This window comes from Diabrotica virgifera, chromosome 9, assembly GCF_917563875.1.
Source record: "Diabrotica virgifera virgifera chromosome 9, PGI_DIABVI_V3a".
NCBI classification, from domain to species: Eukaryota; Metazoa; Arthropoda; class Insecta; order Coleoptera; family Chrysomelidae; genus Diabrotica; species Diabrotica virgifera.
In genome coordinates this window covers 134,596,318-134,668,406 of record NC_065451.1, presented here as the reverse complement: position 1 = coordinate 134,668,406, position 72,089 = coordinate 134,596,318, and the positions used below count along the sequence as shown (strand labels likewise).

General features: G+C 33.7%; 1 long non-coding RNA gene and 1 pseudogene across 1 annotated transcript; both read right to left on the bottom strand.

Annotated features, from left to right (window-relative positions):
- Positions 1–37,122: 37,122 nt before the first annotated feature.
- Positions 37,123–41,215, bottom strand: LOC126891403 (uncharacterized; annotated as a pseudogene).
- A 14,928-nt stretch (positions 41,216–56,143) lies between these two features.
- Positions 56,144–58,417, bottom strand: LOC126892583 (uncharacterized). Its single transcript, XR_007700916.1, has 2 exons — positions 57,919–58,417; positions 56,144–57,292 (listed from the first exon to the last, which is right to left on the bottom strand). It is a non-coding gene; the product is annotated as an uncharacterized LOC126892583 (long non-coding RNA).
- Positions 58,418–72,089: the final 13,672 nt, after the last annotated feature.

The following is a 72,089-nucleotide window of genomic DNA, read 5'->3' as shown; positions in this document are numbered from 1 at the left end:
ATGCAAGTACTGAATACCACAGCCGAAATGTGGTTGCATATCATAACTTTTGTTTGATTCATGAAGGAAATATTAGCAATGTAGTAGCTTGTATGAAAACAGCAGAAAAAAAAAACGATCGAAGAGAACCGCAAAAAGCTGATTCTCATTATTAAGACAGTTATTTTATGTGGGGCACAAAATATACCACTTCGTGGCCACAGAGATGATGGTATAGTTGATCTAAACACTGAGAGCTGCTTCCGGGAAGGTAATTTTCGGGCACTATTGCAATTCAGAGTGGATGCGGGGGATGAAGTTCTAGGCTCTCATTTAAAATCTTGTGGAAAGAATGCTAGTTACATAAGCAAAACAACTCAGAATGAGATAATTGAATATTGCGGTGATGTGATCACTGACAAGATCATATCTAAAACAAAAGAATCACGCTAACCATCTGCATTAGATATTTCGACACTAAGAAATGCAAAATTGAGGAAGACTTTATCAAGTTAGTTGATGTTGTTGATCTAACTGGAGAGAACCTAGCAAACACTACTGCCCAAGAACTAAAAAAACTTAATGTTGATTTAGCTAACTGCCGTTGTCAAGCTTTTGACGGGTCTTCCAACATGAGTCGGGTTTTCAAAGGCGTACAAGCCCGAATTTCCCAGATCCAGCCTCTGGCAATGTACACTCACTGTGCCAATCACAGATTGAATTTGGCAATTAGTAAAGCTTGCTCTATTGCTAGCATTAGGAATACCATGGGAGTTATATCTTCCGTGGCAGTTTTCTTCCGTGATTCTCCAGCAAGATTTAAAATTTTGGAAAATGAAGTAAGAGAGAATCACAACCTGAAACCAGGAACTCTTGGTCTGAAAAACATCTGTGAAACAAGGTGGATTGAAAGACACGATGCTATTTTGACTTTTGTGGAACACCTTCCTACACTCCCTGCTGCTCTAGAAACCATTGCCAATTCCCCTCAAGGCAAGGGAACCAATGCATTTTCTTTCATGCACTCTCTTCTTTCATTCGAGTTTTTGGTCAGTGTGGTAGTGTTAGCTGAGGTCCTTGGAATAACCTTACCACTAGCACGTAAACTTCAAGCTGAGTACATGGACATACTTAAAGCAACTGAGCTTGTAGAAGCCACTACAAAAATTCTGCAAGAGAGAAGAAAAAACAGCACCGACACATTCAAGGAGTTATTCAGTCAATCAACAAAGCTGGCGGAAGAAATGGGTACAGATATTCAGAAGACCAGGACAACATTCCTTAAAAAAAACAGAGCCAATGTCCAGGCTGAAACGGTTAAAGAATATTATAGGATGACAATTTACATCCCATTTCTGGATTTTGTAATCAATGAACTGATGGTAAGATTTCCCAAAAATGAAATGGAATGTGTAGGTAAGCTACAACATCTTCTCTCACCAGATCTCAATTATGATCAAATAAGGGATATTCTTCAAGGAGCTCGTAAATACGAACATGATTTACCGTGCTTCTCTGCTCTGAAAGGTGAGCTACAAATTTGAAAACACGTGTGGTCCAATTATGCAAAAGAAATGCCAAAACATCCAGCAAAGGCTTACAAGTTGGCCGAACCACTGCCAAATGAACAAGTTTTACTGCAGCTGCTGTGCACCCTTCCTGTGACGACGAGTACAGCGGAGCGAACCTTTTCGGCTTTGCGTCGTATGAAGACATATCTGCAAACGACCATCACGGAAGAGAGGCTTAATGGACTGGCATTACTCCATGTTCACCAAGACTTATCTAGTGAATTGGACGCCGAAGAAGTCTTGGACGTGTACGCAAGGAAGCACAAGCGAAAGCTGTCTCTCAAGATTTTATAAGATGTCGAAGAAAAAGTAATTTTTTTCATGTTTTTAGCTATATTATATTGAAATACAGTATACGCATACTTATGTGTTGTGTATTTTTATCATGTAAACAACATTTTGGAGATCTTAAATTTATGGTAACTAACAGCTTACAGGTCGAGGTCTTCTGACCAGTATTTTTGAATTAAAATGGTAATATTCTATATGGATAATTCTAAAGTTCCTAATAAAATGCAAACAAATAATTTTGAATACAACTGCATATTTTGGTATAAATAAGTTCATTTATTAAAAAAATTAGGTTTAGGTATTTAGTCATCGCAATTCACAAATCTCACTGTAATACATAATATTTCTTATTCTAAGTTTGAACCTTGTGCCCCCCCCCAACACAATTTTATTGATCCTCCCCTGGCTAAGACACCAGATTTGTGGTTTTTCATGTCACCGCAGCTTGTCGTTGGTTAGCAATTAATTTAATGATTTTATTATAAATTAATTTCTAACCAACGACAAGCTGCAGCGACATGAAGAACCACAAATCTGGCGTCTTAGCTCATATTGAAAGTGAATGAACTATACAGTGCGTCCATAAAGTAACGCATAAATTCATTATTTCGTAAACCGGCGACTTTAAAGAAAAATCCCGGAACCGGTCGATTTTTATTTCTAATTTCCGAGTTTTTGGCAAATATATCATACTAGTGACGTCATCTATCTGCGTGTGATGACGTAATCGACGATTTTTTAAATGAGATTAGGGGTCATGTGATAGCTCATTTGAAAGGGTATTTAATTCTCTATTCTCTAATATAAACATTAACATAATTATTTATACAAGGTATTCAAAAAAACATTTTTTTAATTAAAATAATTGAGACAAAAAGAAGAATGTATATAATTTATCTAATTCAAAATACCTTTTAATGTTTTCAGAAAATAGGAAAAAAAATTTATTTGACGAATAAATATTGTTTTTCGCTTAAATTCAATGTTAAAGCTGCCACCCACCTGCCTCTTGCCAGTTTGATAGATTATATTATTGCAAAGTTGAAAAATGTTTACCAAATTTTGTTGCAAGCCACTTGAAGGTTGTTTGAGACCTTCTTTTGGTATTTTTTTTCTCAAGAACTAAAAAATAACACGAAGTTATCAAGCACACCATTTTGTACATGATAAGTTTTGTTTAAGGTGAAATAAACATACACTTAGACTTCTTAAAATTTTTATTAAAATAGATAGATACAAGTTTATCCATTTCCACACCACAGTATTCTTTAGAGAAATGCTGTAGGATAAATGGCCCGTTAACGTTTTTATTATAGTGGAAAGTTTTGCAAGTAGCCTTATTATACCCACTGACTTCAAAAAGTCCAATAGATCACAAAATAAGTCCTTAGATATGTACTGGGACATTTTAGAACTTTTTTCTGATCTAAGGAACTTTTCACAAGCCGATAAATGAACATTTCTTTAAAAATGCATCAGAATAGTTAATGCAAAGCATCTTTAAATCCAGTTGCTAAAGAAAACAAAGTTTTAAGAAGGTTTTTATTTTTGGTTTTATTGACCTCTTTCAGTGTGGGCCCTTTTATGCTGAAAGCGGTTTTATTGCAACCTTAAGGTATACTTTAAAAACAATTGGTTTTAATTTTAGTTTTATTCTATAGTTTTAAAGCATCCTTAAAATACATAATAAACCCGTTCGGTGCTACTTGGGTAATGGACAAATAAGCCTTAGTAATAAATGTATTCATTCTGAAAATTATTTAGAGGTTTGCGGTTTTATGGATAATTATAATGATATGCCAGACAACATGATGTACGATAATATTTAGTATGTATAATGTTTTATTCGTATATAATATCATAACAGAGAAAATTTTGCCGGCAATATTTTCGACTCGTATGTAAGTTTGTTGCCTGGCAATTTTCGTGAATTCAATTTTGACAGTTAAATCACGAGACGTCAGTCGAGTGATTTTGTCAAAATTTCATAAGCGAAAATTGCTATAAGGCAACAAACTTGAATAATACCAGAAGAAAATGTTGCCGGTAAATAATTTTCTCTCGAATGATATTCGACAAGACTATTTCACGAGATAAAAACCAATTTTTTGATTTCTTCACCTGACTGGCATCCAAATTTTGATTTTTCGTCTGGATTCATTATATCTGCCCAAAACGGATTACGCCTCAATGACGTTTGTCAAATTGACAACAATAGAATTACCAGACACCTTCGTGACGGATCTGTCATAATTTTGTCGATGAGAAATCACGGGCAGGAAGGAGTTTTGTCAGTAGGAAACGTGGCGTTGCTATGACGTTTTATCGGTTAAAAACAGTCTAGTGAAATAGTCAGTTAAATACCTTGCCGGATATTTTGCTTATTGTTCCATTCATGTGTTCCATTCAATTTCAGTTGCTTTGTTACATTTTCTGTCCATTTCCCATCTGAAGGTAAGTGACTAAGTTTTCTTATTTCTTATTCAGCAGTAATTAAGTACTACTGAAATAGATATACCCCATTCCACGAATATACGACTCTCTTGGATTATCGCGACAACGAATATTTTACTGTGCAAAATATGAAGGACGAAAGTAAATTGCAAATTATATTTATAGTTTATTGGAGTTATTATTAGAGCAAAATACTTTCGTACTATTTATGTTGCACACTAAAATATTCGTCGTTCCGATAATCCAAAACAGTCGTATATTCATGGAATACACCATATACATAGCAGCTTTCTGTAAACCCCCATATACCTTTAAAATATTGCTATACTGGGCAGAACGGGATGTGTCTCATTCTGCCGCGCTTTATTTCATGTCGCTTGGGTCTGAACTATATTAGAAAAACAGAGCCAAAGTTGGCCGGTGGATTGTATGGAACAGGCAATTTCCGCAATTCTCCGTAATATAGGTTTAGTCCAAGCCTTGCCTGAATTTGATGTACCAAAATCATCATTAGCTCGATATCTTAAGAAAATAATGGTGCGGGATTTCGCTTCAACACAAAGTCAGTATAATTTATGAGTATTTTCAAAGATATCAGGAGTTAGAACTCCCTACTTAAGTAAAAGGCATGGAAAAATATTGTTTGGCTTATCAATGTAATGAAAGTATCTATGTATCCAAAGTAATGAAATAACAGGATAAGACTGGGTTAATGGCTTTTTGAAGAGGAATCCAGATTTCAGTTAATGAAGACCTGATGAAAACTCTGGAGCTCGTGCGATGGGCTTCAATCGGGTAGCTGTAGCATAATCGCAGTCACTGTTAAAAGAACGTATTGATAAATGGACGGCGTTATGCATAACTCGACCAAGCGCCATTTCTTTAAAATCGAGATTAGTGAATTCTGGTGACAAATAGCTAAAACTAACTTGGAAAAAATCCCTGTTGTTAGCGATCTCACGCTAACGGTCGCTAAGAAAAACAAAGTTAAACCAAGCGACATTCTGTCTATGAAGCGTTTTCTGTTTTGCATGACAATACTATATTCTTAACTGCCATTCTTAATTTTGCAATAGTATATTAAGCGCAATTATTGGTGTTTGGTCTAGTTACGCAAAACTAAGCTGTTTGTCTAGAAGTGGGAAATCTAGTTTTTCCTTATGTAAACAAATTTTTTTAACACAATTCAACTTAAGACAGATACTTGTAATGTGTGGGATCGTTTGAAAAGTGAAATAAACATTGTGTGGATAATCATAAACTACTGATTTTTGAGAAAAGAAAAAGATTAGAACTCCTTACTGCGATTAAATCCAATGAACCACAAATTCACAGAGTTATAAGAAAGTTGGATGATCTGGAAAATATTAGAGCCCAAAACTTGATCGCTTCACCTCTTCAGTAGGCTAAGGAAAAAACTCACAGGCAAATTCTAGGAGAGAAAAGATTTTGGAATTGGAGATATTCACTTGGCAGCTTTTTTGCTAGGTCTACATATGCAGAGAAGTTTACTTGATTCAACGCAGTTGTTGGATGCCATGGGCCCTATTCGCGAATGTGTCCAAAACATCAATCTTGACGTAATGAAAGTTAGAGAAAGTTTGGCCTATTATAGGGTAAACAAGGGATTTTCTCGAGAGTTTATTTGGGAGGGAGTTGGTGAGGAGACAACGATTAGGCCTCTTTTCTGGTGGAGGGGACTCATAGATACCTGCGATTTAGCCGATGTGGCAATACAGCAAAACAGCATTAAAAAGGAAGGTTCTTTAAGCCGAACGACGTCAACCGATGCTAGGCTTAATAAGGATTTTCTTGCATTTTGAAACAGCAGAAAAAAGAAAATAAAAGGAGAGAAGACATTTTTGCATCCAAGAATTAGCTATTTACCGACCCCAACCTCTGAGTTAGTAAAGAAATCTATATTATATTCCGCAAAAAACTGTACAACCATCTCCCTCTACAAAAAATCTGCAACATCTTTCTCCAAATTCCGTAAAATGACAAAAGCCTACCTATCTGAAAGACCATATTATTCAGTAGAAGAATTTCTTAATCAATATCTAAGAAATTACTGTAAGTACCCTTTGTACGAGTAGTATATTTATTTTTATCTATACACATATTGTGTATGTCCAAAAGTTTGGAATATTGGAATATTTCGTCTTTTATTGATTTTTATATATAAACTTTTCTGAATAGGTAAACATCATTTTGTTTCAATTCTTACCAATACTAAATAAATCTCAAAACCAGATAAACGATATACAAAAAAAATATTTATTCTCTTGGAGTGAAAAACTTAGAAAGTACAACTTACATTTAAAAATAAATTAGTAAAGAAAAAAATAATTTTCAATAAAACTAATAATTAGTATTTCCTCCACTGGCCTGTATGCATGCCTGTAGGCGATTTGGCATGCTGCCGATTAACTGGTCGAGCTGGGCTTGCGGAATTCTTTCCCATTCTTCACGAGCAGCATCTTTTAGTTCGCGAAGTGTAATAGGGGGATTGTTTCGCTTTTTGATGAGTGTTTTGAGAATGTCCCAAGCATGTTCAATCACGTTCATATCGGGGGAATTCGAGGGCCACTGTAATGTAGATATTCCTTCTTCTTCCAGAAAATTTTGTACTGCTGCTGTTCGATGAGGAGGTGCATTGTCATGCATAAACAGAAATTCATCACCTAGTGCCCCTCGGAATAGACGTACGACAGGATTTAAAACTTCCTCGATGTACACAGCACCAGTGACACTTCTCTCCAGAACCAGCAATGGCGTCCGTGTACCACTCATAATACCACCCCAAACCATAATACTGCCACCTTGAAACGGGACACGCGGTTGGGCTGTTTCTAGTCGGGCTTGTCGTCCTGGGGCCCTCCAAATCAGTGTTCTTCGCGAATCAGATACCAAGATAATTTTTGACTCATCAGAGAACATCACGTTATTCCAGTTAGGACCATGTTGCGCCATTTCTGTAGCCCATTGGATCCTTACTATTTTGTGTTGGTAGGTTAGTTTAAGAACATGTAAGGGCCTTCTACGATACAAATTTACCGCATTTAGTCGGCGTGTTATTGTTTGCAGTGAAATGTTCAGTCCTTGCAGCCTAGAAATTTCTCTGGATATACCACTTGTGGATTCTAGACGATTTCTTCAAGCTATCAATGTTATCTGCCGATCTTGTGCTGCTGTTGTACATCGACTTCTACCATTTCTGGGACGATCCTTGACGTCATTTGTCTCTTGGAATTTTTTTTAAATTTTAGATACAGCACTCTGAGTAAAATCAACAATATTCGCGATATCACTTTAACTAAAGCCCTGTTGTAATAAAGCAATTACTCTAGATCTGTCAAAGTGAGATATCACGTTTCTAGGCATTTTTAAACGGCTCAATTCAAATTTAAACACAGACTGAAATAACCTGTAAATAAAATACTCTAATCAGTTGAATGTGACTAAAATGGGCAAAATGATACAAAAACGATTCAAAGTTTTATCATTTTCATGTAAAAACGTTCTAAAATGAATATCAACAATAGTTTTGAAACCACCATAGGCGTAGATATATTATTTGTACGTATTCCAAACTTTTGGACATGTGTGTATTTAGGTGTCATATGCAGCAGCCTAACTTTTAAACTTATTAGTTACTAAGGTAGACTATGTAATTTGCAATTTATTTAGATTTTTAAATTTTGCAATTGATTGTTTCTGTTTACTTCATTATTATTATTATTATTTTGTTATATTGACGATTTATGTAATTTTAGTAAATAATTGTATTGTTATTGTTTTGTTTTCGTGACTTTTCATAAGCTTTGTCAATAAAATTGTATAATTTTTCATGACAATAAAGCATATTTCTAATTCTAATTCTAATTAGCTTTATACAAAAAATAGGTTTTGATCTAGAGAAAACTCTGCCGCTTCCTAGAATCCCGACTATAAAAGGCAATTGTGTGTATATAACTTAGGCATACACAGTAGACAAACGAAAAAAGGCCATTGCTTTGTTTGGATTGAAGGAGAAGGCAGGTCGGGGTGATCAAGAAGTTGGCAGCGGCCTTAGAAAGCACATTACCTAAAGAAAATGTGACTTCCAAGAAATTAATCCTTTGGTCTGATTCGTGTGGCGGCCAAAACTTCAACATTAAGATTGTATTAATAATGAAAACTGTATTGGAAAGTTACCCTACTCTTGAAGAAATTACATTTAGGTATCTTCTCCCAGGACACAGTTTTCTACCTAACGACTCAGATTCAACAACAGTTGCATATAGTAAATGATTACATCGAAATTATGAAACGATGATATTACAGATTGTAAGGTGAGCTGGCTCAAAACAAGGAAATTAAAATTGAAAAAGAAAAACCTTGCACTATTTTAATGAATAGTGACTTTTTATCAGGATACTTTCATAGAAATAGATATTACTGAAAAAAAAGGGAAAGGAAGACCAATTATTCAATATCTCCTCAATCTTAGTGAACACTTGGCTCAACTGGGCACAAGGGAAACCTATTTCTAAACCAAAATTAGATCTAAAATATTTGCTGCAATTTATACCATTAGATGCAAAACCAGTGTAGGTACAGGTCCTTGTTTAGTAACAGTCACGTGGAAGATGCCATTGAAGGATTTAATAGTGAACTTGATTTTCCAATAGATGACCAATAGGTTAGCAAATGAACACACTGTTTAACGTATAAACGTTAAAAAATATTTGCTTAATATTAGTGATTACAATAGGCCTATCGCAGTGTTTTGTTTTGCATTAATAGACCAATTAATATAAGTGGTAGGTGGTCTAGTAACGTATAACAACTAAACTTCCTAAAATATATTTAAATCATAAGTGGGCTAAGTGCTATTACAGGGTTACGCAATTGAACTGTTACCGACTTCACATCGATATATCTGGCAAATCGATAATGACAGTTACGTCAAAGTTGGCCTGATAACACTTCAGTATATTGTTTAATAAGCCGTCAAAAGCATTTGCATCTAAGTTTTATACATACAACAAAAGTTATTCGCAATGGAATTTAATAGTGTGATTGCGTTATATTTGGCGGGAAAATCACAACCAGCTATTGTTCGTCAGTTCAAACAGCTCAAAGTGAATAAAACGTTTGTGTATCGCACCATAACTCGTTATAATTATACTGGTAGCATTGCCAAACGCTATGGTGGTGGACGAAAAAAAAACAGCAACATCACCTGAAATGGTTCGGAAAGTGAAGGCTCGACTTGAGCGAAATCCACGTCGTAGTGGTAATCAAATGGCCAAAGAACTGAAAATATCCCAGCGAGGCATGTAACGAATATTGAAAAAGGAAAAGGCCAAGCCTTACAAGTTCCAAAAAGCACACAATCAAAGCAAAAAAAAAGTTAGGCTTGAAAGAGCAAAGGAGTTGTTACGCCTGCACGAACGTGGCGAATTTCCGAACATAGTGTTCTCTGATGAGAAAAATTTTCCTATTGAACAGTTCATAAACTCTCAAAATGATCATGTTTACTTGACCGAACGCACCTAGGAAAGTTTGAGCCTACGAACGGCCACCCGAAGTAATTTCCCATCTCAAGTAATGGTATGGGCAGCTGTAACCACCGATGGACGCTCTCCAATCGTTTTTATTGAATCAGGTGTCAAAGTCAATGCAACTTATTATCGGGAAAATGTATTAGAAGCTGCTTTAGAGCCGTGGGCACGCAAACATTTCGGTTGTAGACCATGGACGTTCCAACATGACTCGGCGCTGTCTCATAAAGGTAGGGTGAACCAAGAATGGTTAAAAAACCATGTTCCACACTTCATTTCATCCACACAATGGCTTTCGAATTCGCCAGACGCAAATCCGATGGACTATTGACTATTCCATCTGGTCCATTTTGGAGAGCAAGATGAGGACTAAAAAATATGCCAGTATGGATGCGCTGAAGAAAGCAATTATACGTGAATGGGCCAAAATACCGGAAGATCACATTCGTGCAGCATGCAACTCGTTTTTTGATCGTTTGAAGGCCATAGTCAAGGCAAAAGGTGGCCACATCGAGCTAAAATGAGTGGATTCCGAAATTTTGATTATTTTCACACATTTTTGTCATTTGAATCAATAAAAAATAATTTCACACCAAAAATTAGCACCCTGTATATTAGGGTGGCCCAAAAATTTCAAAATTGTAGAACATCCCTAGGCACCCTCTCATTTTTTTACTTTGCCTAATAGAAGTAAATCCCTAAAGTTTCAATGTCATAGGTGGAGTGGAAAGCAGTGCTCAAAGTCTTCAAAGTTTTGAAAATTTCGCAATTTCGTCGAATTTTCAAAAATTAATATCTTACATTATTTTTTTGTTTCAGATGCTGAAATTGTGAAAATTGTGCATTTAAAGACTTAAGTAATTGATATATATATATATATATATATATATATATATATATATATATATATAAACTGATAATATTTGTCTTAAAAGACTATTTTGTTACTAGTAGAAAATACGAGTCAAGTGCAAAAAGTGAACAAAAGTAAGAACTGTGATTTGTGCATGTGCGTAGTCATGGCTTCGCCCTCCACTTCAACGCGTAAAGCAGACAATATTTTTTTAATTGGAATAAGAGAATTAGAACCCATATCTCAGTTGAACCAACTACCTTCTGTAAGGCAAGTTCTTCTCAGATTTCATTTTTTCCTAAACGAGAAAAAATCCATAAGGAATGCTAGCCACTTAACCTTGGAAGAAGTGATGTCAGTATGGCAAAAGGCTGCGATTTCTACCAGATTAAAAAACATTGTATTGAAAAAGTTGAGAAAATACACAATGAATGGCTTATGCTAAAGAAAAATAAAGGAAGAAACTCCGATGCCCAGAACAAAAGACAAAATCTGTTTGTAGAGCAGCTCGATCAGCTTTTTGATATTGCTCACAGTGAAGCCCTGGTTATGTGTAAAGTAGATGAGGACAGACAGTTTCTAATAGATCAAAGAACTGACAGAAAAATGATCATAACATCAGAAGACAAGGAATATAAAAAAAAACAGGAGAGAATCCTTGAAAGAAAGTTAAAAGAACAAAAAAGACTTCAAAAAGCTCAAGAGGGAACCGCTTCGCCTCTGGTGACTCCGACTGCTTCCTGCCAAAGTTCAGAGGATGATTCATCAGATGAGTGTACTCCAGTAAAACACAGCTCATCAGAAGAAGAGCTGTACAAACCATCATCATCATCTTCGGCATCCCAAAGAAACAAAAGAGATTCACACACAGACTTGTCATCTCCACCAATCGCAAAGAGAAGTTTGTTTTCCACACATGTTGTTAGTGCATTGGATCGCAACAAAGTTTCTGATAGGGAAGCTTTAAGATTAATGGCTCCTATCGCAGCAGCTCTCGGTCATGATCCCAGTGAATTGCCGCTCTCAAGAAGCACTATTCAACGGGAAAGGAAGGAAGCACGAAAAACTATATTTCAAACTATTAAAGAATCTACCTCTTTTGATAATCCCGTCATTGTACACTGGGATGGAAAAATTCTTCCTGATATTTTGGGAAGTGACAAGGTAGACCGTTTGCCTGTCATAGTATCTTGTCCTGCTGACAATACAGATAAATTGCTTGGTGTACCAAAATTAGTTGGTGGTACTGGTGAAAATTCAGCTAATGCTGTTTACAAAAAGCTTACTGAATGGGGTTTGGGTAAAAAGGTAGTGGGTATGTGTTTTGACACAACATCTGTAAACACAGGGTTGAAAAATGGAGCTTGTGTTCTGATTGAACACCTAGTTGAAGGAGAATTGTTATGGCTAGCATGCAGACACCATGTTTTAGAGATTGTACTCAGTAAAGTATTTACTTTCTGTTTTGGTCCCTCCAGTTCACCTGGTATACCTATATTCAAAAGATTCAAAGCAGCATGGCAATATATCAGACAAGATAGTTATCAGTCTTTGGGAAACATTCCTGGCAGTGAAGATTTCAAACAATCTGCTGTTGATGTTCTCCAAGTTGCCTTAAAAGGCAAAAATCAGCCTCGGGATGACTATATGGAGTTGATTGAGCTGGCTTTAATTGCTTTAGGCCACACTCCAGCCAAAATTTATTGGAGAGCTCCTGGTGCGGTACACCACGCCCGTTGGATGGCTAAGTTGTTATATGGCATCAAAATCTATTTGTTTCGTGATGACAGTGGTTTCGTGACAACGCAAAGGGAGAAAGCTCAGCTTGAACGCTTTGTGAAATTTGGAGTTCTTGTCTACGTCAAGTACTGGGTAGAAGCTCCTTTAGCTTCAAATGCTCCATGGTCAGATCTCTCACTGTGGAATGATATGACAAAGTACCATGATATTGATCCTGAAGTAACTGAAATTGTCAAAACGGCTTTCAAATCTCATCTTTGGTATCTTTCGGATGAGTTGGTTGGTTTGAGTCTGTTCTCAAAAAAAGTATCTGTTGATGATAAGGTGGAAATGGTTGAAAAAATGAAATGTGAGCCTGCTGAACGGAAAGTGAGAGGCAATTCAGCACTCCTAACTGAGAAAGCGCGTTTGGCTGATTTTGCTTCAAAAAGATCACTGCAGTTACTTGAGAAATTGGAAATCAATACCAATTTTTTCACCAAAAACCCAGATGAATGGACCGATGACCAAGAGTATATCAAAGGTCAAAACATCATCAGAAATCTGAAAGTTGTTAATGACTTGGCTGAAAGAGGAGTAAAGCTGTTTGAAGAGTTTAACAAGCTGTTAACAAATGATGAAGATGAAAAGCAGGTGCTTCTCCAGGTCATAGAAGCTAACAGAAAGATGGTGCCTACAAAGACTACAAAACAAGCGATCGTCGATAGTTTGAAAATATCAACAAAGGATTGATCGCCCACAGCAAATTCTTTTCATGAATATCATTGCAGTGTTTTATTGTACCTTTATACTGTAAATAAAATACATTTAGTTTACTTACTTTGAGCTGTTTTTTCTTGATTTTTAATTCCCTCAAAGATTCCGATTTTCTAAAATTATGCCCAACATAAAATGTCTTTGAGCACTCCTTTCCAAATGGAATATCATCTTGAAATTTTGCATAAATGCTATTAATATTATAAGTAAAAAAGTTAGAGGGTGCCCAGGTGTCTAATACAACTTTGAAAAATTAACATTATAATGTGGGCCACCCTACTGTATATTTCTTTTTCTAGAATATGGTAGGTGCGATTAAATTGAAACTTTGCAGCCAAAAAGAGTTGTAGGTGATCATTCTTCTGTTACAATTTTGTGCAAATATATTAATAAATGTATCTTTATGAAATGACAAACTTTGAATCCATTTATCTCTAAGCAATGTTTTGGCGCGTGGTCGAGTTATGCATAACCCTGTGCACATATAAATTGATTTCTGCTCGTATCTGCTACTGTGATAAGACCATTAGCGTGAACCCAAAATGACATTCTAAAATCATAGCAAGGAAAGGGAAACGGCAGTTAGACACGCTAACATCATCTGAGAAAGGTGAAACTGTGACTGAGTAGTTGTGTTTTTCTGTCAGTGGATCTTACATGTCCCCTATCTTATTTTCCCTGGGAAACGAAAGCAGCAAAAGTTCGAGTTGGAGTTGCCTCCGGAGGGTGGACCGGACTCAGGATGGGTTACAACCGAAACATTTTTTGGTTGGCTTAAAAAATTTATATATTTCTCCAAGACCACAAAAGATGCTCCGTTTTGTTTCTGTTCGACGGGCATTTATTTAAAACCTACCAAAAACCTCGAACTCATTAATATTGCTCGAGATAACGGAGTTGTATTCTTTTGCATTCCTCCCCACTGTTCGCACCATCTTCAGCCGTTAGATATTTGACTGAAGAAGCCTATTAATGGTTATTGTGAGGAGGAAGTGCGAAGCTGGTTAAGATCAAATCCTGGAAAAGTACTGAATTTCTTTCAGGCTGAACGGCTTCCGTAAAACAAGAATACGGCTTCTAGATGTTAATGCTTTTACTGAAGACGATTTACCTCTATCCGCACCAACTGATATTCAAACAGATAATAATTTGAAACCCAGTAACGACAAATGTGTCAATGACAAATGAAGTAGCTAAGGAGGAACAAATTAGTCATGTGTTCTGCATGCTCATACGGCTAATAAAATGCAAGAAATAATAAATTTAGGCCACACAAAAAATCATGAAGTAGAATGTCAGCAGCAGCATAGAAGGAGATACCGCAAGTTTATGGTTGGGAATAACGAAGAAACCAAGGATGCGTAGTCAGTACTGTGTGTATCCCTTCATGTAACTAGGCTTGCTCCAAATACGACCACAGCATACTTGAAGCGGCTTTTAGACCCTATTATACAGAATTTTAAAGATGTACGGTGTGAGTCTCATCCATGTAAACACCCTGAATTTTATACATAATGAAAGTTACTATCAGAAGAGATGTACTAAAAAAAGCTTGGAAGAGGGAAGTATGGCCATCTGGTACACTCGTGTCTCATTTTTTAGTAAAAACGAGGATGCTAACGAGGCAGATGGATCCTCAGAATCAGAATTAACGATATAAACACTGCAGACCCAAATCTAAACATTTTCTATCAAAATGTCCGAGACCTACGCACTAAAGCAATTTACCTACAATATAGTATATAAGTATATATATGGTATATAAGTATATACCAATGTTCTTAGTCAAGATATTGATATATCAACCTATTAACTGAAACATGGCTTATAGATGGAATCTCCAATGGAGAACTTTTTGATAATCACTACATAGTCTTCCGCAAATATAGGGCCAGTGGCAAGACATTGGGTGGTGGAATTATGGTAGCATTTAAAAAGAAATTTATTGTAGAAAGTATAAAAGTTAATTGTTGAGTGCTTGTTACTTAAGGTAAGGTTTAAAACATATTTATTGTATGTATCATGTGTATATATACACCTCCTGGTGTAAGGTTAGATATCTATAAGGAACTTTTAGAACTTTATAGCTAAGTATTGTCAGACAATGTTAATTTTATCATAAATGGAGATTTTAATATTCTAGTACAGCCATTGGAGCTTTTTAGCTCAGAAATTTTTTACTATGAACCGATTTACATGAAATTTTGGAATTAGGCTTATCCTACCCTTAACTTCAAAAGTGATATTGACCCTAACTCCGTTTTCACCCTGGGGGTAATTGCCACCTCTATTCGGCGGTGGAATTTTTTTTTTCAAAATAACCTCAGCAGTCTGCAATCCAAACATATTCAAACTGCGCAAGACGAAACATCAACCTCGAAAACAACCGCACTTGTAAACCAACCATTAAACAAAAATGTTTTTGAAGAACTAAAAGAAAACGAAGAAGAATTGTCAAATGCAGTTCAAGGCCAACAAAATAAACAAGATGGATGCACAACAACAAACCTGAATGCAAATGCAAACATAGAATTGGACGTTGTTGGTGCTGAAAATAAATAACCATACGATTATTCAAACAAATAATGAAGAAAATTGGTCAGATATTCGTAAAAGGTCAGTACAGCTCAAACAGATAGGTCAAATGGACTCCTGGCAGGGGTAGCAACACCTAAAACCGCTTGGTTTTATATTGGCAGAATCCGAAATAAAGATGCAACAACAGAAATGTGGCAGAAATGGCTGGAAGACGATAATAAAGGTTTTACACTCACTGTCCACTCACCCCCGTCGGAACTACTAACCGATTGACTTATAACCGAATTCGGATCCTACAACGGGAATGGGTGGCATCAAACCTCCTTCAGGGCCGTTTAATTTGATACAAGGACAGGGGGGATAATAACCAAGGGGGAGGGGGAGTTAAAAAATGCTAAAAAAAAACCTCACGTGATTAAAGGGCGGCCCCTTACTGTTAGGCCAGGGTAATAAGACAAAAATATACCCTGTTCGTGACACCTCAACAGCCAGGGTACTGAAGCGTTTTTTCGATAAGTAATACCTATAAGAACAAATTGTTACTATTTTCTGCGTAGGATGTGGCGGCCATTTTTATTTATAAACAATTTAGTGTCAAAAAACGATATTTTTCCTTTTTTTCTTCAAATCAATGGAAAACAGTAAGACTTACAGTTTTCTTAGTACAGACATCTTCGATAGAATGGACAAAGCTTTAAAATGGCGTATTACAAAGTTTAGTACACTCATTTGTTGTTAATATAATTGCGAAAAAAGGTCGAAATTTAAAAAAAATAATTTCGCAATAACTGTTGTAAAAATAAGTATAGAGCTTTGAGATTTTTGTCAAATGAGGGTTCTTTGGTGCTTCATATGTGACAAAAATTTCAAAGCGATTCATTCAATTGTTTAAATTTTATTCAAATGGTTTATCCCAGAGAGCTTTTTTGCAATACTATAGTCAGAAAAAATAATGTTAGAACCATTCTACAGGTGTCAAGTTAAAGAGCATGAACTAAACTTTCAAATTGGTTAAAAAAAGTGAATAGAGAATGAGTTTATTAGTAATAAATAATTATGCAAAAGTATCGTCAATGTTTCTAATTTTTAATCCTTGAAACTTTTTGAATAACTTTTTCAAAAAAATCCATTTTTTACCGTTTTTTAGGTGCATAACTACCAAGTCATGATATGTATAATATGATAATTGATAAAAACTTGTAATAAATATAAATAATTTATTATATAAAAAAATAAAAAGTTTATAAGGAAAAATTTAACATACTTTTGCATAGTTATTTATTACTAATAAATGCATTTTTTATTCACTTTTTTAAAACAATTTGAAAGTTTAGCTCATTCTGTTTTATTTGACACGTGTGAAATGGTCCTATCATTATTTTTTTATGACTTATGTTATTGCAAAAAAAGCTCTCTAGGATAAACAATTTGAATAAAATTTAAACAATTGAATGAATCTCTTTGAAATTTTTGTCAAATATTAAGCACCAAACAACCCTCATTTGACAAAAATTTCAAAGCTCTGTACTTTTTTTAAATAATTATTGCGAAATTAATTTTTTTGAAATTTCGACCTTTTTTCACAATTATATTAACAACAAATGAGTGTATTAAACTTTGTAATACGCCATTTTAAAGCTTTTTCCATTCTCTCGAAGATGTTTGTACTAAGAAAATCATAAGTCTTACTATTCTCCATTAATTTGCAAAAAAAGGAAAAATACCGTTTTTTGACACCAAATTGTTTATAAATAAAAATGGCCGCCAGATCCTACGCAGGAAACAGTTACAATTTGCTCTTATAGGTATTACCTGTCGAAAAAACGCTTCAATACCCTGGCTGTTGAAGTGCCATGGAAAAAACCTTATTACCCTGGACTATGTGGTAATACCAGTAATACAAAGAACATTATGTTTTTAAATCTTAATATTTTTATCACATGTTATCTATAATAACACATATTTTATTTTATATGGCTAGTTATTTATCTGGTAAAAAATTATTTATTTTTTTAATCTAGCTTGAACCAGATATGGATAACAAATATGTTAAATATATAAAGTTAATGAGTGGTAACTATGTTAAATATGAGAAAAAAATTAAAACAAATGTAGTGCCTCATATATTTGATTGCCAGCCAGATAGAAAAAGATCTTTTAAAAATCATTTCATACAGCAGCAGAGAACTACAAAAATATTTGTTGATGAAGCTATTACTAGCTATTCTTCTGTGCCACAAAATCCAGTTTGTATTTAAGAAAATTTTGAGATAGTTGCATATAGTCGCAAGACTTCAAAAATCATTATGTAAACTACAGTGTGGAATGACAGTAGGGTTATCGCCAATCAAAATTATCCCAGTCAACGTAAAAATGAAGCCATCAACTAGTGATGTGAGAAAGATCTCTCCAACTACTCTAACGCCAAGTGAAGTGACAGAACTTTATGATGAAAAGAAAACTGAAATTAAAAAACATGTCAATGAATTGTACAATTGCAAAGTTACAAAACAGATTAGATTGTATATGGGATTACCAAAACGTGCATACTATACACTTCAATTGCAAAATATTGCAAGGTACATTCTATGTATCTAGGTATATATTTTTAACACTATGTAAAAAAATCGGGATTGGACTTTCTGTTAAAGCTCTAACAGATGATTCTGGCATAACTGAGAGTCATGCTTCAAAAATATTTTTAAAATCTGTAACAATCATAAGTAAGTACTTAAGGGGGGGTATGGTTTGAAATATTTAATTTTTTTTATTATTTCAAATTAAAGTGCATACTTTCAAGAATACTCTCTGAAAATTTCAAAATAATCGGAGTAAAATTACCAGAGATACAGGGTGTTGAATATCCCTACCTTCGACTCGCTTTGCCGCGGCTTCGCGCCAGCACGCTTGAGCGTAGTGAGAAACGTTAAACAACTGTTCGCCTTTTCTTTTGTAGATTACTCCGCAATTCAACAAACATATTCCAATGTTCATCACTTTACGATTTGGCAGACAAATAAGAAGATGAAGATGCAGTTGTCAAAACTTTAAACGCATTTTTCTCAAAACTGCTTTTTCAAATGCCGTGGACATTGTAACTGAAAAACTACTTGACCGATCTACCTGAAATTTTGCATAGATTTTCTTTAGACATTTGGTGAGGTAACAACGTCGAGATATTTTTCGTTTTGTGCTTATTTTTTGTTCAACAATATTAAATCTGTTGGTTTTCACAAAATTTTTATCAAAAATTTCGTATTTTTGACTTCTGAGTGATACCAAAAATTCAAAAATCATTAAAAATAAAAAAACTCGACGTTGTTACCTCGTGAAACTCATAAGCTAATTAAATCTTTTTGAATTTTTTGTTTCGTATGATCCAGTGATGAGTTCTGATGTCCACCGCAAAATCAATTTTTTTTTGAGCTGCCTGCCAAAATTTGTCGCCAATGGCTTATTTTTTAATATTTTGGATTGAATTTTTTCTTAAATATTCTTTGAATTGTACTTAATATGCTTATTTAATATAAAAATAAAATATTTCTAGCATAGCGTCGAAAAAAATTCACAAAAATGTGCTTGATATGTTGATTTCAAACCATACCCCCTCCTTAAGAAAATGTATAGTTTAACCTCAGGTTTCATTCGTGAAATCAAATTTACCTACAGCTTCTCGAGCTCGATATTGTATTGTTTATTGTATAATCGATTGTTTAGAAATAGACATAGAGAAACCAACAGACACAATGAAACAATCTTTAACATGGTCACAATATACGCAATGTAATACACTTCAGGGGATCGGATCAAAATGCAAAATTTTGACGCATGTCAAAATTTTCATGTGTTTTAAATATACCCTTTGTTTGAATCCTGAGAAAACTAAATAACTATTTTTGAAAAATTTTAATGAGGAAAATTGAAAGATTACTTTATTACCGAGGGCCGACAGTCCCTTAGAATAAATAAAAAGTTTGTTTTGATGAAACATTTGCAATTAAAAATCACACTAAATTTTCTCTTTTATTTTCACCCCTGTAACACATTAAAATAAACATTATAGAAGTTTTCAGAGCCTTTCGGCCCTCGGCAATAATGTAATCTTTCATTCTGCGTTTAAATGTTTCAAAAATATTTATTAGATTTCTCAGGGTTCGAAAAAAATGAATACATTTAAAACACATCGAAAATTTTGATATGCGTCATTTTGCTTCGTTCCCCTTCAATATTTAATATGTTGCACTCGTGATGGTATCATACATTATACAGGGTGTCCCGAAAAGATTGGTCGTAAGTTATACCACAGATTCTGGGGTCAAAAATAGGTTGATTGAACCTCACTTACCTATATACAATAGTGCACACAAAAAGAGTTACAGCCCTTTGAAGTTACAAAATGAAAATCGATTTTTTTTCATATATCGAAAACTCCTAGAGGTTTTTTATTGATAATGGACATGAGGAATTTTTATCGCAGCAACATCTTATAAAAAAAATTATAGTGAAATTTGTGCACCCCATAAAAATTTTATGGGGGTTTTGTTCCCTTAAACCCCTCAAACTTTTATGTACGTTCCAATTAAATTGTTATTATTATGGCACCATTAGTTAAACACAATATTTTTAAAACTTTTTTGCCTCTTAGTACTTTTTTGATAAGCTAGTGATTATCGAGTTATTTTGAATATTTGTCAAATCCACCACATATTTGTATATGGTTAAGTATGATTATAGACACCTGTTAATAATCTGAAAATTTATTTATAGCTTAATTTTTTTGGTATATTTTGAAAAAGAAGCCACATCTCGATAAAAGTTGACTTATCAAAAAAGACTAAGAGGCAAAAAAGTTTTAAAAACACTGTGTGTAACTAATGGTACCACAATAATAGTTTAATTGGAACGTACACAAACATTTGGGGGGTTTAAAGGAACACAACCCCCATAAATTTTTTATGTAAATATAGTAAAAAAGCAGCCGCATCTCGATAAAAATTGGCTTATCGAAAAAATACTAAGAGGCAAAAAAGTTTTAAAAACGTTGTGTTCAACTAATGGTACCGCAATAATGGATTAATTGGAACGTACACAAAAATTTGGGGGGGTTTACGGGAACAAAATCCCCATAAATTTTTTATGGGGTGGACAAATTTCACTATAATTTTGTTTTAAGGTGGTCCTGCCATAAGAATGATACATGTCCGTTTTCAATAAAAAATCTCTGAGAGTTTTCGATATATTGAAAAAAATCGATTTTCATTTTGTAACTTCAAAGAACTGTAACTTTTTTTATGAGCACATTTGTACTAAGGTAAGTTAGGTTCAACCGAACTATTTTTGACCCCAGAATGTGTGGTATAATTTATGACCATTCTTTTCGGGACACCTGTATATCGACACATTAAATTTTGAAACTTAAAATTGACACAATAGTGTAGGAAACAGAGGTTGAACCTTGCAAAATGGACACAAGTCCGGTTTTATTTTTTTTCTGGCATATCAAGGGGTGCTTATCATAAGACTAATTTTTTCTGAAAAAATTTCGTCCCGGAACCCCCCTTTTCACCCCTTTAAAGGGGGTAATTTATGGTTTTTGCAGAACGTAGCCCTTCCTGTAACTTTTACAAAAAATTTCTTTTATAGAAATATGAAGGACTATATTTTCTACGATTTATTTCCGACAGCATCTCTCTATCATCCGCCGTTTAGCAAGGGTGGCGCCCCAAAGTTGACAAGTTTTTAAAAAAGATGTTTTTAGAAAAAATATATTTTTCGCTAACTGTAACGGAAATTAAAAAGAAATGCTACGGAGATTATTCACAAATATATGATTGATTTTTTCGTATAGGTTTCACTTAAGGGTAATTGCCCTTTTTTTAATTACAGGGTGTTACATTTTAAAAAACCCCTTTTTATACCATCTGAACCGTTTATTCTAGAGTAAAAAGACTTTCAGCGATTACCCATGTACTGGTGTTATTTACAAATTTGTATAATGCACCCCCATTTTTCCCCGGAACCACCCAAAAAAGAAGATGAATTAATAAATAAAGTGATTTTCTGGGAATACTTCACACACAAATCCCTTCATTAATATGCTTCATATATCATTTTGTGCAAGTTATTATTACCCATGCATGGACACTAAACGCGATTTCCTAGTGCAACCCTTGTAGCCAAAACCAATAAATAAAATGGGGGGTTAAAATTTTTTTTTTTGTTTTTTGCTTTTTGATCCATATGGGCATATGCTTCATCAATAGTGCTTTTCAAAAATATATATATGGTTATTGCAACATCCCTGCGCAAGCCACCCCTATCCTTGAAAATATACTGCAGAAACTACCCCTATACCTTATCCAGCATGTTTTTACGATTTTCTCATTACCTATTCATTTTTTTTAAACAAAACTTATACAAGGTTAAAGACCACTATTTACTCTAAAAATTAGGTCCTATTCATTTTTTTCGTTTAAGCAACCGTTACGGCACAGTGGCGCCGTAAACCTCATATATGCTTTGACGGGCTCCAGTTTTTGTTTATTTTTTCGTCATCTGTTTGTTTTATTGATAAAGTACTTATGTAAAATAAAACAACACAGTGTAACCTACAAATCATGACCTATGCACATTTTACATTCTTTGCTCCCCAAAGCTACAGTGGTGGCCCAAAATAAATTTTTTCATATTTTCGCCACCTACACGCATTTTATTGCGTTAATGCTACCTTAATAGCACAATATTCACCCCTAAGTGGTCGCTAAGCAGTGGCGGATCCAGGGAGGGGTGATGGGGGCGATCACCCCCACCCCTCTCAAACCAAGTGATATTATATTTGAAGATTATAAAAATATTCATTTATTTTTATAGAAATACTTATATAATATTAATATTATTTTTATAAGAATGACTTTTTATGCTTTAGCGACAGTGGCGGATCCAGCATCGTTAAGAGGGGGGTACCAATTGGTTAAATTTCTATAAAAATAAATGAATATTTTTATAATCTTTGAATATAATATGACTTGGTTTGAGAGGGGGGGGAGGTGTTCACCACCATCACCCCTCCCTGGATCCGCCACTGCGTAGCGACCACCTAAGGGTAAATATTGTGCTGTTAAGGTAGCATTAATGCAATAAAATGCATGTAGGTGGCGAAAATATGCAAAAATTTATTTTGGGCCACCACTGTGGCTTTGGGGAGCAAAGAATGTAAAATGTGCATAAGTCATAATTTGTAGGTTACACTGTGTTGTTTTATTTTGCATAAGTACTTTATCAATAAAACGAACAGATGACGAAAAAAAAAGAAAAACTGGAGCCCGCCAAAGCATATATGAGGTTTACGGCGCCACTGTGCCGTAACCGTTGCTTATACGAAAAAATGAATAGGACATAATTTTTAGAGTAAATAGTGGTCTTTAACCTTGTATAAGTTTTGTTTAAAAATAATACATAGGTAATGAGAAAATCGTAAAAACATGCTCGCCAAGGGATAGGGGTAGTTTCTGCAGTACATTTTCAAGGATAGGGGTGGTTTTCGCAGAGATGTTGCAATAACCATATATATTTTTGAAAAGCACTATTGATGAAGCATATGCCCATATGGATCAAAAAGCAAAAAACAAAAAAAAATTTTCAATCCCCCATTTTATATATTTTTTTTTGCTTAGGGGGTTGCACTAGGAAATTGCTTTTGGTGTCCATGTATGGGTAATAATAACGTCCACAAAATGATGTATGAAGAATATTAATAAAGGGCATTGTGTGTGAAGGATCACAGAAAATCAATTTATTTATTAATTCTTCTTTTTTTTTGGGGTGGTTCCGGGGAAAAAATGGGGGTGCATTATACAAATTTATAAATAGCACCAGTACATGGGTAATCGCTGAAAGTCTTTTTACTCTAGCATAAACGGTTCAGATGGTATAAAAAGAGGTTTTTTAAAATGTAACACCCTGTAATTAAAAAAAGGGCAATTATCCTTAAGTAAAACCTATACCAAAAAATCAGTCAATTATTTGTGAATAATTGCCGCAGGATTTCTTCTTAATTTCCGGTACAGTTAGGGAAAAATATATTTTTTTTAAAAACATCTTTTTTAAAAACTTGTCAACTTTAGGGCGCCACCCCCGCTAAACGGTGGATGATAGAGATGGTGTTGGAAATAAATCGTAGAAAATATAGTCCTCTTCATATTTCTATAAAAGAAATTTTTTGTAAAAGTTACAGGAAGGGCTACGTTCCGCAAAAACCACAAATTACCCCCTTTAAAGGGGTGAAAAGGGAGGTTCCGGGGCGAAATTTTTTCAGAAAAAGTTAGTCTTATAATAAGCACCCCTTGATATACCAGAAAAAAAAAATAAAACCGGACTTGTGTCCATTTTGCAAGGTTCAACCTTTGTTTCCTACACTACAATGCCTTTTAAATTTATAAATAAAAATATAGTACTTAGTATAAACTACTTCTAAATACACTCATTCAGCAACAAAGGAATTAAAAGAAAACCATTAATTTTTTAATTTATTAAATGAAAATTCTTAACTTGTTGTGAAACTTGGCACCGTTGGTAATGTCAACGAATCATAGCGCTTTGAGGAAATCGTCGTAATCTTTTGCCAAAGTTCATGAAGCCGTTAGCTTTAGTGGATATCTCTTCAGTGGCAGAATTAAAGGTTAAGTGTCGACGATTAGAAGAATCGTTTGATTTAACAGAAGCTTCTAGTAATTCGTATCGTCTTAGGAATGATATGGAGTCCAATGTTAGTGCTCGATCTTCAGATACACGGACTTTCCGTCCTATCCGTCAACAAATCAATGCTGTCACGTCCAATAACAGGAATCCAGGTTGTTGGAATTGTGAAGGAGGTCATTTTTTTGATCAGTGTACACTTCCCTTAAAAATTGTTTGTTATGATGGCGGACTTCCATGAGTTTATTAAGCCTAGGTGCAATGTCTGTTCAAAAAACGAGTATGGCAGGGGCGAAGTGCAGGCCACAGCCCCCACCTAGCAATGCAAGTCCCGTGTTAACGAGTGAAACGACGATTGACGCATTAGCCAGTGGTAGGGAGCGGAACTATATGGCGGTAAATTCAAAAGCCATGTAAAATTAACTAGGATTGGCATTGACAATTATTCATTTTAATGTAAGGGAAAATCAATATAACCTCAAAATAACAAGAAAAAAACTATCATATACGATAATATGTAAATATTATATATTTTTCGTATACTATTTGCATTTTTTTTGTTATTTTGAGCTATATTTATTTTCCATTACATTAAAATGCCAAAATGGTTAAAAAATTAAACAATAAAATATAGAATAAAGTCTTAATTTATAAAAATATTACAAGAAATAAATGTTGTGTTACAAAAAATATTAATAATAATAAGTGTTCTTAATGTTGTGACAAGAACTTAAATAATAAACGATTTATTGTTTTGTCATTCTAACGTCAAGTTTTATGTGAATAAAAGCCTAATTCTGCAAATGTGATTTTACTACAATTTCATTCCCATAAATTATACTATGGATAGCTACTTTAGATCAGATAACTAGAGGCTAATCCAAAGTCTCAAGCTGCCCCAAAAATTCAAACATTACTTTGGAACATTCAAGAATTTTTGGGAAAGCAATGAATCTAATTAGACAGAAAGAATAGGAAAGATAAATCATTAGAAGATAAAGATAAGTACATGCTTTTAATAAATTTTATCTCGCAGACCATCTATGATACATTTTGATAGACATTTTGTCTCACATACATAATCGAAGCAATTAATCTGGAAGACCCTTGGTTTTTTCGCACACACACTCACAGATTCTGAACGAAAACATTCTGCAATAGAAAAAGAAGCATATGTGTTGAAGTAATGAAAAAATGGAGATATTATCTGATAGAAAAGCAATTCAAACTAATCACAGATTCAAGTATGAGACATCACAGACATCTGAAGTATGAGGGCCACACCTGGTATACGGGTGGTTCGCCAAAATAAGCGGCATATTGTGTAACTCGCTTTTTCCTTAAGTCCTTTACATACTGTGTTTCAAATTATGTTGCCAAAGTTAAGTTATACAATAGATTAATGTACGCCACTTAACATTAATTTAAAAAAAGTATTTTTACAAGCATTTTATGCAATTTTAATGTCAAAATATCAACTCCGAGGCTGTAACCCACCTTATTTTTTGATCTGTTTTATAGTATTACACACTGAAAAGTTACAAAAGTGCAGATTATTTTATCAATAATTAATTAAAAACCCAACGTAATTTAAAACTGTTGAATTAAAAACTTACTAAAACTACTACTAGTAAACTACTACTTAAAACTGTAACCAACTTTGTGCATCAACACCGAGGCCTCGACATTACAGTGATGACAAATTTGACTCGGTATAAAAAGGCTGTACATAGATTACTATTGCAGATAGACCATATAAGGTAATAAATTTTATGAATTCAAATATGTAACATGATTTCTGTAATTTTTTTTCTTTTTGGCGTTTATGTCGCTCTGTGTACATGTGTATGTCTTTGTATATATGTATGTACAATTTTTGAAAGATTACTACTACTACATAGTCTTGAACCAAGATTGGAAAAGTTTTATGCACATAAAAGCCTAATTTTGCAAAAGGACACCTCAATTTGTACCTTAAATATACAATACTTTATCAGTAGATGTATCTGGAAATTATTTAACTAGATATTGTAATAATGACTACGGGAAATTTTTCCAGTACCTACTGTTACAGATCAGATGCGATATGCCATTCATTACATAGAGAACTGGTGCCTGAAAAAGAACCTCTGTGTGTACCCTTTCAAAACTAAATTGGTAGCCTTTACAAATAAGAGGAAGCTTACTGGACTTAGTAAGTTGAAATTAATTTGGAGAGGCCCTGGAAAGAACCAATGATGTCAAGTATCTAGGGTTAACCCCAGATTCCAAACTCAATTGGAACACTTATATTAACAATATAACCAACAGGGCTAAGTGACTATTCCATTTGTAGGTCTGGTCGTAGATCAAAACTGACGAGGAACTGCAGAGAACTGAAAAGACAACAAACTTCATTGAGGCCACAGAACTTATTGGAGTTGAAGGTTCAGAAATTGCTGATAAGGAATCATCAAAAGTAATTGAGAGCCACAAGACCATACACATACTATACCATTGCACTGTGCTAAGTGATATAAGGTAATAATTCACTGGTCAACTGAGGTTTGAACCACAAGAGGTAATAAACTGTTGGCCTTCGTCAAGGCCACAGAACTTATCAGAGGTGAAGAAAAGAAACAAGGTATGGTACAAAGTCCTTACGAGAAAGTGTCAGAGAGCAATAAGTCTCGCCTGATTAAGAAGAAAAAGAAGAACTATTTTCTGAAGAAAGTAGTCTAAATATAAATGGCTTAGTTTGAAAACCTCCTATCTCAGTTTACAGGAGAGAGTTTTAACCGCCTATGACAATGTACACATTAATTTTGAAGTTTTGGTCAAAAAATGATCGATTTTTTTTTAAGTAAGAATGTTGTGTTTATGTAGAATTCATACTAAGCCGCCGATATGTTAAACTTTTAGATTTTTTATCTGTACTTCAAGTTTAATTTTCTTCTATTTTCATACTTATTATGGGCCGTTACCTTCATTGGATCTCTTACAGATTGTGGATTCTTCTTTATAAATTTAAGAAATTTTGTATCTTTGCCATTTGCTTTTGAATTTGTTGCCTTACACCACATATATAAAGCAAGTCTAATAATAAATTTGCATATGTTCAAACCAGTCTCTCCATGATCCTTACAATTAAAGGGTCTAAAATTTAAATATCTCATCAGTTCTGTACATAACAATTTACTTAATGGTTGCATATGGCATATCCTTGGGATTAAAAACATTAATGCAGCTAACGACTCAGATACAATATAAGTTAAATAATTTCCAGGAACTGTCAAACTAGACATATTATACTTTCTTGCTGTAATAAAGTATGTATCGACATTCTTTCCTCTACATAATATGTTCGCTTTATAATGTGTGCGTAAAACCTTTTTTAAACTTTTTTGGCGATATAACCTGCAACATAGGTTACAGTAGACCTTCCCACCCGAGTTCTCTGTATATTAGAAAGTGATAATGGAATTTCAATGTCAACTTCGGGTGCCAAAGGTCTACAACCTGGTAACTCTTCGCCAGTTAAGAAAACTCTTAAATTATCTACAGCTCCCTCACTGAGATCTTGTTCGCAAATTGTGTATGGTGAATGGTATGACATGAAATTATTCACTAATAACGCCTTGAAGGTGGTTACAGCATTAGACACATTTGTTGAGTTACTTGTATGTCTGTAACTCCTCATTAGTCCAAAAAAATTCTCTAAGGCATCTTGCTGAAATACCCTTAATAATAAATAATTAGCGTCCTTCTTTAACACTTTTGATTTTAAATATAAAAATCCACGAATGGTGGATATTAAATTTGTTAATGAAGGTACACTAACAAATTTATTTTTCTTTTCATCGAAAAATTTCATTTTCCTCAAGATACTTAAAGAATTTTTCCAGAATAATTCATGCTGTGATGTTAAAGTAAGATCACCTTTTAAGGGTTTGCTGGAGGGAGCTATTTTCTGGCTTGAATTAAGGGAATCAAATAATTCATCCAAAAATAAAATTAATTTGCCTGTATCTGCAGCTTCTGGGGCAAGGTTTACTTCAGATTCTAAAACAAAATATATATAAATAAAGAGATAAAATTAATATGAGATAACTTACTCCACTCAACAAGTTTCCCCATTAAACTGCCAACTTGATGACTAAATACCTGTGTGCAGTTCTTAACCTTCATCTTCTTAATCTTCCCTCTTAAAACATGTTCGTCTGTTAGTTTAGGGCAAATGCGGATAGGTTCCAGAGCATCTAAATTGTAAAACTGCTCAACGTGTTCCCATTTAGCAATACCCCCTTGCCATCGAATTCAAAATGTAGGTGTTTGTTTAAAATATTGTTCCTCAAGCCTTTAAATAAATGTGGAGTATCATATAAAGGGACTATTTCTTGATTGATTACAAGAAAGCCAAAATATTTATAGTCTTCCCCTTTCTGTAGAAAACTGCCCGTGACTCCTGTAGTAGACAATTAACAGCAGCTTGATTTGGTCCACCTTGATCACACACAGCTGCTACAACTGTTAAGCCAATTTGTTGAAGTTCTTCAATAATTCTAGTGATGAACGACTTTAGCTTAACAGTTTTTGTAGCTCCATCACTGAATGTGAAACAAATTGGCTGCTTCCACTGCCTGTAAATACCCTTAATCATAAAAACATTCATGTAGTTTGCAAAATTGGTTTATATTGAATGCCTGTCGATAAGAACATTTCATCAAATATTAAAATACAATTCCTGTCCTTACGAGTCATTTTCTGAATACTACGTTTTAATGTATTAAACATTAACTCGTTTATGCCAGGATTCATCGGAATTCTATTTAATAAATTTGTTAATGTTCTTCTCGAAGGCAAAGAAAAAAATTTTGACAGAAGCCTGTAACCTTTTCCACTGCATTTAAATAAGGTCAATGCCAAAATCTTTTCGTCAGTAGTAAACTTTCTACCCTTTGACTTTTGTTTTTGGGTGCGTATTTGTGATAGAATGAATTTATATGTTAAGGGGTTTACACTTTCTACCATATTTTTAAATTGTCCATTTTTGTAGTAGAGTTCAGCAGCTTCTACTTTTTTTTTTGGTAACTAGTCACTTTATATGATAATCTACGGATTTTATTAGTTGACTCAATGAACTTTCTATACATTTTCCTCTTCTTTGGTGTTAAGTCTGGTTACGTTGATGCTTTTTAAGATAGTGGTTGAACGTCCACCTACAAATAATTCAAACAGTAAGCTATGCAGGTCTAATTTTATAATACAGTGGAATCCCAATAAGTCGGCCTCTAATAACCTGGAAGTTCGGCTAACCTGGACCAACTTTTATCAGATAAACATTTCAACAATAAAAACTCAATATATTTGAGTGGTAATGTGTATGTATTTTGAGTTTTTTACCAAGAAATTAACAATACTGTATACAACTGTACGTAATTTAAACTATTTATAATGGGAAATAAGTCTATTGTATAAAAATTAGGTAAAAGTAGTTCAAAATAAAACTAATTTTTACAGATTCCAAAATCAAAAAGCAAAGATTCTAAAAAATATTTCATTGTTAATGGACCAATCTTTGACCTAATACTTTCAAAATTATATACAGTGGAATCCTGATAAGTCAGATTAATCGGAACCGCAGCTGATCCAGGCTATCGAAAATCCCGGTTAGCGGGAGAATATGGTAAAAATTAATAAAATACAGTATTACTTACAGATAAACTCCATTATAACTGCAAAAACATGAAACACCTGTGCACAGTACATCTAAATTACGTACATGTTGTTCTGAAGCTATTTTCTTGTGGCATTTTTACAATTTTAACTATTTATAATGGGAAATAAGCCACACTATTATTAAAAATGATTTTTATTAACGTTTCGGCGCCCAAATCGGGTGCCGTTGTCAAAATACAAAATACTACTAGTACTTTGTATTTTGACAACGCCACCCGATTTGGGCGTCGAAACGTTAATAACAATCATTTTTTAATAACAGTGTGGCTTATTTCCCATTATAAATAGTTAAAATTGTAAAAATGCCACAAGAAAATAGCTTCAGAACAACATGTACGTAATTTAGATGTACTGTGCACAGGTGTTTCATGTTTTTGCAGTTATAATGGAGTTTATCTGTAAGTAATACTGTATTTTATTAATTTTTACCATATTCTCCCGCTAACCGGGATTTTCGATAACCTGGATCAGCTGCGGTTCCGATTAATCTGACTTATCAGGATTCCACTGTATATAATTTTGAAAGTATTAGGTCAAAGATTGGTCCATTAACAATGAAATATTTTTTAGAATCTTTGCTTTTTGATTTTGGAATCTGTAAAAATTAGTTTTATTTTGAACTACTTTTACCTAATTTTTATACAATAGACTTACAAACATATATACTTCACTTTAAAATTACTAACTTTTGACTGCAATAAAAACGCCCCAACAAAACGAAAAAAATACACATTAATCTAGACTGATCCTTATCGATCACCGTTGACTAAAAAACAAGTGTTGCTTTTAGAACAAACCTTATGGACATGTTGTTTTTCTAAAACTATCTGAATGTTCTATTTAATTTACTCCTACATATGAGATTTTTAAACAACTGAATGTGATGTGTGAGACAGATAAAGAAACTACTATTCTATGAGAACAATACATAAAGTCGAATTTGCGAAAAATGGACATGTGTTGTTTTTCAAAAAACGCTTCAATTATACACAAAAAGTAAAGGAAAAATAAATAATAGCCTAACATTCAATATCAGCTACTCACCTTTGCCCAATTCAACAGAAGGAGTACATGTTCTGTGTTCTGTGTTTTTATCTTCATTAGCACCACTAGCAAATAAGTGCCCTGAAGTAGACGGCATATGTAAATCTACAATAATGGAATATTAATATAATTTAGAATGAGAGACATATTGTATATTACCATAAACATCAACTGCCCTCCTTTTAGATGGAGTCTCTTCTAGCCCAGCTTCGTTTAAGTAATCTAAAATATAAATATACTTATTAAACTTTAATACACCATGGCTTACATACAGGATATTTCCAAAATGTTTTAATATACCGGGTGGACCAAAAGTCAGTTAACGCTATCAAAAGAAAATATATCATGCTCTGCGAAAGGCCTTGCCCTTCACAGAGCATGATATAAATAAATAAATAAATAAATAATCCAGAGTTACAAGGTATTCGACCTGTTCAGCAAGATGGTGCACGCCTCATTACGGATTGCAAGTTTGTGAGTTTCTAAATGACCAGTTCAGTGATTGGATAGGGACAAGAGATACAATTGGATGGCCTGAGTGTACGCCAGATTTGACGTCCTGTGATTTTGCCTTGTGGGGAGTACTTAATTAACCTTTTCACTGTGGGAACCGGATATATACATAAAATAATTTCGGGCCATACAACGGAAACCGGCTAAATACGCGTAGCCTTTTCAGCATCCGCTGCAACAACTGCATGAATCAGTTATTGTTTGCGTATTGTATGTTGCCCATAGAAGAGAGTTAGGCATGTTATATCTAAATTTACAATACATTTAAAAACTCATACATTTCAAGAATCTAACACCAACAAATTAACAGTCATAACCGGGTTGATCAGCACAAGCATGAAACACCCGTACCAGAGACCTTACTTTTATAACTAGCAGCAGTGAAAAGATTAAGGAAAAAGTTTTTGCCAATTTGAAGTTCTCCCTGCGAACTTGTAAGTCTGTAGAAAGACTTGTTTCACTGTGTATAAGCATTGCCAAAAATGTTTGATGAAGGTGGTTTACATTTTGATCATAACATGTAAAGCATGCATTTTGTGTACCTAATTATTTACAATAAACGTTTTTTTTTACTTCAGCTATTTTTGCTTTTATTAATATACAAAACGGTTAACTGACTTTTGGTCCACCCGGTATTATCAACAATTAATCGCTACAATAGGGGGAAGAAAAGATTTAGATTTTGTACATAACATAATGAGAAGATGGAGAAATACGGAAGAGAATAACGCAGGCAAACAGAGCTTATTTTGCCCTCTCCCATATATTTCGATCTAAAAGTGTCCACCGAAATACAAAGATGATAATCTATAAAACTTTAATTTGACCAATAACATGCTATGGCAGTGAAGCCTGGGTCCTGAAAGAAACATCCAAAAACAAACTCAACACATTCGAAAGGAAAGTACTGAGGAGAATACTAGGACCTGTGAGGGAAAACAGAATCTTCAGAAATCGATACAACAACGAACTTTATAAGGAAGCACCCCTCTCAGATTTCATTAGAACACAAAGATTGCAATTGGCCGGACATGTGATAAGAATGGGAGAGGGTCGGCTGCCAAAAAGAGCACTGAATGCTAGAATGCAGGATGCAGGGAAAGAGACTAGTTGGAAAGCCAAGTAAGCACTGGGAAGACACAGTAAACAGCGACGCACAAGCCCTTTTAGGAGTCCGTGTATGGAGAAGAGCAGCCACAGACAAGCAAGGGTAGAGGCAAAAAATAAAGGAGGGACAGGCTCAATTTGGGCTGTAGTGCCGAAGAAGAAGACATAATATAATGTGGAAATTTGCTATATATCTAATATAGTTCGTACCTGGTTGTTGTTGTGGTACAAACAAACTTGGGACGTCTGTTCTTTTAACGCCTCGATGTCCTACTTCTACGAGATCATTCTCTCTAAAGTGTCTAGCGCATACACGGTAATTATTATAAATAGTTTCTTTACCGCATTGACCCATTTTGTAAACAAATCCAAATAACTTTTTGAGCTCGGAAAACGGTACTGTTTGCTTCTGTTATCCATACAATCAGGTACACAACATCTTCATTTTTGTATGGTTCTTGTAGTCATCGTTAATTCCGATTCCATAATTGTCCACAAATTGCACTCTTTACAAAAAATATATCAAACCAAAATATGGCGTCGTAAAGGCGTCCTACTCTTAAGAATTGAAGGAAAAGGAAGTCAAATGACTAATGACTAATGGCATAAAGTGACAAGGAACAAAGTGCAGAAACCTGCAGATATTAGACTAGTAGTGCCATCCCGTGCTAGGGAGCGAACTAGCAAACGTGCGTTGACCTTGAATATCCCTGTTACATTGCTAGGTGGGGGTATGCTGTGGTGCAGGCTCACGACATCCCTCTAGCTACAAAGCCATCGTCAAACCGTCCTTCTCAAAGCACCGACAAATCTCGGAAAAAGGGGTCCACTACAAAAACGTCTCCATCAAAAGACAAATAAAACAGTTGTCGACTCGTCGTCCATCATCTGTTAGTTTTATTTAGTAAGACGTCCAAGGATGAGTGGTGTGCTTGGCTTCAATTTGTGAAAATTTTTTGTTGTGTAGATGTTTCGTTACCTTTGTCTATTAGTACTCTGTTGTTTAAAAAGGAGCATGATAATCGTCCTTATATCACTGTGAGTGTACTAAATAAGGAAGTGTCTGCTTTAATTGATAGTGGATCGAACATCTGTTTTAGGTTTTGGGTATAAAAAGTTGATGGACGTAAATGTTTTACAGTTTTCTTGTATGGAATGTGTTGCAGTTAACACCGCTGATGGTCAGGTGCAGAATGTTAATGGTTGTATTGATATTCCAGTATTAGTTTCAGGAATTAGCAAGGTTATTAAGTTCTTTGTTATTGGAACTGTCACTTGTCCTGTTCTTTTGGGTATGGATTTTTTGCGCTTGTTTAAGGTTCAGTTAGATTTCTTCCTAAATTCTTTTGATGTGTCGTCTCTCTCGCTTATGGTTGTGAATACAATTACGGATTTTTCACGGTTGTCAGATTTGCAGAAAAGTCAGTTAGTGTTAGTCTTGGATCAGTTCAAAGAGATTGGATCTGAAGATCGTCTGGGTCGAACACATTTATTGAAGCATACTATACTCGTAAATACTGGTGATTCACCTCCTTTTAAGCAACGTCAATATCCGTTGTCAGTGGCTATGCAGGATCATTTGTATAAAGAACTTGATAACAGCTTAAGTTGGGGATAGTTGAGGAAAGTCATTCTAGTTATTCTTCACCAAAATGGTTAGATAAGAAATCTGATGATACTTATCGAATTTGCTTTGATGGTCGTAAATAAAATTCTATAACAGTTAATAAGGATGCTTTTCCCTTACCATTAATTGATACCATTTTAAGTAAACTTCGAGACACAAAATATATTTCTTCAATTGACCTTAAACAAGCATTCTATAAAATTCGGTTGGATGAAGGATCTAAATGCAAAACTGCATTTGCTGTGCATCAGAAGGGATTATTCCACTTCAATGTTATGCCATTTGTTTTAGTGTCTGCACCACACACAATGTGTAGATTGATGGATTTATTTTTGGGTCCTGCGTTCGATAAGTATAGGTTTTGGTATTTAGACGATATTTTTGTTGTTACTCCTACATTTGATAATAATAATTCCTTAATATAGTCGACCATAATTCTGGTCGACCTTCGTTGAAGTATTCCAATGAGAAATGGTTTTCTCAATGTTGGCATTTAGAAGAAAAAACATGTATGTCAATACCAAAAAACTGACCGATGCAATTTAGCACAACTGAATACTTGCACCTTTGCAAAAACAGATATACAAGAGTATTCATATATATCTTTGGAACAGACGTCAATAAGTACGATAAATCCTTCAACACAACGATGTCCTACACCAAAAAAGTGCGATGTCTTCGTCATGCCAGTAAACTGTTTGCAAACACAAGAGTTTACCATTCCCGATCCAAAAGAAGTGAAGATACAAGCCCACTACACATTAAAGTTAAGAAATATTTCTATTCCCCAAGGGCACATTTTAGAAACATTGTAAGATGTTTACATGAAACATTGTTAGTGTGCAATAATTTTGACAATTTCTAGTTTTTGTGTTTATAAAAGAAAAATACTTCAAACTTTGTTCTTGAAGACACGTCCTACCAGACAGTCCATAGCTTCCTTCTTAAGGGGGAAAGAATTAAGGAATCCAGACCTGGAAATACAGTAGACAATCAGTAGTGACCTTTGTCTTCAGATAAGGGAAACCGAGCCTACAACGAGAGTGAAAACAAACTTTATATTTAGACTTACTTCATTCTTCATATGTAATAGTTGTTCTATTTTTGTAAAAATAAATTTTTTAAAAACTCAACATTCGAAACGAATTATTTAATTTCGATAACGGCAAAATTCTTAAACCAAAAGATTAATAAACATTGTCCTACAAAGATCATTATTTGGAGCGATGCATGTTGCTATCTAAATAGAAACGTCAAACTATCCAACGCCTTACGCGATATTTCCAAAAACTATTCACTAACTATAAAGCAGAAGTATCTGGAGATAGGGCATACCCAAATGTAGGTAGACTCAGTACATAGTCTAATACTCTAATTCTAATAGAACGAAAGTTAAGACGCAGAAAGGAGATCTACCTCCCTTCTAATTATTTGCGTATTATGAGAGGATCAAGGTCTGCTCCCTCTCCTTTTCAAGTAGTTGAATTGACGCATACAGATTTTTATAATTTTGCATTAAATTTTTATTCTAGCATAAGTATTCAAGGTTGCCAGATAATGTAAATGTTTTAAAACAAGCATCATTAGTTTAAGTTGAAAATACTTTAAAGGGAACCAAACCAGATTTAATTTAACTTTGGCAAAATTGACGAGTATGACTTTCGAGTCAAATAGAGTAGGATAATGATCTGACGAGAGGGCCCAACATGGATTCTATTACTAAATAGTTAAGAAAGATACCTTTAATCACACATAATTCTGAGTTACTGGTGTTTTATTTGGGTCTGTACACTAAAGTAGCCTTTACACTACATGATTTATCATATCACAATATCATATGAGATTGAATATGGTTTCTCCTTTCTATGATGTTAAAAAAACATGTTTACACTGCATGATAAGCTGTGACTTGCGACCGTGCGACGTGAAGGATACGGAGACTTCACATGCAAGTGAAGTAGAAAAAATAAGAAGACGACGGGAAAATAGATTTTTGAGGATTCATAGAGATCTCGAGGCTGTTGCTCCAGATTATCTAAAGCAAATGTTGATAATAGAAAGAAGCCTTAAAAAGTAGTACTTAGAAGCCTTAGCAGTACTTGAAGTCTAGCTAACTTCTTCTAAGTAAAGAAATTTTGCTAGAAATTTTTTCCACAAAAAGCTTACGAAAGAATCAACGGGTTTCCGCCAAATTATCTATGACTTTAATAAGAGCTATTAGCTATTATGCCACGCTAGAAGAGCTATTATCTACCTGTATTATCGATATTTATTATACCATGCTATATGATGCCTGTAACATAACAAAGAAGACAATGGAGGGAACGATCTAAAATGAACGAAGAATTTACAAGGACCAATCAGTGATATTTTTAAAGACAAATGTACAATAGGACATATTCTTTTTACATATTTTTTTTATATCCGAAATTTAAACAGTAGGTATCCTACAGCCGGCATGATGTACATATCACACGATCCCTACTTTTATTTCACCATCACTTACGTCATAACGCCCAGATGGCTGACCTTACTAGTATGATATATTATATGCCAAAAGATCATAATTTAAAAAGAAAAATTGACATGTTTCGGGATTTCTCTTCAAAATCAACCATTCTCGAGAAATTGAATTTATTCCATCCTAAACGTCCTCACTGTATGTATCAAAAAAAATATTGTCTATTATTATTGTTGTATCATTCGCCACTGCCACGATACAGCGCCTTTGTCATTATAATACTTACAGTAGTCCGTCTCGTTTTTTGATGCATCTCTGGTGGGATGTTTATAACCTGTTATGTGTGAGATATATAAAAGACCGTCACTTTTAACATTTCTCCAGGTTCCCAGTTCTCTTTGATGGTCTACATTTTCAAAATCAATAAGACCAAATGGTACATACGCAGTGCCTGTTTTACGCAACCAGTTATGTAAGGCGCAACATGCCAATACGACTTTGTCAACTTTTTCAGGATTTAACGCGACAGGTTTCTCAAAAATGCGAAATTTGCTAACTAAAATGCCAAACGCGTTTTCGGAAATTCGCCGTGCCCTAGACAATCTGTAATTAAAGACTTTTTCTTCGAATGTTAAGTTTCTTCTGCTGTATGGCTTCAAAAGAAAGGTCTTTAATGGAAACGCATCATCGCTCACTACTATTCCATTTGACGGAATATTAAGACTACGATTCTCAATAGCACGAAGCAAAGCACTATTTTCCCAAACACCGCCATCTGAAGCTATTCCCCTTACTCCTACATCTATGTATGAAAAACAGTAATCATAGTCAACTAATGCCAATAATATGACACTATTAGTCTTTTTGTAATTGAAATAATCGGAAGCACAGTTAGGTGGCTCCTTGATAACTATATGTTTTCCATCAATCCCCTATGCAGCTATGACAGTTCCACTTCATTATAAAACCGCATTCAATGTCTTGCCATTGTTTTGTTGTGTTAGGTACCTAAACAAAAAATGTATTTTTAACATTAATAAGAACTTTTTAAATCATAAATCCAAAACAAAAATTATCTAATTGACGTAATGTTTATTTTAACTTTCAGAATGATACGCGAGCACAAGACCATCAGGATCAGGAAATACATATTATGGACACAGAGACACAGGATACTGAATATATACATACTCAAGATATAAATACACAAGACGAACAGGCTACTGGGACGCAAGATATTCTTAACCAGGAACAAGTAACTTTGAGAAAGGAAGAACAAACACAACAATCGGACAACTGGTCGAATAACCTTCAACATCAACATTTAAAAGAAATCTCATCAGTCTTCTCAGTGTAAAAGTAGTGGTAAAAAGAGTGTACACACTTTGGCAAATAGCAGTACAATGAATAAAAATACACCTGTAAGTGCACAATTACATGATTCAGACATCCATGTGGCTTTACAAAAATTAGAAGATATATCTCGTGCAGATCAAACGAGTTTGACCAACCAAAACCGCGAAGATCATTTGGATCAATTTGGAAAATATTTTGTGTCGTTGAAGAAACGTGGCTAGGGCCAAAAGCTTTTTACTGCAGTAAAATATGATTACACTAGTAATGCAAGAAATTTTGCTGAATCCAGAGACATCTACAACGGTGGCATAAGAGACGCCTTCCCCATGCTCAATGGAAGCAAATTTGCTGGACCCAGAGACACCTACAAGTGTATCACCAGAGATACCTACAACTGTAACACTAGAGGCTTCAGGCTTCTATAACCGCGACCACTGTCAACAGTTGTAAGACTGCACTGATTTTGAAACTAATATCATATTAAGTACCCTTTAATTAAATTAAAGTTTAAAAGTTTACTTTAAAAATTTATTGGACATTTTATTGTCATATTGGAATTGGACATTTTATAAAATAAAGTTGAAGATGTTTTTTTTTTGATACCAAAAGATTTTTATTTTCGGTTTTTTTTATGAGAAAATAAATGAACAAACCTACTGCCAATAATCTAACGAAGAAATTTTTAACTTTTTATTCCCAGAAATACTTTACAGATAAAAAATTAAAATTGCCCGTTTCAAGTAAACTCTCCTCTACCAACGTTTCAACTTTCTAGCCCATTGTAACCCCATCTAAAAAGTAAATTAAGAATTAGGCAGGCTAATGATGAACAGGTATAAATAAAGTCAAACTTTTATATTGGACATTGTTCTTTGACATTAATTGTGTTGTCAGTGATATTAATATCGAAAATCAGTTTCAAAGTACGAAAACAGCCATGCGACGTGAAGGATACGGAGACTTCACTTGCAAGTGAAGTAGGCAAAATGAGAGGACGACGAGAAAATAGATTTGGGAAGATTTATAGATATATCGAGGCGGTTGTTCCAGATTATCTAAAGCAAATGTTGATAATAGAAAGAAGCCTTAAAGACGAGATGCGATTGAAGAAAAATCAGGTAGGGGAGACCGGGACTGGTTGGCTGACGCACTGAGATTTACTTACAACTAAAAGACTTGGCAACATCGCGCAATCAGCGGTTTCCGAAACATACCGATGACCACCACTCATAAACGTTAGTTTTAGTTTGAGATCAGTACTGATCGAATGTATTACACGGCACATTTTTCATTTCTTGACGTGGTAAGTAAATTTTTAAAATCTCACATTTTTCGTTGTAAAGATTTTATTTTTAGAGATAATGTAATATTTTCTCTTCTATAATGAAGGCAAAATCTTCGCTTATAATATGTATTCGTTGCCGCAAACAACACATTATAAACTGGATGGTCGACAACAATGTACTATACGAAAATAATATATTAAAAAAGATTTGTTACAATTTGTTTCAAAGGTAAAATCTGATTTTGACAAAAAAGTGCTTGATGTAATTTCAGAGGAAAGAGGACATACAGTTCTGCGTTTACCACCTTACCACTGTGAACTAAACCCTAGAGAAATGAGCAAATGACAAAAACAAAAATGAACAATAAAAAATTTAAGGTCAAAGACAATTAACTAAAAGTTCATATAGCAATGTCATAGTACAAAATTCGCAACATTACATGACATATGTAAAAGAAATAGAAAATAGAATGAGGACAGCAGATAGTATTCAGGAAGATATTGGAGAATTTATGATTCATCGGAATCGTCTTCCTTGAACGAAAAATATGTAGTATCAATATCAATTCAAATTGTCAGTTGTTTTGCTTTTGTTGTAGGAGAAAAGTATTGTCAATACAGTTATCGCTGATAAGAACTCAAGATCAAATAGGTCGACTAGCCTTCGGCTTTCCGCAGTGATGATTACTAAGCGATTAATGTGTTAATAAAAGACATAGTCGGTTTGTCAGTCACATACATTTTTTATTAGTTTATGAATCTTTTGCATCAGTTCCTCTTTGACGGCGTATCTTCTCATTTGGATGCTAACATTGTATGCATGAAATAACATTGTTTTGTTTACCAAGCAATACCACTCATGAGCTGCAGCTAATCAACAAAGCGTGTTTCGTGCTTATGAATCTTATTGGGATGATGAAATGATGCTACTTTGGCATGCTCAAAAGGAGGTTCTGTCGTAGAAGTAAGCGCTGGTCGCGTCATTACAAGAAGCAAGTTTGGGAAAGGTTTTTCACGGGCTTGGGCCAAAGCTGTAACTCCTACCAATGTTATTTCCAGTTTTAGGGACTGCAACCCTGTTTTTTACTGTAATCAAAGACGAAGCTATTGCTCCCAGTGACCTTACATACAGAGTAATTCCAACCGCAGAGAATGGTGTACTTTGACCTGAATAGCCAACCTGTTCTGACTCGAAAACGAAACCCTGAGTCAAAGAAGAAAAAGCTACTTTGAAAACTTGTAAGAATTCAAATAAAAGACCAGCCGAAGAAAGTGACTCTTCGTTATCTGAAGCGGAAACAACCTCTATTATATTATCTACATAACTCCGTATGTTCACCTGAGACATTACAAGAAATTTTGTGTAATACCATAGAAAAACTTACAAAGTGTGGGTTAAAAGTGTGTGTTGTAACAAGTAATTTATGTTCCAATAATTGGAAGTTATCCAGTTTACTGGATAACTTCCAAAAACATACCCATACAAACAACAAAACCCATACCAATTAACACAGGAGTGCGACAGGGAGATGTTATTTCTATTAAACTATTTACATTAGCACTGGAAGATGTTTTCAAAACAATTGAATGGACAAACATGGGAATAAACATAAATGGAAAGAAACTAAACCACCTAAGATATGCAGACGATGTAGTAGTCATAGCATCAAGTTTTGAAGAACTACAAACCATGCTAACCAAACTAGCAAATGAATCCGAAAAAATAGGTCTAAAAACGAATTTTGCCAAAACAAAAACAATGACAAACACACAAGATAATAGAAACGTAATACTAAACGACACCACAATAGAAGCAGTTAATGATTATATATATATATATATATATATATATATATATATATATATATATATTTGGGACAGATGATAAAAATAAATAAGGAAAGCCAAACAGCGGAGGTAAAAAGAAGGGTCAGATTAGCCTGGGCAGGATTTGGAAAATTAAAATGGGTCCTAAAGAATAAAAAAATACAACAATAGGGTAAACTATACAGTCATTGGACAGTGACAGTGATGGGACATTCGAAAGTCATTCATAAAAAATAAGGATCCTGTACCTGCATGCTGAGCCGCTATTTTACAGTTAATTGTTATTTCTTGCTACTTTACGTTAAGTAGCAACGATTTTTGCAAGATGGCACCACTGTAGCTAATATGGTGAATTGTATTTTATTTGTGCATGCTGTTAGTAAATTGTTAATATTTTCTTAAGAATATTGACCTCAAATTTTGTTCTATAATAAGGTAAGTGTTTATTAAACTGGAAATTTTTGTGTTTTGGGTTATTGTTCTCATATTAAGCTTAATTGTCTATGTTCTATTTACATGCCTGCTTGTAATAATTTGAGGTTAAATATGTGTCCAATAAATGTCTTTAAAATTTGTGTAGTTTACAGTTATTGGACAAGGTGTCCAATGACTGTATATTGAATATTGATCCAAAACGATAATAGAACCTGTTACGCTGTAGATAATGTGGTCAAATAGGTACATGGAATATTTATTTTTTTACGGTTCATGTTACCTGTCCAGTTATTGCCCACATGTCCAATAACTATATTCTTGCTGTCCAGTAATTATATTTATTAATAATATGTATTTAATAAACAAAAAAACATAAAAATCTTGCAATGAAATAAAGAAAAATATGCCATATTCCTAGGTTACACAAATATACTGATTAAGTAGGTAACATTAAATATTAACAATAAAATCAAAAGGATCTGCACAAGTAGAGTAATAATAATAAATAATAGTTTCTCGTTTGTTATTGTTAATGTTTGTTCTTTGTATGGATATGGCCACCTGATATTTTTATAAGACTTCCTGTAGAATAAAATAGTTTTATTCTTGAATTGAAAAATTTTATTATACTAGACCGGTTTCATAAAGGTACAAACTTTGCCTCACCCGGAGTGAATATAATTTTTTTTATGTAACTCCTGATCATGCAAAGTTAGACCTTTGAAACACCGGTACAGTATAATAAAAGTTCTTAAATTTGTTAAATTTCATTAAATATTTGCTTTATTAGGTAAATTAAAGTAGAAACAATTAACTGAATAAACTTGTGCCTATATTTTACTTATCGAAAAAAATTTAATTTGAAACAGAAATAACTTTTACAATACAAAGTTCAATTGAATAGCTTCACTATGTAGGTACATATTGTTTCAGAAACCCTTTAAAATGTCTAAGAAACAGTATGACGAAGCAGCTTTAGAAGCGGCAGTAACTGAAATTCGGGAGCATGGGAGTTCATTGAGAGCTACCGCCAGAAAGTATGGTGTTCCAAAATCAACTGTATCTTTTAAGTTAAAAAATCCGGGACACAAGGAGACCTTCGGCCCTCGTCCAATTCTTACTGAAGATGAAGAAAAACTATTAGCGAATTGGATTGTGGACTTAGCGAGAAAAGGATTTCCACGAAAAAAAGAAGACCTTCAATCAAGTGTTCAAACTTTTTTAAATAGCCATCCACGTCCGAACCCATTTAAAAACAACAGACCTGGGGATGGATGGGTTAAGGCTTTTTTAAGACGTCACCCTTTTATAGTCCAAAGGACGAGTGAAGCAGTGACTTCTGCTAGTTCTTGCGTAGCAGAAAAGGATATAAGGAAATGGTTTGAAGAAATTTTTCAGTTCATAAAAGATAAAAATCTGGAAGGTGTAATCAATGATCCCGCCAGGGTTTTTAACGGAGACGAAACCGCATTCCAAATATGTCCTAATACGGGGAAGGTACTAGCATGTAAAGGGGAAAAAATGTCTATGCAATAGAACAAGGTACTACAAAGGAAAATATAACCGTCATGTTTACGTTTTCGGCTAATGGAACATCTTGTCCACCAATGATAGTATACGGATACAAGAGGATTCCGAAAAAAGTTGCTGTTACTGTTCCGCCAGGATGGGGTATTGCAAAAAGTGACAATGGTTGGATGACCTCAGAGGTGTTTTTTGAATATATGGGGAACGTTTTTCATCCCTATCTCATACAACAAAATATCGAATTGCCCGTCATATATTTTCTAGATGGACATAAAACGCACATGACCTATGAGCTTAGCAAGCTTTGTTTCGAGCTTCAAATTGAACTAATAGCTTTATATCCCAATGCCACCAGAATCCTCCAGCCTGCAGATGTGTCAGTTTTTCGTCCAATTAAAGTTGCATGGAAAAAATCAGTTAGAGAGTGGTGTGCTCAGCATGTAAACGAAATGGTGACTAAAGTAAACTTTGCATGTATCTTGGAGAAAGTTGTGAATACGTCGATAAATCCAGAAGCATTAATAAATGGTTTTAAGGTTTGCGGACTTTGTCCGTTTAATGTTGAGAATATAGATTTTTCGAAATGTCTGGGCAAAACACATCATTCAGCACCATCAGTTACCACAGACATCTCTAAAATCTCCAGCATAACATATGAAGCTTTTACAAATGTTGTTGGGGAGGAAAAAATAAAACAGTTTCGTAACATAAAACTTAATGAAGTAATGACACATAATAGTGAAGAGTTTAATCTTCTTTACAATGTTTGGAAATGTTTTGAAAATCCAAATCTGCCTGTTACGAAAGCATGTTCAAAAACGTTAGAGGAATCTTTACCAGAAAAAGTAATTCCTGCTCAAGAAGAAAACCAATACAGAGAACAAACTGCCATTAGTGAAAAATGTATAACTGATAATAGAATAGAAATGGTCACTCAAGTTCAAACAAATAGCAGTCATAAGCAGACAAACCAACCTTGTGAATCATTAGTTGAACTAAGGAATAGCCAGGATAACTTGGCTAGTGCAAATGTCACACCACAATCGCCAGAATGTAAGTTGTCGCAACCTAAGCCATGTGAAAATAGTAAACAAAAAACGCTAACCAATGGAGGATCTGTAGAAAAAGAGCATTACAGTGAAAATCTGATTAAACCAAAAAGCACCGAAGATTCACACAAATTGAAGTCAGATATTAGTCCAGCCTTTAAAATTATCAATCATTCCGGTTTTGGTAATTATTTAGTATGTCCCAAAACTCCTGAACGTAAGGGGAAACGTGATACTGAACGTCTTCCTTTTGCAATCACTTCAGAAAAATACAAAAAAATGCTTAAAGAGAAGAGTGAAAAGAAAAGAAAGCTAGAAGAAGAGAAGGCTGAAAGAAAAAAGAAACGCGAAGAAAAAAAAGCACTTGGTAAAGGAACAAAAACAATTAATGTAAAAGAAAAACAAAAGCAAGCGTCCAAAGCAAACTTTAAAGATGCTTTAACGTCTAGAAAATGCACTCCTCCAAACGTGCAGAGTGCCACACGAGTACTATTCAGCCCCAATGGAAACAGCATAAATTCCACAAACTCTTGTACAATTTGCCAAAGATGTGTTAGTTCTCAAAACCGCTTAGTTTGTGATGACTGTTCTAAAATATATCACAAGTCATGCGTTCCCAAGAAACACCAGATTCATATTCCGGACGATGCAGACAATGATTTATTTGTGTGCCACAGTTGTTACCAGGAAGACAGTGCTTCAGAAGATGAAGATATGGACTATGATGACGATGATCCAGAAGAAACTGACCTACTCTTTTCCCAATATCAACATTACTACAAAGATAATTGATTTTATGAATTGTCCAATAACTATCTACGGTCTGTCCAATAATTATGAAAAGTGTCCAATAACTGTATTTTTTCGTGACTTTCAATAAAATATTTTTTTAAACTTTGTTTGTCTTAATTATTTCAAAATAAACATACAGGCTAATAAAGTAATGTTTCAGCTATCGATTAATGTGGTTAGATCGTCTAATATAAAAGAATTGCGTAAATAGTAACAAATTTGTAATATCCGTTCGCTTAAGTGTCCAATGATTATGTTGTTTACCCTACTTAAAAACAAGAGTATTTGACCAGTGTGTAACAAGAAAGAAGAAGATTTTCTGTTGGAGTGAATGCACAGAGAGTGATAAACTCCAAACAGACGTAGGAAAAAGAAGACCTACTTAATGTAGCCAAAGGAACAAAAATGGATGGTTTCTACGTTGAAGAAGCCGAAGTAACTAGAATACTACTTTGCAGTAGTACTAGTATGGAACTATGCAAATGAAAACAGTATACTTGATAGAGAAAGGGGATGAAAAAAATTATGAATAGATAAATGTAACTTGAATGGCTAGCTAAATATGCAAGAGAATGGCCACTTGACACTCAAGGAAGGATTCTGCCAATTTGCACGCCTATTTTTGACCAGACAATAAATTAAAGGAAATGATAATGATGGCTAGAAAAGAAGATATTAAGATAATGTTCAGAAGATAGATAGAGTAAATATAATAATATAATGAAAATAGAATAAATTTTTGGGCGCCAGAAGAAGGCTAACTAGGTTAACACTCTTCCAGGTATTCTACGCTGCTATAGAGTATATTAAATTTGTAGTACAAGTATATTAAATGTATAAATTTAAAGAATTAAAAAAAATTCACAATAAATGTATATATTTATTAAATATAACTACTAGATATTCACAATCTCTGAGTTAAAACAAGTGACTAGTATGTGACTCTAAAATGACAAGAAATGGTAGATACTAGTGAAAGTCATTTACAGATTTATACAATTAAATAATGTAACAATAATGTGAATGAGGTTAGAAAATTTTTACAAATGAGTACCTCTAATATAGGAAGTACAAACTACACCTAGATTAGTATGAACCCTTCACCAAATAACACTTGTACGATTGTAATACGTACACCCTAATTGAATACTACCTGATATTAGAACAATGAAAATACCTAATGTATATAATATATATTATACAACTCTCAATGAGTTGATGGGTAACAAGTCCCTAAATGAACCAACTTAGTACTGGATACAAAGATCCTTTTCTGACTAGTGGTTCTAAATACTAACAGCAAGTAAAACTAGTACCTTCCTGAGGGGATGGGTATTAGGGATTTATTCGAATTTAATATAAAAAGTTTAATAGCGAAAGTTAAATAATATTTACCAAAAAATCTAATAAAAATTGAAAATTATGAAGCAAGTTAAATGATTTTAAATTTAGGTGAATTGAACTAATATTATTTTTAAATTAAATGAGGAAACAAGTCTAAAATTAATACAAACCAAGTGAAAAGAACATGTAGGTGGAGAATATTCGAGCTCGAAACTTCTACCAGGAATTATATAAATTTGGGGAACACTACTAACTGTAAGGTATGGCTGTTATATCTAAAATGTACTTAAATTTGTGGAGAAAGAAAAACATATATGTGTAATTAAATTATGAAAGTATGAAATGTCCTGAATATTACTAGAAAAAAAAAATATGTCTTTAACTGGTATGAACAAATGTCCCCCAAAACAAACCCCTTTTCACATGTTCCAACAACGATCCTTGGTGTCTGGTACCAAATCCGTGGAATGAAGTTATCACCGAAGTGGTGCAACTGCCCAATAGCTAATGAAACTACCCTCGGAGGGTGCAGGATGATGAATCAATACAAAAACAAATGGGAGACGGTATCCTTTGGCTTGTTCCCTGATTGATCGAACGTTGGAAGTGTCTGCTCTCGGTGTTAGAGAGGGTTTACCATCAGTAATGAGATTTCTCCAGAATGGCTAAAAACAAAAATATTCCCAGTTTATTTCTAATAAAACAGGTTTGAAAGAGCAGTAAGAAGACAAGTTAACGAGGAGGTTTTTAGAAGACTCCAAAAAACCGACCTTTCATTGACCCAAAAAACCTATCTAGCTTGACATTTTAACCATGGGTTGTGATAAGACTTTTAACAAATATGGCCTTGATTCGAATAGACAAGGAGAATTACAATTTACATGTAGAATGTCTCTTTTTTTTTTTATCTTAACAAATAATATATTTGGTTTTTTTTTTCAAATGAAGTTGTACATGTTTTGTATAAAGAAATAGGTACTGTAAAAATATATGAACATACTAGATATGGGAAAAGAATTATGAAGTCTATGAAGTAAAATTTAATAGGTTTCAGGAAGAACTTTTCAAAACAAAGAAATTTTTTTTTGTCAGAAAAAGTTTCAGAACTGGAAAATTTTGATGAACATAACCACATATTAAGAATATTATTAAAGATCTTTTCTGGATACATTATAGAAACTGCAATATTCTACATAAAACCAATCGATGACTTGATTTAAATTAAATCTATAATGAGAACTATAATTGCCAAAATTATGATACCATCTTAAGAACTATTATAAAAAACATACCGGCGTGAGATCCGTTTTCTTACAGTTCCATTATTCCGTCACTTTAATTCACCCAAAAAAACAAATATAACTTGCAATAGCAATAATTGAACTATGCAACAGGAAATAACTTATTTAATTTACAAAGAAATTCACGCCGCCATCTGCACTCACATGACACTCCCAAGTCAATGGCCTCCCTTCACCGTTCCGACCTCGTGACAGCTGGCGACAGGCGTCAGTACCAACCTCACGAAATATCAATGTGGCCACGATACACCAGTATGACGTCGCTAAGGGAATTTTGTGCGAACGGGTTTTTAATATTATAAGAAAATAATTTTAACAATAATCCAATAAGGTGTTCCCATTAATAATTAATTAGATAAGTGACGGAACGTCACATTCTCCTCCTACTGGGAGAAAAAAAAATTTAATCAAATTTTTTTTTTTTTATATCTCTAAATATTAAACTAAAGTAGTAGTAGTGTATTATTTCTCGTCGATTCGCAAGATTACAAATAACTACAAACCATGCCTCAGGAGAAAGCAGGATGGTCACTGCAGCAGATATCATGAACCGCAACAGATGACTCGAAGTGATATTAAGATATCCTCGGCATTTTGTCTAAAAGCCAAAGATAAACTAAATAATTTACTAAAGTTCATAATGACAAATAAATGTCGAATGGGCCCTAAATCCAAAATTGAACTATCCAGGGACATCAGCTTTATAAAGTGTATATCCAAGGACGAACAACCAGGCAAAGGTGTGAGCCTATTCGTACAATAACGCAAGTAAATATACTAAAGTAAGACCAAAGAAATCAATAACTAAAATAAGTGAAGAATCGAACACTTAATCCAAAACTGAACTAACAATGGACACCAGATTCGTACTAGCATATCCAGAGAAGGACAATCAGGAAGATTTATTGACCAATTCACACCAATACTAAATCATAGAAATAAATTAGGTCTACGTACACCCACATCCGGTAACACGAACCTATCCAACCGAATAAACAAAATAAGTGAAGAATCGGACACTTAATCCAAAATCGGACTATCAATGGACACCAGATTTATAAGAGCATATCCAAAGAAGAACGATCAGAAAGATTTTTGGACCAATTCTCACTAATACTAAATGAACTAAAATTGGTTCATGCTGGTATTCACACTAATTATAGCATCTTGCTACAACAGGGGTATTAGAATAACCAAACATAGGTAAAGAACCAATTGTAATAATAAAATCTAAATAGAGAACTTACAAGTTCTATGACACCATGATACATGATAGAAAGAAAAAAAAATATGTTGAGAACGTGCAACCAATTTTAAATAAAACTGTAGATTCATGGGTTCTCGCATACATAGAATTATCCAGGAAATATTCCTGAATCTAAACAACAACTGATGCCTAAGGAAAGAAGTGGGAAAATACTAAAAAAAATTAATCATTTGTCTAAACACCCCAAACACCAAATTAACGAACTACTATGTATAGGGATAGTCAACAACAAAACATACTATGAAGTACGAGACATAATATAAACTAAATACTTCCCTATCAAATGGTAAACATGTAACTGGAATAATTAGACTAATTACACAAGGATGTGATGACGAATAGACGTCTGCGTACTCTGCCATGAAGACATAGGTTACGAAATCGGATAGCAGTGATCAGTTGCTGAATTTCGAACCCACGTATTCACTATCTAGAATTAACAGAGTATTGGCAGACTAGTTCAGAAGAAGAAATCCATACACACATCAAAATTCCAAACTAATTCCAGAATCATGTTGTCTAGGGCATAAAGATATAAATTATTACAAAGTATTCAAGAGATCCGTGACAAATATCAATACAGTAACCAATATCAAATTAAGACCCACAACATCTTTCCTATATGGCAAATCCAATAAGAAGATAATAAAGGATATATTTAAAAGATAGTATGTAATCAAATATCAAAAATAAAACACACAACCTGAGATAAGTAGTGTATAATATCGTTAGTTCCATAGTTCCATAATAAATATCAATATTAAACCAACTTACTTGTATGAGCCTACATATTCAAATATAAATCTATAATAATCAACACCCTTCTATAATAAGGTGTGAGGTGTACACACTAAAAATACAAGTGAAGTTCTTATTAAATAGATAATCCTACCGACAGGATTAGTTGCTAAATGTTGACTCATGGTAATTAAAGGGCACCATTAATAATACAAAAAAATGATAAGCTCATACATAAGAGTATTACATAAATTATTAACCTAATGATTCCTAAATTGGAAGTCAGCTAACAACAATGCCAAAAGATAAAATTGCTATGTACCTGCCCTATATGGTGAATACAACATTAGACTATAATATCAAATAATAATAAGGATTGAGCTAAAGACAAATAGAGGAAGAGGTTAGCTCTAACAACCCTATAAAGTTAATCTTCTTCCGAAGATGACGAATCAACCTCATCCCTGGTGTTATCAGGCAGTAAATCCTTTATGTGAAATTGTCCAATTCGTTTGTTAGTCGAATTGTCCTTCAATTCATACACTAAAGGGGATATTACCTTCACAACCGTACAGGGAATATATTTCTGGCAAAATTTTGCCGAAATAGCATCACCCTTATTAGACTTTACAAAGTTTCGCTTCAACACTCTATCTCCAACGAAGAATCGCAGATCTCTTTTCCTCAAATTATACTGCTGCTGGTTCCTTAAATAGGAAGTTTTTAACTTCTTCCTAATGTCAGAAAAAATTTGAGGTAGAGTCTGGAGATCATCTAAGCGATGAAGGTTATCGGATATCTGAGGGAGATTTGTGGAAGTGTCTGAAATTGCACCAAAATAGTCACCAGATAAAGCAACATTTCTACCAAAATTGAGATATGCCGGAGAACATTGGGTCACCTCATGGACAGATGTCCTTATGGCTTGAGCTATGGAATGGATATATTGATCCCAAGCTCTGTGATCTGGGAATGTATAGGACCTAAGGGCTGTGACGATACTGCGATTCACTCTCTCAGTATGATTGGCTTGAGGATGGTAGGCAGCATTATAAAAGGTCTTCTGAACCTTATATTTAGCTAAAAGATCTTTAAAGGCCTTTGATACAAACTGAGGACCGTTGTCACATGACACAATTTGGGGAACACCATACACCAAAAAGACTTGTTCCTCCAAATATTTCAAAATTGCTGGAGTTGTGGCCTGACGAAGAGGACAAACTAAAGGAAATTTGGTGAAATAATCCACAACTACCAAGCAATAGGTATTACCCTTGTAGCTCCGAGGATACGGTCCAATGAGATCCATTGAGATCATCTGCCAAGGAAAATTAATGTTCCTGAAGGACCCCATAAGTCCAGCTTGTGGTAAATTACTTGGTTTACAAGTAGCACAAACCATGCATTTAGAAATGTACTTTTTAATAGACTTCCGCATGCCAGGCCAATAATATAATTCAGCAATACGGTGATAAGTCTTATAAAACCCAAAATGACCAGCTGTAACTTCATCATGAAACATATGCAGAATATTTTCCCTATTTGGTGTAGGTACAACTATTTTCCACTCCGACATATTGGATAAGGACTCTATAGGACTTAAGATGTGTTTGTACAGTATATTGTTCTCTACCTTAAAATCAGGATAATTTTGTGGGTCTTGAGTGACCCTATCAATCATATTGTAATACCACTCATCAGGAGTTAATGTGGACAAATCTAAAACATTAAGATCATGGACAGGGGAAAGAGCATCAGCAACCACTACACTGTTGGCCTTTCGATGAACAATTTTATATGAATAGGCAGCCAGTTTGCATATCCATCGGGAAAGTCTCTGAGATGGGTTTTTCATACTATGAAGCCATACCAAGGAACTATGGTCCGTAATTATAGTGAAATTACGACCCTCTAAATAATAACGGAATGCTTCTAACCCATGTATGATAGCTAAGAGTTCTTTCTCCGTGGTGGAATAGTTTTTCTGGGCCTTATTTAATTTCTTACTCGTGTAGGCTATGGGATGTTCAGAGCCATCTTTCAACTGAAACAACACGCCACCAGAAGCAGTATTAGAGCAATCAGTCATCAAATAAAAATGCTCGTTAAAATTAGGTGACATCATAACCGGTGCGCTAGTTAAAGCCTCTTTAACGCGCCTAAAAGCTTCATCGGCCTCAGGAGTCCAAGTAATGGTCTGCCCTTTTTTCCTGTTCTTCAGAAGATCAGTAAGGGGTGACAACAAGGTAGAGTACGAAGGTACAAACCGGCGATAATATCCACACATTCCCAATATCCTACGGACTTGGGTGGTGGTCTTAGGTATAGGGAAATTCTTAATAGCAACTATTTTCTCAGGATCAGTCCTTAGACCCTGATTATCAACAACATAACCCAAAAACTTAAGACTAGGGCGACAAAACTGACACTTATCCAAATTAATCGTTAAATTAGCTTCCTTAAGACGTAAAAACAACTTATCTAAAATTTCCATATGAAGGGCAAAATCAGGGGTGACAACCAAAATATCGTCCAAATAATAGAAAACATAGGGCTCTAACTGTGGACCAATGACTAAATCCATCAGACGACACATTGTCTGGGGAGCAGAAACAAGACCGAAAGGCATGGTGACAAACTGGAACAGTCCTTTACCACTGACAGCAAAAGCAGTATACTTCTTGCTCTCTTCACTCAGTGGGATCTGTAAGAAGGCCTTAGACAAATCAATCGAAGAGATATATTTGGCATTCTGAAGTTTGCTCAAAATCACGTCGATTCGGGGAATTGGATAAGCATCCCTGTTAGTGGTGATACTGTTTAGTTTTCGACCATCAAAGCAGATCCTGAAGGATCCATCCTTCTTCTTTGTTAACCAGAGTGGGGAACAATAGGACGACGTTGAATGTTCTATGATATTTAAAGCAAGCATCGAATCTACTTCTTTTTCTAAATCTGCCTGCCAGGCTTGAGGTATGGGATACTGATATAATCTGAAGGGAGTAGGATTTCCCACCTCAATAGTGTGAGATATTAATGAAGTACGACCTAGTTTGTCATTTGAAGAAATAGTAGTAAACTGAGAGATCATATTCTCCAATTGCCTTTGTTCAGCACTAGATAAACTGGAAAAATCATGAATAGCACTAAGAGTAGACAGATTGAATTCAGATATGGAAAAAGAAAAATCAGAACAACTTAAGGTGCTATTAAATGCATTGAAGAAGTCCATACCTAAAATTATAGAATTCTGTACAGAAGGAATAACATAAAATGTAATTTGCCTACATAAGTTTGCCACTGTGATTTCAATTTGGAGTTTGCCTGTAATAGACTGAACTGTACCATCTGCTGTAGATACTTGCAAGGATGAAATGGGCATAATGGGAATATTAGCAATTTTCAATAAATTTAATGAATGTGCCCCTATCAAAGAAATATTAGAGCCACTATCTAATAAAGCTAAACACGGTTGTCCTAAAATTTGTATAGGTAGATACGGCCTATTATCATTTTGTTTCCTAACCAATAGAGAATTAATATCTAAGTCTAAAGTATTTGGTTGGCTACAACCGTTATATGGAACTACTTCACTATCAAAATTATTATTATGCTTAACACTACTAATTAAAGAAGAATTTGTGGATTTGTAATCATGTGAACCCTGCGAATTCAACGTATCCTGACAAAAAGTTAATTTCTGGACTGATTTTGATTTGTGGTGTGTGCTTGTTTCTTGAACGGTACTCTCTTCCCTTTCCGACTGGAAGATGGGTTTGAGTTGCTGGGTGTGCTTGGGCCGACGGTCTCGTTGTCTGATGGAGTTTGATTCCCTGATTGGGAGGTGGACGGAGAAACGCTCAGGGGACGGAACTCCGACATTTCGTTTCCCGAACACTTAGAACAGTTCCTTTTAAGGGTGTTCTCTAGGCCACAACCATGGCAGAAAATACGGGTTTGAGGAATCCTACAATTGTAAAACGGGTGGCCAACCTGACCACAATTCCAGCAGACAACAGAACTAACAACAGAAACATTATGTTCATGACCCTTATTTTGCCAAGAACGTTGCCTAAAGGAAGTTGGCTGAGAAGAAGAATTAGAAGAGGATCTAGATGTGGATGGAGGTTGAGAAGACCAGGATAACGTTTCCTCCAAACGTTTGCACTTTACAGTGAGGTCATCAATGTTCTGAATGTCCATCAGAGCTAATTGTTGATGGTAAAAGGGTAATAGACACTTAAGGATAATTTTAATTTTAGATAAATCTGACAAAGGAGTGTCTAGACGACTACACATACCTAATATAGTATTAATAAACATAGTAACAGATTCCCCAGGTTTCTGCTTATGATTTTTAATTTGATCTAGTAAATCGTCCTGGAATGAGTAAGGAAGAAAATCTGACTTCAACCTTTTAATCAGATCCAACCAACAAGAAAAACTACCCCTATTATTCATAAACCATGTAAAAGCTGGACCGGTGAACAGTTCAGCAGAAGCAGCAAACAAATCCTCTTCAGAGACACCTCTAGACACACGAAGACATTCAACCCTTTCTAAAAACGACATTACATCAGTGTGCTGTTTTTCACCAGAAAATGAAATACCCCATTTGTGTACTTGCACAGGTTTGGGGTAGGTGAAGCTAGATACGTTGACGGGAGCATTAGGAGTAGAGGTAGCTACGGGGTTAACTCTAGAATCAAGTTCACCCTCTAGGGTTAATATTCTAAGAGAAACAGACTTCTTAAAAGGTTCCTGTTCCTCAGTAGCACAGTGTAACAAGTGTACACGGCCAGAAATATGGGCTAAACGAGATGTTAATCGCGCGTATTCTGCATCATTTACAGTTCCCCGAAACTTCTCGATTTTTTTAGACAAGCTGTCTAATGTTTCAGAGATTCCTTTCTGTTGTTCCTCAAAAGGAATATGTGCAGCTGAAATTTGGAGAAAACTCCTATTGCCTGCTTCTTGTTTTAAAGCACCCCGCAGAAGATTGCGTTTTCTATCGACTGTTGCCAACTCCTCTGGTACTACGTCCCTAATATTCAACTCATAGTCCAATTCGTCCACCAGAAGATGTTCCACTTTAAAAGCACACATGATGATAACAAAATTATTGACAAACAGTCCAAAGATCAGAAGTATGAAATATAACTAAGTTTGCACGCAGAATATATAAGTACTGAGAAAAGATTAGCAACACACCAACAAAATCAAAACGGCCAGCAAATATATATTATCAGGTATATAAGCGAATAAATAAATAAGATCAAGTAAATAAATAAATGATCCAGTAAATAAAGTATACTTAAGAAAATCTAGTACCTAAATACTGGAAATAAATTTTTAGTTATATGTAACTTACTACCACTCTAGAAAAAAAATATATATGATCAACGCTTAAGTGTACCTCCAAATATACCACTATTGGATGGAGGAATAAAATATATGTTGTATGTAATATAAGTAATAGCAATATTAAATATAAGTTCCCAATAAAATACAAAATCTAATCTAGAATGTGAGTTGCACAATCATAAACTATAATGAGGTCTCAAAATATGGAAAAAAAATAAATAAATACAGCGTATAAGAATACCTGATAAATATCAGAAAATATTAACGATAAAATAAATAAGTAATAAAATGAGTATAGATATACCAACGGAAATAACAAAGAAACTTCAGATAAAAGAAAAGAAATGACCTAAATGAACTGTCTTAGACCAAAAATAAGGCACCACGTTGGGCGCCAATGTAACAAGAAAGAAGAAGATTTTCTGTTGGAGTGAATGCACAGAGAGTGATAAACTCCAAACAGACGTAGGAAAAAGAAGACCTACTTAATGTAGCCAAAGGAACAAAAATGGATGGTTTCTACGTTGAAGAAGCCGAAGTAACTAGAATACTACTTTGCAGTAGTACTAGTATGGAACTATGCAAATGAAAACAGTATACTTGATAGAGAAAGGGGATGAAAAAAATTATGAATAGATAAATGTAACTTGAATGGCTAGCTAAATATGCAAGAGAATGGCCACTTGACACTCAAGGAAGGATTCTGCCAATTTGCACGCCTATTTTTGACCAGACAATAAATTAAAGGAAATGATAATGATGGCTAGAAAAGAAGATATTAAGATAATGTTCAGAAGATAGATAGAGTAAATATAATAATATAATGAAAATAGAATAAATTTTTGGGCGCCAGAAGAAGGCTAACTAGGTTAACACTCTTCCAGGTATTCTACGCTGCTATAGAGTATATTAAATTTGTAGTACAAGTATATTAAATGTATAAATTTAAAGAATTAAAAAAAATTCACAATAAATGTATATATTTATTAAATATAACTACTAGATATTCACAATCTCTGAGTTAAAACAAGTGACTAGTATGTGACTCTAAAATGACAAGAAATGGTAGATACTAGTGAAAGTCATTTACAGATTTATACAATTAAATAATGTAACAATAATGTGAATGAGGTTAGAAAATTTTTACAAATGAGTACCTCTAATATAGGAAGTACAAACTACACCTAGATTAGTATGAACCCTTCACCAAATAACACTTGTACGATTGTAATACGTACACCCTAATTGAATACTACCTGATATTAGAACAATGAAAATACCTAATGTATATAATATATATTATACAACTCTCAATGAGTTGATGGGTAACAAGTCCCTAAATGAACCAACTTAGTACTGGATACAAAGATCCTTTTCTGACTAGTGGTTCTAAATACTAACAGCAAGTAAAACTAGTACCTTCCTGAGGGGATGGGTATTAGGGATTTATTCGAATTTAATATAAAAAGTTTAATAGCGAAAGTTAAATAATATTTACCAAAAAATCTAATAAAAATTGAAAATTATGAAGCAAGTTAAATGATTTTAAATTTAGGTGAATTGAACTAATATTATTTTTAAATTAAATGAGGAAACAAGTCTAAAATTAATACAAACCAAGTGAAAAGAACATGTAGGTGGAGAATATTCGAGCTCGAAACTTCTACCAGGAATTATATAAATTTGGGGAACACTACTAACTGTAAGGTATGGCTGTTATATCTAAAATGTACTTAAATTTGTGGAGAAAGAAAAACATATATGTGTAATTAAATTATGAAAGTATGAAATGTCCTGAATATTACTAGAAAAAAAAAATATGTCTTTAACTGGTATGAACAAATGTCCCCCAAAACAAACCCCTTTTCACATGTTCCAACAACGATCCTTGGTGTCTGGTACCAAATCCGTGGAATGAAGTTATCACCGAAGTGGTGCAACTGCCCAATAGCTAATGAAACTACCCTCGGAGGGTGCAGGATGATGAATCAATACAAAAACAAATGGGAGACGGTATCCTTTGGCTTGTTCCCTGATTGATCGAACGTTGGAAGTGTCTGCTCTCGGTGTTAGAGAGGGTTTACCATCAGTAATGAGATTTCTCCAGAATGGCTAAAAACAAAAATATTCCCAGTTTATTTCTAATAAAACAGGTTTGAAAGAGCAGTAAGAAGACAAGTTAACGAGGAGGTTTTTAGAAGACTCCAAAAAACCGACCTTTCATTGACCCAAAAAACCTATCTAGCTTGACATTTTAACCATGGGTTGTGATAAGACTTTTAACAAATATGGCCTTGATTCGAATAGACAAGGAGAATTACAATTTACATGTAGAATGTCTCTTTTTTTTTTATCTTAACAAATAATATATTTGGTTTTTTTTTTCAAATGAAGTTGTACATGTTTTGTATAAAGAAATAGGTACTGTAAAAATATATGAACATACTAGATATGGGAAAAGAATTATGAAGTCTATGAAGTAAAATTTAATAGGTTTCAGGAAGAACTTTTCAAAACAAAGAAATTTTTTTTTGTCAGAAAAAGTTTCAGAACTGGAAAATTTTGATGAACATAACCACATATTAAGAATATTATTAAAGATCTTTTCTGGATACATTATAGAAACTGCAATATTCTACATAAAACCAATCGATGACTTGATTTAAATTAAATCTATAATGAGAACTATAATTGCCAAAATTATGATACCATCTTAAGAACTATTATAAAAAACATACCGGCGTGAGATCCGTTTTCTTACAGTTCCATTATTCCGTCACTTTAATTCACCCAAAAAAACAAATATAACTTGCAATAGCAATAATTGAACTATGCAACAGGAAATAACTTATTTAATTTACAAAGAAATTCACGCCGCCATCTGCACTCACATGACACTCCCAAGTCAATGGCCTCCCTTCACCGTTCCGACCTCGTGACAGCTGGCGACAGGCGTCAGTACCAACCTCACGAAATATCAATGTGGCCACGATACACCAGTATGACGTCGCTAAGGGAATTTTGTGCGAACGGGTTTTTAATATTATAAGAAAATAATTTTAACAATAATCCAATAAGGTGTTCCCATTAATAATTAATTAGATAAGTGACGGAACGTCACAAGTGCATACTCCCAATTCTCACATACGCATGCCAAACATGGACCTTGACCAAGGCAAACATGGATAAAATAATGAAGACACAAAGAGCCATGGAGAGAGCAATGTTAGGAGTAAAATTGACAGACAAAAGGCAAAACAACTGGATAAGAAATAAAACAAAAGTCAAAGACGCAGGACAACATATAGCCAGGCTAAAATGGAGCTTCGCAGGTCATAACGCTAGACAAACGGACAATAGGTGGAATAGCACGATACAACAATGGAGACCATGGACAGGAAAGAGAGCAAGAGGACGACCCCAGATGAGATGGGGAGATGACATTAAAAAGATAGGAGGAACGCACTAGAAACAAAGCACTAAACAGAAGCGAACGGAGGAAACTGGGGGAAGCCTATGTTCAAAATTGGACGAATTAAAGGGCAAAAGAAGAAGAAAGATCCAGTTTATTTGGAGTTAGTTCTAAGAAACCATTCTTTTATGTAAATCAACAGAAAATAATTTACATGTTTGATACACCTCACTTGGTTAAATTGGCCAGGAATAATTTATTATCAAGTAATTCTTTATTTGATGGCAAAACAACTTCGTGGGACCATATTAAAGCATTGTATCAACATGACAAACAGTATCCATTGCGAGAAGTTTTAAAATTACCGATTGCCATATTTCTCCCAATGGATTTGAAACAATGAAAGTAAAATTAGTACCTACTCAGGTATTAAGTACAACAGCTTCTGGGAAGATTTTGCCTCCTTGTGTAGTGTTTTCATATGTAAGACCACCAAAAGATGTTATAAACAGTATGCCTGCTGGATGGCTGTTAGGAAAATCAGAAACCAGGTGGATGGAATCAGATATATTTTATCATTATATTGTTAAAGGTTTGAACACATGGGTGGAAGAAGAAAACATAAAAAAGCCAGTTATCGTTTTTGTTGACGGACATAAAAGCCACTTATCAATGCGGCTCAGTGAATATTGTCACGAAAACGTTATTATCCTTTACGTACTTCCACCAAATGATTCATTTGTAATTCAAATACATTTGATTCAGCCTGCAGATGTAAGTGTATTCAAACCTTTAAAGTCACAATGGAAAGATACAGTACACGAATGGGCAACTCGTCCTGAAAATGTTAATAATATTTTGAGCAAATCAACTTTTTGTACATTGCTCAAAAAAGTTTTAGAAAAAGAAAATTTGCCTGTAATTATCAGCAATGGTTTTAGCAAGTGTGGCTATATCCATACAATCCAAATGCCTTGGATTACTCAAAATGTGTACAAAATATTCTTGAAAACATCAGAATTCCACTAAGAATGTTAAATCTGTAGACAAGAAAATAAAGAACAGGCATTTGAACACCGCCATCAAGATAAATAATCAGCTTAGTAGCGAGTTGAAAAATGCTAGAGTTGACGCAAAAATCGTTGTTGATGTTTTAAACACAGCAAAGAATCACGATGCTGAAAGTCTCAATTCAACCGAAAATTCAATTAGCCAGGCACAAATAAATGACATAAGTTTTCCTAATCATACACATAATCAATCAGACATAGTGTCACAACCAGTTTTTGAATATAAGTTTACCAAATATAGGTGATTATACACTTGAAAATAATTTGACAAAAAGTGACTTAAATGACTTCGAAATTATAACCAAATTTGAAGTCATACCACAAAATCATGAAGTCCAGGAAACACAGCAACCAGAAGATGCTGAATTTAATGCAAATACGCCAGAAGATCTGAACTGTCACAAAGAACCTCCGACACATGATAAGTTGAAAATATCATCTAAGGAATCTGAAACAGAAACAAATATTAACCAAGATAAGATGGAGGATGATAAAGAAAATCGAATGGAAGACGAACTTTTAGAAAACCATAACTATATTACGGAGAATATAAAAATAACAAAGAGTGTAGGAACATAAACCCCACCGAAAATGGTATTTTGCAAGAAAATCCATTAATAGAATAGGAGCCATTTCCTCCGATGAGTGGAGACAGTTTGAGAAGCAGAAGGTAGAAATTAAGGAGCAGAAAAAGAACGATATATTGATTAAAAAAATCAAAAGACTGGAAGCTAAGGAAAACAAGGAGAAAGAAAAACAAAAGAAAAAATAATTACAAAAAAGAAAAGTTAAAAATGCACAGTGAGCAGAATAAGGTGTGACTCGTGTGAAGAGGAACTGACTTCTTCTTCAAATTCAAATCCACTAATGGATGTTAGCGATCACATTTTCCATTAACTCTCTGTTTCTTGTAATGCGGATCAGAGATTGTATGTCGTTAATCCCTGTCCATTGCCTTATGGTTCGGAGCCAGGACATTTTCTTGCGTCCTATTCCTCTCTTGTATTCAATTTTACCCTGGATTATAAGTTGAAGGAACTGGTATTTTTCGTTTCGCATGACGTGACCCAAATACGCCGTTTTTCTTTTCTTGGTGTTTTCGAAAAGCTGGCGTTCTTGGTTGATTCTTTTAAGGACATCTATATTTGTGTCTTTCGCCGTCCATGGTATCTTTAGGATACGGCGATAAAGCCACATTTCGAAGGCTTCTAATCTGTTTATATCCCTCGTTTTGAGTGTCCAGCCCTCTATGCTATAGAGCAGCACCGACCACACGTAGCATTTAGTAAACCTTAGTCTCAGTGTAAGGTCGAACTCTGAGCAGGTCAGTACCTTCCTGAATTTTACGAAAGCAGAAAGGAACTGACTAGTGACACAGCAATAAACGAATTAAAAAATATTGTTTGTGACAATTGTCCTGCGTGGTATTATCTAAAATGTACTGAATTTGCCGTTAACGTTTATGACAATGTATATAATAAAGAGTTTCTATGTCCAACATCCAAGAATAAGTAAGTGGCTGACTACAGGGTAGATATGGCTGACTTGGGGAGAAATGAGGCTGACTACAGGTGAAAAGTGCCATATTTTGTTAAGTGATATTTTTTTTATAATTATAACATAATAACATTTAGTTAATCTCTTTCCATAATTTAATAAGCAAATTTTCTGAAAAAAATATGTTTTTATTTAACGCCTTTATTTTTTTTTATATGCAATTGAAACAAATTGAGATTCTCACTAAAATGCTGACTACTGGGTTAACATTTCGGGTGAAAAACTTTCGGCTGATTCATCTGTTTAATTTAAAATTGAGAGATCTTATTTTAGAGCATGGCCTCACGCCAGACCAAATCTTCAATTGTGACGAAACAGGTCTCAATTTCAGAATGCTTCCAAATAAAACACTGGCAGCACAAATTGAAAAACTGCGCCTGGATGCACAAAAAGAAAAGAACGAGTAACTCTTGATGTGTAGCAACTCTTCTGGTTCCTTAAAATTAAGACCTCTACTTATTGGAAAATCGGAGACTCCAAGGGCTTTTAAAAATATTCAAGTAAAGTGCCTACCCACTGCAGTAATCAACGTAGTGCGTTCAAATTTTTGAAGATTGGTTTTTTGACGAGTTCGTTTGAGTTGTTTTAGCAGTTCGTTCGTTTTGCAGAGACTGTACTATTTTACAATGTTGTTAATTTATAAAATAATTAACTGCTTAGCTCCACCTTATTTTCGCCAGTTTATTTGTTTTCATAGTGACATACATGACCATGACACAAGAAATAAAAACAACATTTATGTAAACAGAGTTAATCTAACCAACTCAATGTCATCTTTATTATTTAGGAGTTTTCAAGAATATAACTACCCATGCATTTGAAGGATTGTAAGTCATTTTTATTATTTAAAAGTGAATTAAGGAAATATATAAAAGATTTGGGAAAATATAACTGCAAATTTTGGAATTACTTTTTTTCAATGTATGTGTCTTTGTTATATGATGTACCTTTTTGTTGACTTTATGTTTTATATATATTTTTTATTTTATTATATATTGTATTACCTATGATTTTATGTCTTCACTTAACTTTAACTTCATATTGTAATTTTTGTTTTAAATTTATGTATATTAGGTTTTTCCTATTTCAAATAAAGATCTATCTATCTATCTATCTATCTATCTGTTTGAGGCCTACTTCAAGAGTAATCTACCAAGAAAAGCTATTCTTCTTTTGGGCAACGCGCCATCTCATCCAGATACAAGTTCGTTGGTTAGCGGTGACATTAAAGCTGTGTTCTTGCCACCTAACGTCACATCTCTCATTCAACCTCTGGACCAAGGAGTTTTAGAGGCTATGAAACGGAACTATCGTTGACGGCTTCTCCAAGTGTTGTTGACCTGGTTGGATGAGGGAATGACTGTGGCAGCACTTAAAAAGATCACCGTTAAGGATGTGTCTTAAGACTAATTTATACTTTGAGAAGTTGTCACTACGTGTAAAAAGTGCGAGTGACAAATGAGATGTGTATAGTAGCGTGTCAAGTGACAAGCGCTGTAGCGGTTACTGATTAAATTACTTCCACTAAAAAAAAAATTAAACAGATATCCCTCCAGAAATATCCAAGATACGCCGGTTACGCTTTAATACGATTTTTAATCATGCGAGCGCTGCCAGCGTGTACTTCGCGCAAATGAAATTCTGACTGAAGCGATAGTATGGAAATAGACTGAACGAGGAAAACACAGACAAATTTCTGTGCAAGGAACGGCATCTGAAGCGTCCATACTACAAGTATAACATCGATTATATAAAGAAAAACTACCTTAAACAACAGTTATACCCATAGGAAAAATAGAAGTTAAAATTTGCCCTTAAAATTTCAGTAATAATAGTAACTGCGGAATAACGCAGAGGTTGTCTGTGTTTTAAGCTTCAGGTAAGTCTACTTATTATGTCTTGGTATAAAACTCATCATCCATCATCATTACTTCTTTATTTTGTTAGATATTCTTTTAATTCATTTTGCTAATTATATTACGATACATATATTTGTGTTTCAAGTATATTTTATTATAATACCGTATTCAAGGTCGAGAGTTTTTATCGTCAAAATATCGTTCCACTTAAACGTTTTTGTACATCAATAGTTTTTCGTCAATTTTTTTTCTTCTACCACATGGATGGCATGTTCAAAGTTTTAACGCGCAGATACAGGTAAATGCGCATGTGCCGTTTAATGCTGAGACTGTGGACTGACATAAAGTTTGACATGACATAACCAAACCAAGATGTTTATTTATTTTTTTTTCCAGTAATTGATTTTAAATAAAAGCCGAACAGTAATGCTTTGTTTGTTCGGTACAATGTGTTGTGCACTGTCCAGAGTATAGCCAATTTCTATAAAAAAAAATGTTTTTATCTTGTAGATAGCCGTTCCCCTAAAGTATTTATTTTGGGGTTGTAAATTTGGACAGACATTTGGAAGTAACATTTGGAAATAACATCATTACCTAATTTCACCACCTTCAATAGAGCAGCAGCTTCACTTCTTTTTGAACAGCTTCCCATCTGCGTTGGACGTTATCGTACCCGGAGGAATAAAACACCTAGTGGACGACTTATAGGCATAATCATCTGCTTTAAAAGATAAGCCTATTTTTTTTGTTAATTTCATAACTATTTATTATTCTTATTTACAGCTACTGTTTTTATTTGCATATAAACCCAGTATCTTTTCCATAGGGTTTTTTTATAAATAGGGGGTTTGTTTTTTGTTTTCATTTCAGAATATTAGGGTTTCAAATATATATTAATTAGGTAATGATCAATAATAAATTAATTAATCAGTTTTTTTTAAGTAAATAGGGTAAAAGGTGTATTAAAAATTTATATAGTGGATTTAAAGGAAAAGAAAGAGATGATAGAAGGTTGTTAAAGTATATATAGATATTGTGTCATTTAAATTAAGAGTCTAACCCATACTCATTTTTAGTGTTCTTTTTATATACCTACCGGTTGGTGAAGGTGGTTAAATTTTAAAAATATATGTGTAGGAGACTATAAGGACTTGTTGAAACTATACACCACCACCACGATTGTTAAATTATTTATTTATATGTATATTTATCTAAATTATTATTTTTTATATCTACACTGTTAAAAATTATTTATTATAAATATATTGGTCATTAGTAAAGGTTGATTTTTATTCAGTTCTCTATCAATCGTATATAATATAGCAAGACAAGGTTAGTATTGAGTATTTTGTTTTTCAGGTGATTGTATCAATTGTCATTTATTTCCTGTCATTTATTATTTCAAAAAAACCTCGAACTTTTCCGACTTCGTTCGAGTTGGCGCCCTTTTTCTTCTTCTTTCCTTGTTGTACCTCCATATCATTTCATATCTAGCATTCTTATATACTTTCCTTCCCTTTTTGTATTGACGGGTCTCATTTTCTTTCGTATTACATTCATTTCATTATCCCATCTATCATTTTATATCTCTAAAGCCAATAGTCAATGTATTGAAGCTAGCCCGAATACCCACTTGAGATTTAGTGTCTCTCTGCCCTTTTTATTTTTTCTTTCTTCTGAGCTAAGCCACTCTTCATTTCTGTCTTAAATTTCTTCTCTCCTCTTTTTCCCATATATCGTCAGTTCTTTTTCTTCAAAAATCTCTATACCCAGAGTATAGAGGTTTCAGCGCGAGTGCGAAGTAAAGAGAATTGATTTGATTTTTCCTGACAAGTAGCCTTCCCCCTCTCTTCGCAACAACCGATAACAGTGACAACTTCGCAGTGTGAAAACAGTTTTTCTGTGACAAGTGCATAGTACGAACGCAGAAAATGAAGTGGACCGAGGAGCAAACTATGCATTTCGTTAAAGAATTTATACAGTACAAATGTCTTTACGATATACATAGCAAACAGTACAGAAACAAACCATTACGCGATGCATCTCTTTTAAAAATAGGTACAAGTATGAACATGACAAACTTCGGCCCGAAAGATGCATATCTTAAAATAAGAAGCATAAAATCAACATATTATCAAGAGCTGAAGAAAGTAAAAAATTCTAACAAGTCTGGTGCTGGGACGAGCGACATTTATGTACCAAATATTAAATGGTTTTGTATATTACATGTCGGCTGTGAGCCTATCACTTCAACTATCTCTCTTATAATGTTCCGTATTTGTAAATGTTGTTCTTCCTCCATTGTGCACTGACGCAGTTACTTTGAACTTGTCAGAAAGAACTTTGGCCTGTGTGAACCTTTACTTGTTACTTCTCACTTAACACTTTCTTGTCAGTTGTCATTTGTCACTTCTTACTTGTACTTTTTACTTCTTAAACTGTAAAGTAGCCTTTACTGGATAGCTTCAGCGTGGGATAATTTGAGAGTATCAACTTTGCAAAAGTCATGGCGAAAGCTATTTCAAATTGAAGCAAAAAGTGATGGAAAAAATAATAACTGTATTGCTGAAATAGTAGACCTCGCTAATCAGTTACCAACGAATGAAGACGTCAACGAGTGGATTATGCAAGATCAGCAACTGGAACTGACTGATGATGCAATCGCCGACATGGTTATCAACCCACACAATGTCACTGAGGATGACACAGATTAGATAATCGAGAAAATATCTCACTCCGAAGGAATGAAGGCGATTGGAGCTGCCCTCGCCTACATCGAGCAACAGGAAGAGTCAACCCCTACCGATGTTCTTCATTTTCAGCGTTGGCGCAACATCGCAGCGTCAAAACGAGGCCATAAGTTGACGCAGAAATCTATCAAAGACTTTTTTAAAACATGAAAATTGTTACGTTTCAAAATCGTACTACGACACTCCACCCTGTATATCCATCACAACATTGATATTTGTAAATTAATAATTAATTATTTCACACCTATGGTGTCACCTTGAGGTCAAAACCCAGAACGCAAGTGTTGTCAACTATAATTCCTACCTCTGGTGTGGATATATTTCGTTAATTAGAAAACAGATGGACTTTTGGCATTGTTTGTAGTACCTTTACGGTGTTGTCTTATTGTATTTATTGTCTTTCTGTCTTACTAAGGGATGAAGGAATTCTCGCGGAGCGTGTTTTCCATAATTTCCCATTATCTTAGTAATGTTGGAAATAGTAGGGTATTTTAGTATAAAGTATAAATAGGAATAGTACTATGTCATGTGAGAATGCCGTAGATGGGGTGTTCTGCGGGTATTCTAGGTTGTTGTAGATGCTTGGCAACGTCGTAGAAGTTTGACACTTTTGGTGGAACGAAGGAAAGTGGAAAGTATGGTCTTTTATTTTGTGTACGGCGCTCGGAAAAGAGGTGTTCTCTTCACCAGTTGGTGGTTTTAAAGGCCGTAGCATATTATCTAGAAGGGCGGTGAATGTGGTTGGACCAAGCCCTTCTTCAATTTTTTTGGATCAAAAGAGACTAATTATAGAAAAACCTCGAGATAATCTGAATTGCGGCATTATTTTGAGTAAGTGTTTTTTTATTACGTTTCGCCATGATTTGACCATGTGATCGTGGTACCTTTTTGTAATAACGGCTATTTATTTTAGGGTTTTTATTTTGGGGGAAAACAGATTTCCCGTATACTTTTATCTCTGATGAGATATTTTTGCAAACATTGCATATTTTGCTGTAGTACCGTATTGGAGTTTTTGTGAATGGTATCTAGTTTCCCGGATTCGCTTGCATGTGGTTCCATTAAGGTTCTGGATGAACCATGCGGCGTAGTGGGACATTTCCAGTGGAACGGGTTAAATGGTAACTTATTCAGTTATTTCTATAGGATTTTTAGGAGTCCCGTGGGAGCGTAATGACCTTAGTTGGGGACAATTATTGGAGAAGAGTAAATAACTATTTTAATTTATATTGCTTATTGACCTGGAAGGTAAGTCTTTAACGTTTTTTTTTATTTGTGGAAAAATACAGTAAAACATTTATTTCAATATAACAAGCTAAATATCATGAGCAAGCCATTCTGAATTTTTTGCCGCGTAAATATCTGTTGTAGTCGACTACAAAAACGATAGACCTACTATCTCACATTTCTATGTAAAAAGTATCATAACATCGGCAGGTGTATAGGTAATCGTTTGTAAAACGTTATGCTTGTAAAAAAAAGGGTGATTAGTTATATTTTGTTCAATTAATATAAGTTTTCCTTTTAAGTTTTAATTTGAAATAGCCGTAACTTGCTCAGATAATACATATACAGGGTAATAAAGCGAGATATGTGTATAAATTTATTTTGACAATCTGAAATATAATTACGCCAGGGCAGATAAATAAAATGAGCGATTTCAGGGTAAAAATCAATACAGGTATTTGAAGGTGCTAAATCGTAGGGGGGACATAGTTAATTAAAAATACATACAGAGGTACTCGCAAATCAACCTCAGTTCTTTATAAACAAAGGCTAAAGTCAGAAAATATTGTTTTTTGCCTGTAGCATTTTTTGTATCATGTTTACAGCAAAAGTTGTATTATGAAAGTTGTGTATCATAAAAAAACGATTAATTTTGATTTTGATTAGTTAAAATTGATAAATAATTAACCGAGATAATTGCAAAAAACCACAGTTTTTGCACTATTTTGTAAATGTTAATAACTTATACTAAATATGCCCTAAGGAACATATTGTACCTTAATTATGAGGATATTATGTGCCTTTATTAGAGTGCAAAGTATCAAGAAGATCGTTTTGTTAGTTTACGAGTTACGTTAATTGTTTATCCAAAACATTGAATGTTTAAACATCTATTGTTGCCCAAGGAGTATTTTCAGAGCTTTTTAACAAAGTGAAATGAGTTATTAAAGACTCAAACTACTAAGAAATTAAAAAAAATGATACATTTATTATTTAAATGTTCTTAAACAAGTCGTTTAATAAATAGCGAGTTTTTTCCTTATAAACATTTAGAATAACTTTGTTATTTTTCACGACAAATAATTATAATTAGTTGTATCAGAAAAGTGGTAAAAAACACACATTAAAAACTAAAAATAAACTTTCTATGACCAATAATACCCAAGTTATACTTTTTTTTTTGAAAAATCATATCTGTATTGTTTATAAATATTAAGAGTCGAAATTTGCAAAAAATCATAATAGACATCTATATTTTACATTGCAATTAATAACTACAGTATATCTTCATTTAAAATGAGTAATAACCCTTTAAAATGAAGGTACTCGAGCTGACTTAACTGGGACCGTGTGATGGGGGAAGGATCTCTGAGTCCGCTTTCGCGCTTCGAGATTTTGGTATTGAAAGTTCAAATTGGAGCACTTGAAAAATTTTACAATAACTCCGCTTCCAGAGAACGTAGAGCCTTCATTTTTTTTAAATTGGGGTAACTGGACGAAATAATAACGACTAGCTAATTTCCATTCACCGGAAAAATCGGGAAATTCTGGAAAATGGACTTTTTTATTCAACATTCATTTACAACGTTAACACTAATATATTTCAATAACTATTTTCATAACATATTATAAATTTGTAAATAAATAATAAATGTATAGTATATATATCTTTATATATATACAGGGTGGTTCATCGTATTTGCCTCGGTCTCCGGAAAACGACTTGATATTTAAAAAAAATTCTTGACAGCAATTTACAGGGCAATTAACACTGCAATCTAAAACTAATGAAAATTATACAGGGTGCTTCAAAAACGAGGGGTATATTAAAGTTATATTTTCTCTTATGGAATACCCTACTCGTGAGCCATTTTTGAATTTTCCTTAAAAAATAAGCTATATTTTTATAAGGGTTTCCTACACGTAAATACATGGTGTTTTGATTTATTTCGATTTTTATACGAATGTAAGGTTTAAGAAAAAAAAATTAATATCTACGAATCTAAGAATCGGTGACAAATTTTTTCTTGGATCTTTATAATAGACTATTCAGCATATTGGAACAGATATTTATTGTAATAATATTTATAATTATTTAATCGTACATTTTTAGATTTAAAAATTAATTAAAAACAAAAACATTCAACAAAACTGAAAACATAAACAAAAATATTTATATTATAGGGCCAAAACTAGTTTTAATGTGTATCTACAAAAACACATAATAAGTATGTGTTTTTGTGTTTTGTGTTTCTCCACAATACACCAGGGTAGAACAATAAATATGAGCGATTTCAGGGTAAAAATCAATACAGGTATTTGAAGGTGCCAAATCGTAGGGGGATATATTTTATTAATAATACATACAGAGGTACTCGTAAATCGACCTCATTTTTTTATAAACAAAGACCAAAGTCAGAAAATATTAGTTTAGTTTAGTTTACAAAATCTCAAGAAGATCTGTTTGTTAGTTTACAAGTTATGTTAAATGTTTATCCCAGACATAGAATGTTTAAACAATCATTGTTGCCCAAGGAGTGTTTTCAGAGCTTTTTGGCAAAGTGATAGATAATCAAAGACTACTTAAAAACTCAAAGTAGTAAGAAAGTTAAAAAAAAATAATATATTTGTTTTTTAAATGTTGTTAAACAAGTAGATAAAAAAATGGTAAGTTTTTCCTTATAAACAATTAGAATATCTTTGTCATTTTTTCTGATAAATAATTATAATTTAATGTGTTAAAAAGCTGGTAAAAAAATGTACATTAAAATGAAAAAAAAACTTTCTAGGACCAATAATAGCCAAGTTATACTTTTTTTTTTTTTTTGAAAAATCACATCTCTATTGTTTATAAATATTAAGAGTTGAAATTTTTAGAGCATGGTAATAAATATCTATGTTTTATATGACAATTGACAAGTACGAAATATCTTCTATTTAAAACGAGTAATAACCCTTTAAAGTCAAGTTACTCACGCTGACTGAGCTGGGACCGTGTGATATGGAAGAATGTCGGAGTCCAGTTTCTCGCGTTGAGATTTTGCTATAAAAAGTTCAATTTGGAGCGCTTGAAAAATTTTACAATATCTCACCTTCCAGAGAACGTAGAGCCTTTAATTTTTTTTGGGTAACTCGACGAAAGAATAACAACTAGCTAATTTTCATTGGCCGAAAAAATCGGAAAATTCTGGAAAATGTATTTTTTATTCAACATTCATTTACAACGTTAACACTAATATATTTTGATAAATATTTTCATAAAATATTATAAATTTGTGAATAAATATTAAAATATAATTATAGTATGTATACAGGGTTGTTCATTTTATTCGCCTCGGTGTCTGTACGGCAAACGAATTGATTTAAAACAAATTCTTCATAGAAATATACAGGGTCATTAACACTACAATTTAAAAATAATATGAATTATACAGGGTGCTTCAAAAAAGAGTGGTATATCAAAGACATATTTTTTATGGAACACCCTACACCTGATGAAATTTTTGAATTTGCCCTTAAACAATAAGCTAGACTATACCTAAGTACAGGGTGTTTTGATTTATTTCAATTTAAAAAAAATGGAACGTTTTAGAAAAAAAAAATAAACAGGTATTTACGAATCTAAGAATCGGTGACAAATTTTTTTTTGTATCTTCATAATAGACTATTAAGCATATTTAAGCAGATTTTTATTTTAACAAAATTTATAATTACTTACATGATCAGGTTTAAAAATTAATTGAAAACAAAAACGTTCTCAAATTGAAAAAAAAAATGTATAGATTATAATTATTGATCTTCTTTAATTCTACACAGTTTTTGTACAGGTTCATCAATTTCTTCCACATTATCCATAATTTCTTAAAATAAATCAATTGTACCGAGCTTTGCATATATTGCAAAGATAACATTGACGAAAAAAGATGCTACAATCTTTTGACAGTTATTATAGATGAGAAAAGTGAAGTTGAAGAAGATTTGTTTAAAAAAATTAGGGATAATGTTTAAGAAATTAATAAATCTGTACATAAACTGTATAGAATTAACGAAGATCAATAATTATAATCTATACATATACATTTTTTCTTAATTTGAGAATGTTATTGTTTCCAATTAGTTTTTAAATCTAAAAATGTACGATTAATGGCCGGTTTCACCAACGACGAATCGTAGTTTATTCTATGATTAAAGTTATTCGACCAATTAACTGACATATCTCCATTTTTTCCTTTGAGTAAATTGGCAAGTTAATCTGACTGTAAATATTTAGAAGAAAGTAAATTCGCCACTTTCACTTTAAATTATTAAAATTATATTGAAACAAAATATAAACTTAAACATCTAATACATTTTATTCGACGAATAGCATTCATTGATTTATTTGTTGTTGGTAAAACTGGATCTAAGTAATTATAAATTTTGTTACAATAAACATCTGTTTAAATATGCTAAATAGTCTATTATGAAGATCTAAGAAAACATTGTCACCGATTCTTAGATTCGTAAATATTAATTTTTTTCTAAAATTTTACATTTTTCTAAAAATTTAAATAAATTAAAACACCCTGTACTTAGGTATAGTCTAGCTAGCAGCTAGCATATTGTTTCAAATTGAGCAATTTAAAAATATATCTTTGACATACCACTCTTTTTTGAAGCACCCTGTATAATTCATATTATTTTTAGATTGTAGTGTTAATGGCTTTGTATATTTCTATGAAGAATTTTTTTTTAAATCAAGTCGTTTTCCGTACAGACACTGAGGCCAATAAAATGAACAACCCTGTATATAAATAAATATATACATACTATAATTATATTTTAATATTTATTCACAAATTTATAATATTTTATGAAAATATTTATCAAAATATATTACTGTTAACGTTGTAAATAGAATATTGAATAAAAAAATCCATTTTCCAGAATTTTCCGCTTTTTCCGGTCAATGAAAATTAGCTAGTTGTTATTCTTTCGTCGAGTTACCCCAATTTAAAAAAAAATTGAAGGCTCTACGTTCTCTGGAAGCTGAGA